This window comes from Anoplophora glabripennis, unplaced genomic scaffold (genome assembly GCF_000390285.2).
Source record: "Anoplophora glabripennis isolate ALB-LARVAE unplaced genomic scaffold, Agla_2.0 scaffold313, whole genome shotgun sequence".
Classification (NCBI taxonomy): domain Eukaryota; kingdom Metazoa; phylum Arthropoda; class Insecta; order Coleoptera; family Cerambycidae; genus Anoplophora; species Anoplophora glabripennis.
The window spans coordinates 525-72613 of record NW_019416419.1 but is presented as its reverse complement, the minus strand read 5'-3'; the positions used below and the strand labels follow the sequence as shown (position 1 = coordinate 72613).

At 32.9% G+C, this 72089-nt stretch overlaps 1 protein-coding gene across 1 annotated transcript; it reads right to left on the bottom strand.

Annotated features, from left to right (window-relative positions):
* Positions 1-32906: 32906 nt before the first annotated feature.
* Positions 32907-68098, bottom strand: LOC108908516 (S phase cyclin A-associated protein in the endoplasmic reticulum-like; the record flags this gene model as incomplete). The annotated part of the gene is made up of 5 exons (XM_018712573.1): positions 32907-33405; positions 35521-35691; positions 49363-49557; positions 63193-63384; positions 67933-68098. Coding segments are annotated over 5 exons (805 nt in total), but the record flags the coding sequence as incomplete, so codon positions are not given.
* Positions 68099-72089: the final 3991 nt, after the last annotated feature.

The window sequence follows — 72089 nt, the reverse complement described above, 5'->3', positions numbered from 1 at the left end:
TGTTTCCGCCACGCCTTTGTCACATTGCTCGATATGAACTTCGAATTTTAAATTTATTACAACGCTAATTATTTTTTAGAATTAAGCATAAAGAAGTTTAAAAGTGATAAACATTGCATTTTATGGTATTCTATGCACGTAGTTATGTCAATATTCCTTAATTAATTAAACTTTTTTACATCAAGTTGGAGATTTTGATAATTTTTTTTTTCTTAAATGGTTGAGTTTAGGACCCATGTCATATAAGGCTTTTTGTTTATTTTAATGTATTCTATCGTCTGTTAAAATTAAGGCAGTCTAGTCAAACAATACCTGCTTTTTTTGAGATTGATTAATGTTATCGATTTCAAATAAGATCTTTTTGTAAGATTTTTAAATGAACTTTAACTTTAAGTTATTCATTATTTAGAGAAATTGCAAATAAAGAAGTTATGATCAATTTTCTAGTACCTAAATAAGATTCATTCCTGTTAAGGCAATAGTAGGTACTAAATTTGAAAAATGAAACACTTAAACACTTAAATAAGAAAAGTTATGGTAAAATGAGAAGTTATATTAGTTTACGTACATAACCAATATCAAGTACAGTACAGTCCATACAATATTTGTTGAGATAGAATTCTAAGAAATTTTTGGAACTTCCTTCTTTTACCGTTTTTCCCGGGCCGGGGGTTGCTTTGAATTTTCCGGCCATTTTTTTCTTCCTTGGGGGTTGGATTGGGTTTATTATTAAAAAAGTGACGCAGGAGTCTTCTTGAAATTCTATCTTAACAAATATTGTACGGACTGTAATAAAAAAATAAGTCTCAAGGTTATAATATTGTCAATAATAAGCATTTGAACTAATATCACAAGTTACATTTATGAGTAGAATTGTAGAATAGTAGAATTTATGAGTAGAATATTTCCCTAATTGTTTTTATTATAGTTCCAAATACCCTTTATACAATTATTAATAACATTACATTGGTGAGATTAACATAACACAGTTGTTCCTACATTATGGCGGAATGATTTGGTAAATATTTTGACGTCAACAAGTTTTGATAGACAGCAACATATACATGGTGATTCAGTCATAATGTAAATTTTAACCACGTATTCGGAAGGGCTACTAAAGACTGAAAAACGAAAAAAATTACTCGACCTTATCAAAAATAAGCAAATTACTCCTTAACTTCCGTCAATTGGAAAGTTGTAGCGAAACAGCTGATTTCCCCAGTCGCGTTGAATTTTGCAATTTGTTTACAAAATCAAAGTGGTGTGGACTATCACTTTATTAACAAATTACTATAGACGAATAAGTGTTTTTTTTTAACTGTATTGCTAATACTAATAACTCATATTCAATTAGAAAACATAGTGAAAACGTTAACAATATTAAAAATACTAAATTGTAATAACCTAACATTTGAAAACAATTATTATCGTTATACATTTGTTTTTATTAACAAATAAATAATACTTAATAATATTTAAAATGTAAAAAAAATATCTTATTCATTCATGTTGTCTAGGGTAAAAAGATCTGTTATTTCTTTATCATTCACTGCGTATTAAAAATGCAATAAAAGCTAGGTTAGTGACCGAATAATACGGTAGGTCAAGATTCACTCTCGATAAACCTTTGTGGGTCAGAGGTCAGGGGTTTAAATAATGGTTTGAAAATATTTTTTTTCAGCATAAATATGCATTTAAATTTTTTTTTAATCGTGTATTCGTTTTCTACTTATTTTGCCCTATCTTCCCTTAAAATTATTGACATTATTACTAAATCACCCTGTATACAGAGTGGTGCTAAACTGTCTCTTGTTTTTTTTTTAAGATGGATAGTAGATAAAAAGTAAATTTTCATCTGTATAAAGGTGAATAGGTTCATATTTTTTTGGGAACAGTTTTTAACAATTTTTTTTAAGTTTTTAGGATTTAAAACTTAGGCATGATACATGTTATTCAAGTTCCACTTGCTGAATAAGTTATAGCTTTCGGGGGTTGTTGTCACGGCTTCATTTCCAACTTTTTTTACTTTTAACATTGAAAAAAATTTGAAAAACATTGATCTCTAGACTACTAAGGAAAAAAGTTTTTCTTGTTTAATTTCAATTAATCGAACCGTTTTCAAGAAGTTGAGATATAGATATGTGGGTGCATTTACAAACCATCCATAACATCGATCACCATATTTCGAGCAATTTCTATAAAACAAATACTCTAGTTCTGTTATGCATTTGGTATATGGAGGATGCAGGTATTATTCCTTAGCAGCAGCAAGGTGACATGCTGAAAAGTTTGTTTAGACAAGCTCATCGCAGTACTTTTGCTGCAATTTAAGGTTTTAAGGAAGAAAGTACTTTTTATCTCAAGCTACAGAATACGCTTGTCGACGGTCTGTAAAGACAGTAAATGTAGAAAACGCCGATTTGCTGTTGACATTTCAAAGTTTTAAATTCCACAGTTCCCTAACAACAGTTCACAGCACCAGAATAACAATGCTAGGTTATATTTTTGTAAATTGTTCAGGAATAAAGATAATAAATCTACCCAACAATCATGAATGGAGTGATGATAATCTAAAGGCAACAATCGTGTACTTTTCCCAACATCAATTTGCTACCTATATGGGCTGGGATTATCGATAATCATTTATTAAGGCCTGTTGAGCTGCCGCCAAGTTTAAATAGTGTTCAGTATCCAAGAGTAATATCATTACATTCACCAAAAAAAAATTCTGTACTATCGATTATAAATTGGATAATATAATATTGCATAGACCCGATTACATAAAAGACCTTGAAGTTACATTTGCCCCTACATTATTTTTACAAAACATATAGACATAATTGGGTAATCTGCTTTCAAGACTATGGGGTTCATAATAAGGAATTCCAAAGGCTTTATCAGTATTTCTACACTACGATTGCTTTACACTACCTTTATTCGTTCTAAATTAGAATATGCATCAATAGTCTGGAACCTAATTTATGCTAATCAAATTGCAACTTTGGAAAGAGTACAGCGTAGGTTTATGAAATCAGCTGTGTACTTATTGGATGGTACATATCCCCTTCAGGGTTTTCCGCATGATCTATTACTTGAGCGTTTCAATATTTATGTCCTTGCTAAAAGAAGATATGTTTTTCAAGTAATGTTTTTGTATAAAGTTCTAAGATAACATTTTGGACTGACCAGGTGTTTTAAGTAATATTAATATAAAAGTACCACCACTATCAGCTAGATAATAATGTTTTTAGTCTACCCGCAGCACGTAGGAACATCCTAGTAGCATCACCATTGTATCAAATTGTTTGCAAGTACAGCGAGATAGAAAACAATGTCGATCTTTTTTGTTGTTTGGCTAATGATATAAAAAATGACTTACTTATGTAGTCATATCTGTCTTTTATAGTTTGTTGCCTTTTTATTTTGTTCCTTATATTTGTGTTATTTGTAAGTTTGTACTATTTTTATTTTTTTTCTCTATTTTTTCATAATTATTTTTTTCTCTTTTAACTTTTTATATTTTATTGCGTGACTTAACATATCCTGTTATTGGGCATCGCCTGTTGGATGTGTATTTAGAGAATGGTTTAACCCTGATGGTGCATCGCCACATTATACTCAAACTGTGCGGCAGTTCCGTTTGCTGGAAGATGAATGCCAAGAGCAAGATGCAGCTGCAAATTGCTCTGCGAGGTACCCGATCCGAATATTATAGATTTTTATTTTTAGCAATTCATGAAAAATTAAGTTTATGCCACATCAGTACAATCTCGCTAGGAACTATGGGCACGAATTGTGCAAGTATTAAAAATTGTTTGAGATACTGAAGGTTTATTTACGGCACTCCAATCGTTCCTTTGATGTATAGTTTGGTGTATGGACGAGAATACCTACTTTATTTACTTACATTATTTATTAATTTTTGCTTTCTATATCTATTTATTCTTATGTCTCTAACCAGCTGTTCATTCTTGTAAAATATAGCAGTAAAATGAATGTTAGAATAACAAAATTTTTAATTTTTAAGAATTTGAAGAAACTAAAATTGCTAATTAATCAAACTTAATTCATTACCACGACTTGCTGAATATTTTTCTGAGCTAAGAAATGTATTTTTGTGGAAAAATGTACATTTTATCGATTTTCAACTAGTATACCGTTTTTTTTTTTTGTATTATCCTTTGAAGTTGATAAAGTAGTTAGGACGTTTAAGAAATAATATACAATACTTTTCCTTCAATTATAGCATTTTCAATAAATCTGTAAATTCACTTAATAGTATGAGTAGGTATAATTTTATTTTGAAGTATTAATTAACCTGAAAAATAAAAATTTTTTGTAGGTACCATTCTTGATATGTGTTGAAGGTGGAGGAGGATCATTAGGTGTTAAATTGTCCAAACTTGTCACAGGAGTGTGAATCACCAGTCACGTACTGATAAAACTCCTGAAAAATGCATCCACCGTCACACATTTTCCTCGGAACGAGGGTAGCGAAAAGTGGAAGGGATCCATTTTACCCTTTTACAGCGATGAGCTATTGATTGAGCGACGCAGTTAGGGACGCAGGTATGGAGGAGGTGTATGTAGATCGTGGATGTGGAGGAGAGTACGCAGCTAATGTGTCCCCGGGCGTCGTATCGGCTGCGGTGACACTCGCCCCGACCCCCTGCAGCGATCTAATTGCCCTAAAACCTGGAATGAAGGGTTACCTACTGTGCGGATACCTCGAAATTCCCCCCGGATCGAATTACCGCCCGGCGTTGCTAAAAGAAACCATTTAATAATATATGCCTGCTAGGCAGGACGCAAACGACTGCAAACGGGAGGGAAGGGTTTGAGCTCTGAACTTGGGTTTGCGTTTAAAACAAGGATCTGCAGGATATATTGCTGGTAAATGCTATTTAAATACGAATTCATAAATGTTTATGTGAGGAAAGGCATTAAATAACATGAATTGATTAATATCGCTGTCGTCGGAGCGCTTACAGAAATTGTGTGTTCTATTTTTTGACGTAGATCCCTTTAGTCCACCTGTCTACAAATTTACGCATGTCCTTTACAAAAAAAAACTTATTAAAACTAAGCAGAAAATAAGAAACAGTTATTGGGGTGGGAGCACGGGCGCCGTTAACGTGGAATTTAAGAGGGGGCAAATTTAAAAAATCAAAGTACATAATCCCCTTCAAGGTCGTGAGTAAATTGTACATGACACAAAGCGCTGTAAGCTGTTGCACTGAATAGTTCCGAATATATTAAAGACGTTGAGGTCACCTTTGGCCAAAAACTTGTTAAATTAATTATGCAAACATCATATATAGGGCGATTCACAACTTGTTAAAAAAAAATTTGGAATAGATGCGGCATGAGAAATGGAGTCAATATTGTAAAAAAATTTTTGTAAAATCGGTATAATTTCCGAGAAAAAAATTATTGAAGTTGTAGTACATTCAACCAATACATAGCTACAACTGTAGTCTCTATAGCGTCATTCGCAATACGCCTGGAGAGCCACGTGGCCTCAGCGATTCCGAATACTTCTGAACCGATGTTTATAATAGTTTTTTAGTAGTTAGTGTCAAAAATGGCTTGCGTGTATAGCAACTCGGAGTTGATGTATTATGGTGAAGTATTTGTGTTATGGTGAAACAAGACGGAATTTGTCTTAGTTCGTAGAAACTGAGTAAGACGGACCCAAATGTGTTTATACGTCGGTGGACAAATTTTTGAACAGTTATTGTAACATCAGGTATGTCAAATTATTTTATTATTTAAAACCACAAATGAATTTTATTTATTAATAATAACAATAGCGGCAAAATCAGTTGAATTTGCTGATATAAAATAGGTGCTATAAAATTCCATTTATTCTTTTCCTTGCGAAATTCTTTCAAGTTTTTGCCCGTTTTTATCACTGCCGCCTTGACGGGCGCATTGTGCCAGGTCAGGTTTTACAGTGGACCAGTTTCCAGTGCCGTGCAGAAGTGTATTTTTAAATCAATTTCGAACTGCACTTTACAATTGTACTTGTAAGGGTCCTCTGTACATCCAGTTTTTTTTTTGGATAAGTTCTGAATCACCCTGTATATTCCATTGGGATACCTGAAGACACTCTGTTCTTAAGATTTTTTGTAGAAAGCCTTCAGATGCGTATAGAAAAACATCCTCATTGTTTTTGTTTAAATTATTACACAACGATTTTGACTTATCTCTAACGTTTGAAATCACATTTTCTTCACTGAGTATTATCTCCAGACACAAACTTCTAATATAAAATAGACTACGTAAGTCATTCATAAATAGCTTTTGTTTGCTTGACAACATTATTTGGGAAGGGAAATCAAGGGAGGGGATAATAATGTCGAAGAATGCTCCACATATTTTAAATTAACCATAGCTGCATCATATAATTTATGTAGCAATAAAAAATTCTTAGTTTATACTTGCTTTAGTCAGTAATTTTCAATGTTTTTTTTTTCAGTTACTATTTGTTCGGATCTTGACACAATTATTGCAATTATTTTGGAAGACAAAATAAATTGGTAATTATGTTTTTTGTGCAAACCAGCTTTCTACAGATGCGGACGCCAATGATCTATTAACATAACCTCAAATCAAAAATTATTTTTTGATGAAAAGAAATCTATTGGCCCTTGTCTGATGGCTATTTATTTTATACACATAACAATGATTATGTTATTTAACTTAAATATAAGTAAAATATACTGAAACATACACAAATATGTAATACTATAAAAATTATATTCCACTCCCAATACCATTAAAACTTACTAACGTCACGCATAAATATGAATTGTTATGAATGAATCGAATGAATATGACCGAAGTTATGTTGCCAAATGTTCAAGTTGATAAAGCGGACAGGCCACAAATAACTATTTCATTACACTTGTAATGTCATATAATGAAGGAACAGAATCGTATGATTACACTCGCAATGTCATATATAATGAAGGAATAATGTATTTATATTTGTAGAAATTGTATAGAGGATTAGAACATTTTAATAAAATTTACTACAGAACACTAGGTGTTTTGCGGTCCATTAAATAATCCGGACAACGTTGCAAAACGGCACTTAGAATGTGATTAGCTGTCGTCAATAGAAAATTAGTCAATAAACATGTCTATACATTTAAGAGTCTGTGTCTCCAGATATTCCAAAATATTTCCTTTCGCTATTCCTAGAACTAATTTTGTAAAGTTTTCCCTATTATTTTTTGTTTTCAAGACTTATAATCGCCTGCAGGACAGGTTTGATAAATTTTGTACAAATGTAACTATTATTAAAAATTTGAATGTGAATAATATCTATTTTAAATTATATCTCTTATATTGTAACGTTGGTGCATTATATTTGGCAGACGTAGACGTGTAAGAAATGATATACCATCCATATAGCACATGACGTTCTATGGATATCCTCTTTTTCCATTTTTTATCCCTGAAGTCCATTTATAGTATATCCAGAAGCTGAAACGAATAACACGCCCTATGTTTGGATAAGTATCCATAGGATATTCTCTTGTATCAATGTATGGATAAGCCGTCTTTTCATTCAGAAACATATTGTTTTTCTTACCTACATGAATATTTCAATTGAAAACATCTTTAAGATGTACATCTTCTTGTGTCAAATGAATATCCTTAAATTCAAAATTCATAAACACTTTTTTTGTAGTGAAAAAAGTAGGGAACCAACCAACCCCAAACCCCGTATTCGAGGGTGCTGAATACGAATTTGAGTTCCGTTGAATTTCTAACCCTACGCATCCGCTGCAACTGGACAAAAATGACCCCTTTTTTGATTTCGGGTCCCAGCAATGAATTCTATATCTCTCCCCCCGTTTTCAAGGGGGTGCTGATCACAAATATGATAATCACGATCCTCATCAACCCCCGCAACCTCTTAGAACGGGTCAAAACTATCTCTAATCTGATTTTATGGAAGAATGGCCTTAACTGATCTTACAAACTGTTCGAAAGTTGAATTTTTAGCCCTGCGCGTCATGAATTCAAAATTGCATTGAAGTCGAAGGAGGGCATTTGGAAGACATGATCTTTAAAAATTGACTTATTATTTATTTTCGTTATAAGTCCCATAAAATTAGCTACATGTTAGTCCATTAAAAAGTTAATTTACTTTGATCAGAAAGTTTTTATTCGACTTTTAAACTGCATAGTCTAATATGGGGAACCCTGTAGAAGGCGCGCGTGTACTTCTCACAGGGGGTAAATGTTAAACTTTCGTCCCTGCTATTAGGGACGAAAGTACGTACTTTCGACCGAGGTATGAAGAAAAGATAATTAAATTGATGTTAAGTAATTTTGTGAAGAAATAAATGGAAAAAATCTTCATCAGTTCGAACCATTTATTGAAAATTAACAGAAAATTATTCTGGTATAATAAAAGTTACAAACAATATACAATTTTTATAAAAATAAAATCTTTACGCCTATAGTGGTTTAATTCATTATAATTTTGAATATTTAATTCTCTATAACGTCCTACATTAAAAAATAATTTCTTATACTTCTTTTTAAATAAATTTATATGTTATATTTCATTTAAGTATGATGAAATTATTGAAATTTAAACTGGAAACCGTAACACGTGCAGTTATATAAATAGATCAAAACATTGATCAAAGTAACTTACAATGCAGAGCATTAAAGAGGATGATACCTTTTCCTTTAATTTAACGTCTTTCCTGTCTTTCTTCTAATAATTATTATGAGTTCCTACTTTCTAACAAACGCAGGTGTAAAAACACAATTAACCCGACGATCATTAAAATTCCACTGAAAAAAACATTTCCCACAAAACCCCTATGCCTACTTCCTACCTTCAAGTCAGAAATTAAGACGTTTGGCCATTTTCTCACAATGGTGCACTTGTACAGCCAATAACGGCTATAAATAAGTACACCTTACTTGAAGAAAGTGTCTCACACGATCGCCAATGCACAGGTGTGTACGTGGAAAGTATACCGATGTTAACAACAACTTTGCACACCTGAACCACTTGTCTATAACTTCCTGCGTCGAGAATTACAGTACAGGTGAGCGGCGGTTATATATCTACATAATTTAAATTATTGTTAAATAGACAAGGCTCCAGGAATTCGCACGATAAGATAACTGCATTAACGACAGGTTGTTGTATCAGTGTAGGAAAACACTGAAACTATCTTGTTGACACCATCTAGCTCCTGATTCGAAGAAGATGTAGTGGTGCTGTAAAGAATGAAGAAGTCGTGGCGAATGAAAAAATATTGATAAATAGCTATTCTCTATATCGTGTGTCAGTCAATCGTATGTTCTTTTTTTTAGCTGTTTTACATTGACAATTTATTTATCAATTAATTCATGACGTCGCTTCATCAAGAAATTGGACAAGTGTAATACACCAAACCTGCTGTCAAATAACTTCATGCATTTATTCATCATGTTCTTGACGAATTAGAGCATATTCTAATTTTCGTCAATTTCTTCGTGAAGTTCGGAAGTACCAACCCAACAGATTTCCAGCCTCAGATCAGTAATGAGGTTATGTTATTGGAATATGTAAATAATTGTGTGTCGTCCGTCGTGCTAGTTTTGCATTATTTTTACTGATTTATTACTTACAAAAACTAATATTTATATAATGTATGTCAGAACGGTACCGCTGTTGTATCACTACAATTATGAGTGGAAAGGTGACATTTTTGAAATTTATTTGCTTCTTTGATTCATTGGTAGAACTGATTCATACCTCAAAAAAGTTGACAAAGTCTGTAGCAGTGAAAACCACACTGTTTACCAATAAATTCGTGAATTAATTCATGAAGAACTTCGTCAATTTATTCATCAATAAATTGTCAATGTAAAACAGTTATTAGTACTAAACGATTCGTATTATGGTTGGAAAAATATAAATAAATTATACAATTTAGAAAACTAAACAATTAGGAAAGTTTATTGTCTGAAATAATCCATTTCTGGCACAGTGTTACTTTTCTCTATTTATTGAGTATTTTGTTACGATAAAAGAATTAATCTTACGACCTTAACCTTACCATAGAAGAATTAATCACGGGTACTTATGAATTAGTCACGGGTTACTTTTATGAATGTTTATATCACTTGGAACTAGAGGTGGGTAAAATGGTTCAATTCCGTGATTTGATTTATTGATTCTATTTTATTTAACATTAATTATTCTGAAAGATATTGTCAAGGTGGTACTCTAGTTGTTCCTGCAAAACCGCTAATGTTAAACAGTGGCATTGGCTTATTGACAGTCTTTAATATCAGAAAGCTACCTACACAGTTCAGTAGAGGTCACTGTGTAGCACGGGGCACGGGGAATCTCTGCAGCTTCGGCTGACGGGCAATCTAACCAGGTTGAAGTACCTGAAAGTTCTACTACATTGACTGATGTTGAACAACAACAACTGAATAAATTGTTAAATAAATGTCATGAGTGTTTTGTTACTAAAAATTCGGAATTGAAAGCCACAAATGTTGAAATGGAAACTAAACTAACCTGTGATAAGCCTATATGCTACAGGCCCTATCCTTTATCATATTATGAACGTGAATTGGTTAGGAACATAATCGACGATTTATTAAAAAAGGATATATGTAATAGAACCGACGGTATCACGATACGCCAGCCCAATTATTTTAGTGAAAAAGAAAACTGGGGATGTCAGATTGTGTGTAGATTATCGTAAACTTAATTCAGGTACAGTAAAAGATAAATATCCTCTACCCCGCATTGAGGACCAATTAGATGGGTTGACTGGAAATGAATAACATTTCAAGCTCATGTAGCAATAAAGGAAAAACAGCCTTTGGCCATCTTAAGGTTTTATATGGTTATAAAAATTTTATCTCAACTGATATTAAATATGGCCTATGTGAAAATCTGGTGTTGTCTATTTCATTTTTCTGGAAAAGTAGTATACAATAATTCAATACATTTAAAATCTTCATGTTGTATTTAGAAGTTCAGAATGTCTGAATGCGTTTCACATCTAAATAACATTCCCTACGCCCACTTCACACATATATCTAATCTATTATATAAAGTTTTCTTGAGACCATTGAACAATATTTTTTCCACATTATCATAACACACGGTATAATCATAATTCCACAACAATGAACTGCAGCCTTTCAAAAATCTATTACTTTTAGAGATGGTGAACATGATGATAATATAAAAAAATGAATAAACGTACATTGACCATAAGGAAAAGACTTTTATAAAATCAGATGTCACTTACATAGACCAACTCCTGCTTCTCTCTATTATTTTTTTATATACATTGGATAAATAGACATATATGATATTCTCTTCGTCACTGGGTGTCTGTGCCCGTTGTAGTAGCCGATTTTCAAATTATTTTAGTCTTTCATTTTTGTTTGTCCTTTTTCTACGAATTAATTACTGTTCCGTTAAAATATGTGTCCAGTTTCGTAGTGTGAACTTAAATTTATTAAATTTAGTTTGATTTAATGTGGTCCATAGGAAGATCAGTAGTTGCAACACGACCCCTTTTTGCAAAAAAAACAAAAACTTAAAGAACTTTTCAAACCTTTGTTGGTTGAAAGATACAGTTCTGCAATGGTAGCTTATTGATCACTTAATTCAAGTTCTTCCGAATGATGATTCCGAACTACATATCTCTAGTTGGGAACCCTGTTGACTGGAAATACTTAAAAAGAAGCACCTAAGTAATGATAAAATAAATATCATATATCTAGCTGCGGAAGCAGATAATTAAACAAGATACACTGAAAGAAATGCGTTTTATTCTTCATTAGAATTCTATATGCCATTATAAGACCATTGTATACTATATGTGACAGTTAAACAGGTGAATATTGGATATAAAACCCGTATTGCTAGCACAGTTGTATAGTGACTATAAACCTTATTCTTTATTAAATTATTCTATAACTAGTATACAACGTTTTTTATACCCTTTACGAAATAATAGCAATAACTGTTATTAAAGTGTTCCATATCGTTATTAGAACATCTAGTACTGGTTATAAGTTTTATAATAATAATTGTATTAAACTGTTGTATACTCTGTATGAGTTATAAACATGTCATTAAGTTTTCAGAAATTTTATTGGATAACTGTAATTACAAGCGAAGGTTCTAATGTAAACATACATAAAACATACTTTTAAGCATTAAAAATGATGACAAATCGTTCCCAAAACTGTCCAGTTTATTTTCTTAGCAACGATGCACCTGTATTTTCTTGTATTATATGATAATTTGCACTATAACTCTTCCACCTTAAGAATGAAGCATCCCCAGAAAGGTTGAGCTTCTTTTCATATAATTTTATTTCCTCTGGTTTATTGACTTTATACCCATGCTCTTCTTTGTCACTGTTAGACTTCTGTTCCTCCATCTTATGTAAAACTTAACATCAGCGATTTCTAATAGGACCTACAAAATAATAATTTTTAAGATTTAGACAAGATTTACATTTGAAAAAACAAAACAATTACAAGCCATAAAACAGATACTTACATTATAATTTTCCATTTCACACAACGCGATATGATCATCCCACAAAACATGTGCATATACTGTCCATTTTCATCAAATTAGACGTGTGTAAGTCGATGCACAGCGGACTGTCGGAAATGTTACGATTGTTGTATTTTCTCTTCTTGAGTAAAGATAATAAAGACGTTGTGGTTTTGTGTGCTTATTTTGACAATGATTGAACATGTATGGACAATAAAAGTGGACTGTATAAGATAGTTGAGTACCGTTCTGCTTCATGCATAGCATGCTACTGAAATCTTAGAAGGGATGAGCTCGTGCGCGAACCCTAAATCAGCGGCTGGAATAGCCAGGTTTCTTATTGAGTAGGCGCACTTCGCTCTCGGGTCTGACATATGATTATTATTACAAGACTATGAATATAACTTAACAAGGATCATAACCGATTATGCACCGAGAGGTGACGATCACTTAACCATTATAAGATGCGTTTTACACGTTAAAAACGGAAACATATTCAGTATAAGAACGAATAATTGTTAATACAATTGTTATATACAAATTCGGATACTGGTCTTTATACAACAAATCTTCCCTACTATACAATTGGAATATAAAGTCTATAACACCTAATAATGTATAAGTAATTCATTATAACCTTTATTTCATAGATGCATAAGGTGTATTAAGCACCTTCCAGTTAAACTGATTGAATAATGAGTATGGAGATGATTGCTTTTTTTTAATAAAAGTTGTATATTGATTATAAAAGTTTTAATATGCGCTATACACATTATTCTAGATAAACAGTTTAATAAGCCCATTTCTTTCAGTGTATAAGATCTCATTTAATTAAACCCATACATTAATTCTTTCGGCGCCACAATTGTTTTCACTTCTTATCCATCGTTTTAATATTTTAATTGGTGTAAATACATAAAATAAGGTAGGTAATAGAAAATCAATCACAGGACGTATTGAATCATGGACACCATCAATGAAAAATGCTGTGGAAACTAAATAAGAAAATAATATGGAAAACTAAAACCCTAATGAGATATAGAGAAACCAGTACCAATAGAATAAGATGAGAATAAAATAAGGAAAAGAGAATTATAACAATTAGGATGCTGTATATCGTATGATGGATTGACTAAAAGGAAGTAAGATCACAAAAGGAAACAGAAAAGAATAACCGGGAAGAAAGGTCATAGAGGAAACGCATATTAAATGAAAAGTTAGAAAAAAGTATAATTTGTAGTGTATTATAAGCGGAAATAACAAAAAACTGACGAAGAATTTCGGCTCTCTGATAATAGTCAGTTACAACACATATTGATAACACAAAATGTTTATTAAAATTATATTATTGGCAAAAATACAATAAAGAAAGAAATTTAAATGAAGTCACAAATAAACACGCCTTTCATGTGAACAGTCTGGGAGGTGCCACTCTTCTGGACATAACATTTATCCACCCTTCTATACACACGTCTACAAAAAAACCTCTTTGTTGTTGTTCATAATTTTTTCCAATTTCTGTATCAGCAACTAATATCCGACATCATCCAATATTAACCATTTTGCCGTATCCGATATTGTTGACATCTTAACATATTTTTTAAACTACTGTTTTGGACAATATATTATAACTAAAGTGTAACAGACTATTTTATTTCAAATACCAAACAGTATCATACAATTACTGCTACATCAAGATTTTTACAAAATTTTTCATAACATTTTATTGTATCTGAACTTCCTTAGATTATATCATTAATCTATAGGAAGTTTTAGAAAGAATGGATTTATTGCTCTTCCACATATTTCAGACAATTGAGACCAAATCACAATATACAAACGTCAAAGATTATTATCATTAATCTATAGGAAGTTTTAGAAAGAATGGATTTATTGCTCTTCCACAGATTTCAGACAATTGAGACCAAATCACAATATACAAACGTCAAAGGCTACTGAGATATGGCCCACTGAATGTGGTACCAAGAAACAACACTTTTTAAGATCGCTTTAAAACTGTTTTAGTTCGAGACTGCTTATTTGGTACAAGTCTTTATTTATTTGAGTCTGAGATGTTATTTTTTGGGTCACGCTTAATTAAATTTATTAAATTTTATAAAATAATACTCTCTGATAATATCCATTTATTCGACAATTACTGATCTCATTCTCGTTGAAGTGAAATTATGTAGTATTACAGAACGAGTGATGAAAAAAAAAACAGTGCTCAATATTTTAATCTCTCCATTTCCATTTTCCCCCTTAGAGGCAGTGATACAATAGGGCAACGATTAGGAGAATCGTTAGTCGCAAATATTAATTCCTGGGTTTGTCTCGATCCTTCGACTGAAAGGAAGGATTCGACAGAGCGTAATCCCTCTGGAGTTGAGTACACGGGTCGTTATCCCTGGGTCCACATTCGAATTCATAGTCACGCAATTCGTAAACTCACAAATTAAAGTGAAGTTGGCCATTAATATGCCGTTACCTTTTGCTAGATGTATTTTATTGTTCACGAAATCAACCAAAATAGATAATATATAATAATATAAATAATTTACATTTCATGACAAAGTAGTATAGATTTAACGTGTAACCAAAAACATCAATTTTCCTGCATTCTTAAACATTCTTAAATGGTTATGTTTATAAAATCTGATTCTAAGCAACTTGCGTTAATAAAATTTTCTTAAATTATTTATAGACAAACCCCAAAGGACAAATGACAAAGGACCAATAACACTGCGATATTTCATTGGAACTTGTGGCAATAACGAGGCGGTTGCCTTTATTAAAAAATCTAATAATAAAAACAATTTCCAAGTCATGTATTTCATGAGTATTTTCGTTACTTAGTTATATTTATTTCCTTCTTGCCTAAAATGGCTTCTAGGGACTTTTTGCTTTTTCAAAAATGGACAAGAAATATAGTTTGTGATCAATTACTAAAGAAGATGAGCTCAAATTTGATACAGTGCAGTTGAGTCATAATACAATGAAAAATAGATGTAAAATTTATTTTATTCCCACAATGCAGTACTATTGGCATGTTTAAATTCTAACTTTAGTTGGCTTTACAGAATAAATCATATCGAAACTATTAATAAAAAAAACAAGATTCTTTGTGATGTTAAATAATTTTTTTGACAGTTAAAATATTTCGAATCTCTTCCAACTCCGATGCCACTAACTTATAGCCTACCTACTTTATCAATTTTGATGTCGATATCTTTAGTGGTTTTTGGGAAATTGGATCAAAACTGTTTTGAAGGATTATACAACCCTTACGAATTATCTTATTGTTAGACGAAACCGTTACTTTAAAATGAGGTTACTTGAAATATATTATTTCACTAAGATACATTACTCAATATTATTTAATATGTATTTATATGTCGAAAAAAAAAATAGAGAGTTTGAACCGCCTGATTTTGTTTATTTTCTTCTGCATTTTAATATATTTTACGGATAAAAGTAGTACCTACCTCGCGTTGACGTTACTTTACAACAATATTTTTTTATGAAAACTTCGATATATTATATGAATATTACCTTGTAATATGTATGTTAAAATAATATAATGAAAATACGTACAATACTATTTGTGTAGAAATATAATGGTATACGCAAAATAACAAAAAATAAAAGTAAAAAAAGAAAACACATTTCAGCAAAGTAGCTCAAATTTTAACAATTAATGATTTTTATTAATTGCTATATTTTGTTTCATTCTGGAAAATAATTTTAGAAACATTTACATTGAAGAACAAATTTAAATTAATTCAATTTAACACACTGTGACATCTGGTTTTTTGTATATCAGGAAAGTGATTTTCAACGGTTAATAACTCAAAAACAATTGTTTGTTCATTTATTTAATAGCGCTGGAGCTACGCTAACTATACAGAGTATTTATGAAATATGTGCGTTCCTCGAAAAGGGCGCGAAAATGTGCAATTTTTATTGATAGTCTAAATGCTTCTATTTTTGAGAAAATTAATTAATAAAATTAACCATAAATGTTAACCAACCCTGTGCATCTTGTGCACGTGTGTTGTCTGTTGCAGTTTTACTTATATGATGTATAAAATGTCTCTGATCAAGAACTAGCATATATGGTATTAATATACGAAGAATGTCAGTACAATTTAAAAGAGATTTGTCGATTGTATGCGGTCCGTTACCGTAATAAACGATAACTTAACAGCAGAACAACGCAAAAGGCAGTTCAAAGGTTACGGTGTACCGGGAATGCCCATCTGACATATGAAGACCGTAACGTGTTTTCGACAATGAAGAAGACGTCATATTTTCACAACATTCGCTATTGGTGTGATACAAATCCTCATGTTGCATAGAGATCTCGGTTCCAGTAACGATTTTCAATGAATGTATGGTGGTGCTTTTGGTGATAGAATTTTGACCGTCGTTTATTAGCACAAGGAAACAAGTCTGAACCATTTTTGTAGGGCATATCGTCTACTGGTAAATAATTCGTTTATTCATTTAATTTTTGTGTCACTTTTAAAGAGATTTTAATAAATTTCAGATTTTTCTGAACATAAAAAATTTTAACCGTCAAAACCGCCGCCAGCGCTTTCGCACTGTGGCACGTGCCGGCTTCGATATCAAAGGTACAGCTGACTGCCGCACCAGAGATTGTTTAAATCTTCATGTGTTTTTTTTCTATTTACCCTCTATCATCCTTTCCAAGGAACGCACTTATTTATTTTTGTTACTCATAATAGTATGTTTTTTATTGTTATTAATTTCTTTCTCTTCATAGTATAATTTCTTCTACATTTTATTGTTATTTTGTTTTATTTTTTTTTATCAAATTTTAAATTTATTGTTTATTTTTTTTCTAATGCTATAAAAGATATTTAATTAATCATTTAATTTCGGTCTCCGTTTTAACAATGTGTTTATATAACTCCCTCAAAATTTCGTTTCTCTATGTAAAAAATAAATTTATTGGAACAGGTACGTCGACTAATTTTTGTTCTCCAGAATCACTAAATGGAATTTGTTTATGTTCTGGACAAGATCTATGGGTAATTCGAATTCTACTTATTTTCTGAATATACCTTTTGTTTGTTTCAGATTCAGGGATTCTTTGATATTGTCTTTTGGACATTTTTGTGAATTCGATTATATATTCCTATAGCAGTTTCTTCAAAAAACTTCTGTCAATCTTCTTTTAGTTGTCGCTTTATGTATGTACTTTCAGTAGTTGCTGTTATGCTTAGTTATCTCTTATTTCATTACGCTTGATTCCACAATGCCCTTTTACCAAAACCAATGACACTTTTTCCCAACCTGAACTAACTCACTATTATCTAAATATTAAAATATTCTTGCATTCTATAAGATGATTAGATCTATTTTTTGAAAGCCACCTTTACAATCTGACAACATTACTATATTATTATTTAAACTCTTACACATATTTAGTGTCTTTTTAATTGCCATTAATTAAATAAAAAGTAAAAATCGATGTATTACAAGTGAGTTAAAATTTATAACTTGAATTTTGGAATTATGGATTCTTTGTAATATAGCAAATAGATCTGTTGACTGAATATATTTTAAATACGAATTTGTTGAATTGTAGGAAAAGTCGAGATATTGAACATTTTCCTTGCAATTTTTGAAGTACTATACAGAATATCGATTGATAATCTCAGGTACTTATTTTGCTTTCTATCAATTATATTTAGTTGAGTGAGTGAAGCTGTTCCATAAGAAATTCATCCATAGTCTAAAACCGACTGTTTTAAGAACTTATGAAGAGTTAGTGGCTTAGATGGTACTAAGGATGGATCTTCATTTTATTTACATTTGTTTACTGCTCTCATCATGCTTGAAAGTAAAAAAATCTGACTAGAAAAAGTCTTGATAACTAAAAGTTCTTTCCTGTGGCATCAAAAAAAATGTATTTTTTTGAGAACGTTATATATGAGTTTTAGTTATTGAAAATAAAATCGTTGTCAAAATAAACTTATCCAACTTATCCTTTACCGTTTTCCAGACGTATATCGTTCACCCTGTACGAATTTTTAATAGTAATTTTGTTTGTCAATTATAAATTTTAATAAACCGCTTGTACATTGCACAAAAGGTTGTTTTATATATTTAAAAATATGTCATTTCAACGAGCAACAATCTTTCAGCATTTCAGCGAGCGCACAGTATCTCTACTGAAACGCGTCAGCCCATGATGATTTACAGCCCCGACAAAAAAAAATTCCTTTCACTGAAATTCCAAGTTAATCCATTCATGGTGGAAAGTGGCACACGTCAAGCAATAATTTAACCGGAAATTAAAATTCAAATTCCATTTTGATTTATTTCTGCCCGCTTAGATTACAATAGTAGTTTTGAACAGTTCATTTGAGATTTAAAAGCGCCAACCGTGGCAAGGTCTGATCGGCGGGGAAGAAAAGGCATGATAAATGTGGGTATTTTAGGTTCGTCGCTTTAATTTTCTCACCGAGTGCTTTAATTCATAGGCGTACAGAAAAAAGGAGAGAAATACATTAAATAAGAATGAACTTTACTATATGGCTAATGTGGTTATATTTTTTAGATTATTAAAAATTATTATATTAATCTGTTAATATAATCCTATTATTCTGTTATATTAATAGGATTATATAGGATTATTATATAATCCTATATAATCCTATTAANTTACTATATGGCTAATGTGGTTATATTTTTTAGATTATTAAAAATTATTATATTAATCTGTTAATATAATCCTATTAATCTGTTAATACAGGGTCTATTTCATTAGTATAAGTTATTAAAAATATTATATAACACACAAAATAAAGTCCATAATTACTTTTTCGGAAATCTTTCGTATTATGTTGACAATTTAATTGTTTCCTAAATGTCAAAGAGATATTTTCATTATGTTACTTATAAATGTGATTTTTGAAAATAATTTTTTTCAGTTGAAAAATTTGACTTTGAAAATTGCCAGTTGAGGTTGCTAATACTGCAGTGATCAAATTTATTCCAAAAACATGTCTGCAGCCAAAGGCAAGGTGATCCCTTTAAACCACCTCCTGTACTCAAGCTCCAATCATGGTGCAACATTATTTTCGTTGGATTATCAACTATCGATATTGAGGGAGTAACTGAATTAGAAACAACAACTTTCAAATATATTCTACTTGGAATTTGAATTTTATTTTAATAGAGACTTCAGTGTTGTTTCCGCCACTGAAATAGACTTCCAACCTCCATGTTTTTTCATGGAGATCATTTTCGCTTCAGAATCAGCTAAAACCGTTACAGAAGAATATTTGTCAGAGAGATTCGTATAATCTTTGAGGCATATTCAAATATTCAGCAATTTCTGCGGGAGTGGTTCTTGTTTCATTAATACCAATCATTTGATTAGCACCTTTCCATTAGTGGATCTAATGAAAAATCTACAATTTTTAATAAACATGTCGCAAAATTTCCTCTTGTACTGTCATATCCAGTAGTTCTTCTTTTCTACAAGCTCCCTCAGTGCACATTAAAGTAACCCAAAAACCCATAACTATAGGTCTTCATATCTATAGAGTAACGTGAATTACCTTCATCAGGGTCTTTTTCTATAAATGCTTTGATTTCTTTCATCAATACATTACAGTTCTTTAGCAGATATCAACCATCCAAGTAGGACAACAGTTTTAAGATTTTTTCATAAAATGTACTTTTTAACATAAAGTAAATTGATGATAATGTTTGGAAATTTTACTTTCACAGTAACATATTTTCGGATGTTTCCTTATTTCTTTATCAGTACATCGCCTTTTGAAATAATTATAAGCGGTGTCATATTATCTTATTTTTTTTTTATACTGAGGGACAAATATCTTTCAACACTTGAAAGACTTTCTTCATTTATACTTAACTAACACTTGAGTTGTAATATATTAAGACCATTTTTTCTTAATTTTCACAAAATTTCTGAACACGGCACGTACAATAAAACCAAAAAAATTGGTACTCTGTTTGGCATTCATACATATTTCTACTATAAAATTCTAATTAATTTATAGGAAAGATCAAAATTTGTACTCCTTTGCCAGTTATAACAATATTTCGAAGCAGTTTTGAAATAAATAATGTTTGATACATGATTGTGCAGTTGCTTCTGCATTCTCGAATTATTTTTTTCAGAATTAATTACATTTACATTGGCAATTCAAACGTGCTTTATTATGTACGATAGTAGTAGCTAGGCGCTTAATTGGAAATTTACAATACACTGAATTTAATCATAAAGAAACATCAAACCAAACATCAATATTCATGGAATTAATCGTATATTTTTCTTTATAGCTGAAAAAAATCGTCAACAAATTGTCCACCTTATACATCTGAATTTGTGATTATTTCGCCAAATTTATTTTTATTGCTCTCATTTAAACACAATAAGTAGTATAAAAGCTTTATTGCAGACAGCAGACAGCAATTTAATATGCCTTTCTTCTGTTTGTAACTGGAAAATACATATAAGATTTGTATTTTTGTATGTATGTATGTTTGTTACGAATAAACTCAAAAACTACTAGACGGATTTCGATCATTCTTTCACTATTAGAGTACTACATTATCCCTGAGTAACATAGACTATATTTTTTATATCCCAAAATGTTTAAAATAAATGTCCACCCGTGCGAAGCCGGGACGGGCCGCTAGTTTATTATAAAATCAAATAGATTAGATGCCATTCTAGTTCTTTTGTCAAAAAATAATTTATTGGTCTGCTTAAATACAAAAAGGAAATTCTTTCATCTGCAAATATTAAAGTAATAATTATTCAATAAGTATCGATGTAAATAATTATATTTAACTCGTTCCGCCACTGGATGGAAGGAGCAATCGGTCTATTTATGGTTAGCGCCACTTGATTTTATGTCGCACATGCGTCTCAAATGTAAACAATCTTCCTCAGATTTTATACGTAGGATATGGGCTCTTAAGTTAATTGAAGTTTTTTTTATAAGCGTCGTTAGAAGTACTTCACAAGGCACCTACTAAAAGGTTCACATCCGGAATGGGGAATATTTAGAGCCTGTGCCATTGCAAGCGCTAGGCGTGCAATATTTTTTACTGTCAGACAAGTATTTTGGAAGACACGTTTGTTGTACCAAAGTGCCATTGACATAGAAGTGGCTAAAAGAGGCAGTATTCGAATAACTTTCTTCTAAAACTGTAGTGTTTCAAAAATTTATCCAAAATATTCATACATTTGCTGAATAATAATGACTATCCCAAGATAAACCGCTAGAAATTACGAAAGAATAAACGAATATTAGCTATTGGTCAGGTGGAGAAATTTTAGATGTATAGCGACAAAACTGTTAGATTTATATAGTTAAAAATATAGTTCTTTTCTTATTATTTTAAATAAATATTTTTGTAGTATGTAAATAAATAGAGAATACTGAAGTCGTTAGACCAATACGTGGAAGTTTTTGAGATAATTCACATTAAAGAATAAATAGCATACCACTATTGGCATAACTACAATTTTCGAAGAATTATGAAACTTACATTATTTTTTTTGCCATTAAGTACATGCTTTTTCTATAACACTACCTAAAGATAAAGTTAAAAAAATGAAAAAAAAGTCAATTAAGCTACAAGCAATATATTATACATTTTGATACATGTTTTAGTATAACAAGACATTAAAAAAAACAACGAATACTAAAAGGTTAAGATAAGATATTGCATATATATGTATAAAGACAAATGTTTAAAACTTACACTATTGAAAATACAACATACCACGGAAAGAGTAGTAATTTATTGTTATATAAGAATAAATTATTTTTGAATTTTAAAGTCTAAATTTTTTGAAAAATAAATATAAGAGAATAATTGAGAAATATTACAAGGCTGACTGGGACTTTCGAGTTATATTTAGAAGCAATTTTACAAGTTTTTTAAAATGATTCATATCCGTTCAATCATGTTATTTTAATAATAGCGGCAACTGTCCATAGAGTCTAGAAGCAAGGCACTCAAAATATATTTGCCCTAAGGTTTTATTAGATTTTAATGTTCCTGTTTCACGTTTATGTTGTTGTTATTAGTTTTATCTTTCTTTTATTTTTCAAGCGTTTTAATACAGAATGTTTTTGAAATCAGTGCGTTCTTTGAAAAGGGCACGAAAATGAGCAACTTTTATTAAGCATCTGATGATTTAAATGCTTCTGTTTTCTTGAAAATTAATTAAGAAAATTAACCATAAATGTAAGCCGACCCTGTGCATTTTGTGCATGTGCGTTGTGTTGCAATATTACTTAGCCGGCGTATAAAATGTTTTGTTTTCTGATCAAGAACTAGCAGATACGGTGTTAATGTACGGAGAATGTTTTGCGTATTTGCACGTATGCGGACCAATTCTGATCATCGTTTGGAAGCATGTTTATTATCACATGGAACATGGAACCAGCATTGAACAATTTTTGTAGAGCATATCGTCTATTGGTATCTAAGTAATTCGTTTATTCGCTTAATTTTTGTATTACTTTTAAATGAAATTTGAATAAATTTCTGCATATTTCTGCAATTGCGAACACGAAATTTAAGTCGTCAAAATCGCCATCAGCGCTTTCGCAACGCGGCGCGCGACGAGGACAGGTGGCTTCCGCACCAGGGACGTCTTTAAATTTGTTTAAATCTGCATGTCATTTTTTTTCAATTTAAAACGTAATTTTTAAACCATCAGCTGTTTAATAAAAGTTGCTTATTTTCGTGCTCTTTATCACCTTTTTTTAAGAATCGCACTTATTTCAGAAATATACTGTATATTTGCCTTAAATCCATTATATTCCATTAAGTATTTGGTGTTTTATATCATATTTTTTAGAAATAATTTCTGGATAATTATTTGTTGTTTTATATAGACATCTTATGCACCTCCCCACTCGGTTATATCATCACACCAACAATTATTTTTTTCTAAATCTCTTTCAGTTGTTTGTTTAACTTCAATACTGGAACAATCGTATTGTCGGCAAATAGGGATGTACTTGCAAATTTGAGAAGACCATTTAAATAGAATTGGTCCAAATACTCTACCCTGTGTAACCCCAAATTCGACTTCATTACTAAGTGCACCTTTAAGGATTTGATTCATCTTTTAGGTAAGATTTAATAAGTTTAATGCAATCCCTCGCAATCCCATATCTTCCCCTATTTCTATTAATTTATTGTGATCTACGCAGAGGCCTTGGCCAAGTCTAGAAATACACAAAGATCAATTTCTCCACGTTCCATCAGTTCATCAGTAGTGAACCAAATTCGTATATGTAGGTGCCCCACCGCTTTTTGCCCAACTTTGAATAGTAGTGACTACGTCTAAATATTGAAGCAATAATATTCCGAGAGATCATAAATTTTGTCCTTCGTTACCTTGCAAATTTATTTTTTATTAGCATTAAAATGTTATCGTACAGGATGTAAAGTATTTTAGTAGTTACCTACATATCACGTAGAAAATTAATAAAAAGTAAAAAATTCAAAGTGATAAAAAAAACTATTGAACATTTTTACGATTTTTTTTTTGTAGAGATATTAATAACACCTCTCGTACTTTTTGTCGTTTTAATAATAAACAATAAAACTAACATAACACTGAATAAACTGTCACTATATACAAACTAACAAATTATTTAAAATAATGAAACTTTAAAACAAATATATGTACGTCGAGGTCTGGTTTAAACAATCTTATTATTTTCAAATACAAATATTTACCATATTTTAAAAATTAAAAACTTAAAAATAAGGATTCTTTTATATTATATTTTAACCCATACTAGGTACTTATTTTATTATTCCTACAGTTGGCGCAAAGAACGAAATATGATGTTGCAAAACACAATATGATTCGTAAAAGCGAATTGATTTATTGACATATAAGTTATGCGCAACCAAGTAAGTATATTCTTTTCACAAGGGTAAAAATAGATAAGAAAAAACGTTTATTTTTGCTCATAATAGCACCTATATGTATTATACATATTCATAGTTTAGGAAAGGTCATAGGTATGTAAATGTGTTTACAAAGCTGGTAATATACAGAAATACATTGATTTTGCTGGGGTGTATCTATTTCTGAATAAAATTATCGCCCAACTTTAATGAAAACCAAAAAAAAAAACATGTGAAACGTTAAACAAAATATAATAAAAAAAGAAATAAATAAATGAATGAATGAATTGAAATGAAATCTAATTGTGACCTTGATCATGACCTTCAAGGTCATTTCAAGGTCAAGTTGATTTTTTCTAAGGGAAACATATTTTTGACACCAGAAATGAGCAAAAGAGCATGAAATTTTACATCCGACTATGACCTTGACCATGACCTTCAAGGGCATTTGAAGGTCATTTTAGTTTTTTGTTGCAAAATTCTTTTCTGTCTTGCCGAATAATGTACTCGGGGGTTTTAGAGGGCGCTGATCGCGAATATGAAGTCAGAACTTGAAAATATTCACATCCAATTTGGCCGACCAATTTTTGGTAAACATTTTTAATACTCATATGGATTAACACTTTGAAAATGCGTCAACCTACGTTAAAACTCAAGGTCGAGCCGAGAATTCGACATATTGGATCCGCCGTAACGGATTTAACTATTACTAAATTCTGAGCTAGTCTGAGTTCAAAAACATTTGAATAAAAAATGCATCCCGCAAAGGGTTAATGGGTATTCTGGAAAATTATGGCGAGCCCCACATATCAAAAAGAAAAATATGAACAAGATTAAAGTTTTTCCTGCAAAATACTAGAATGACCTTCAAATTACTTTTGAAACTTAAGGTCATGATCAAGGTTATATCCGGAAGCAAAATTCTCCACACTTTCTATTTTGGTCTGAAAGATACCGGTTTCTATTTGAAAAATTAAATTGACCTTGAAAAGATCGTGAAGGTCAAGGTCAATGTCATAGTTGGCCCGCTCTTCTCATTTCTGGTCTCAAAAGTAGAATTTTGCAACAAGAACTAAAATGACCTTCAAATGTCCTTGAAGGTTATGGTCAAGGTCATAGTCGGATGTAAAGTTTCCTGCTCTTTTCATTTCTGGTGTCTATTTGAAAAATTGTTTCATTAAGCCCTTAATTTTGGTAATAAGAAAAAAATCGCAAGGAGCCAGTTCTGGCGAGTAAGGAGGGTGAGGGAGGACAGTAATCTGATTTTTAGCACAAAGCTGACGTATTTACAAAGCTGAGTGTGCGGGCGCATTGTCATGAAGCAAGAACCATGAGTTGCCGCGCTACACTTCGAGGCAAGAATTAAAAATGTTTAATTCCATTAAAGACAGACAAAAAAATTGTGAGCATCACTTTGACACTGAATCGGGACTGGCATACTTTCTTGGGGCGTGAAGATCCTTTGTCAATCCATTGTGATGACTGAACTTTTGTTTCAATGTCGCAGCCGTAAATTAATATTTCATGGCATGACCTAATTGAGATGCTAATCTCTTTTGCAATTTCTCCGACAGTCAATCTGCAACTTGTATGCACCAGATCTTTGACTTTCTGAAAGTGGGAGTCATCAGTTGAAGTCGAGGGTCTTCCTAGTCGAGGATCATCTTCAATTGACTTACGACCACTTTTAAATCGTGAAAACCATTCGTAAAATTGCGTATACGACCCAGAGCATCATCTCCGTAAGCTTCTTTTAAAAGTTGAAACGTTTCCGTGAAAGTTTTTCTAAGTTTCACGCAAAATTTTACGTTGCATCGAGGTTCCAGAAAATGGCACATTTCAAAAATTGTCACTAACATTTAAACACGTTGGACTCAAATAACAATATCATGGAAATTAAGTGAGATTTCAACAAATAAATTTTACGCTGTAATTTTTTTTACCAAAAACAGATGATGCAATAAGGAGAAGCATAATAATTATAGCATTAAAGACTTATTAAAGACTCATTAGCATTGTGTTTCATAATAATCACTATAAAACTATATACACAAACAAAGAATCATGAAGTATACTCCATATCAGCACAATGTTTTATGATGCGGATTTAAAATTATGTATGCCATCGGAATATTTCGCCTTTGTTCGTGATGCAAATGGACAGGGAATAGAGCCAGATCACTTATCACAGCAACATATTTACTTTCTGCACCATAATACATTTAGTTATGACAATATAATTTTCAATACTCTTATTTACCAACCACAATTAGCCGCACAATAGTAACGGGTAATCTAATAACTTACTGGAAGTGAATGTTAAAATCGACTTTACCAATCGTAATTACATATTTTGGTAGCTCATATCATATTGACTTTCACTTTAGTCTAGCCAGATTATTTTTACTTTTATCTTTTTTAAAAATATTGAAGGAAAAAGGTTAAGATCATGGAAAGCTCCCACTGCTCAACACTATTTGTTGTGTCTCTATCGTAAATGATGTCTTTCTTTAAGTAATAAGTATGGGGTGGCAGCAGATCGGCTCACCCCAGGCTCTTAGCGCTAAGTGCTTGTGTTAATCTAGGGCCCCACTGTGCTACCCTCTGAGCTGCCCCGCGTGTATTCTTAGGTCTCTTATATTTTTTCACTCTCTGTAATGTTATTTCATCAAAGGTATTTTGCCGTCATGCCGTCCTCCGCATTCGTCGCAGACCGCTTTTCCTGCATATTTACTTTGACAGGAATTGAATTAAAGACTTTAGCGGCAGTTCACGTGCTTATCTTTAGAATCCATTTTACGTAGTGACAGTAGTTACCGAGAAGATAATCGGGGAAATAATAGGATCACAAACTTTTCGAAATACAAATGAAATGCCTCGAAGAATATCACTTTGGTCATCTAAAATGTAGTATCAAAATAACATACAGTGCAAGATTAGGGAGAAAAAGAGACAATATGAAGTAATTGGTAATGAGTAAACATTTGAAACGTTAGAGGGCGCTCTAAAGAATCGGTGTGGGTTCGACAGAAGAATAGATAGACCGATAAAATCTGAAATCAGCGACCGAACTATACTTCTCCGAAGGTTTTCGTTTTTCTAAATCTGAGTACGACCTCAGAATTCATGACATCAGGTTTTCGAATGTACCTAAGAATGCAAAAAATACGGTTTTCCGTTAGATTTGAGGTTATGTTACATTACAAGGTAATTTTCAGCACAAAACTTGTTACAGCATCTGAAAGTATTACTTCTTCCCTTCAAAATCCATTTTGAATAGTTAGTTTGACATATCGTTAATATTCGGAGATTGAGTAGATGATCAGAGATGACATAAAAAGAGAGGCAAAACAAAAATAAAAAAATTACAGAAACTTAAATTCCCATTACGATTTCAGGTTTCGGGTGTCGCTGATTACGAACTGAAGTTAAAATTCGAATTAAAAAATGCCATTTTGAATTTTGCAAATTATTTGACTTTAAATTCGTAATCAGTCACCTCGAAAACCTGAAGTGGGATTTAAGATGTTTGTAATTTTTTTCTCTCGCATGCAGACTTCATCTGATTCCCATATCTATAAACGATTGCTCAGAGAGGAAAGAGATATTCTAACAATTTAAAATTAATTTTGATGAAGATGAGTAGTACTCACAATTGCTATAAGAAGTTTTGTAAAGAAAAAAATTATTTCATGGCGTAACATTAGATTTACTTTTAGGTTAGGATATTTCTAAAAGCTAATGTTTTGGAGCAATTCTGAAGTCAGATTCATAGTCAGCATGTCGAAAACTTTCGGGAAAGTATACAGGTTCTAGTTTATTCAGTCAAATTTGGTCGGCCGTGTTGTGAACATCTGAGGCACCAACAGCACGAAATTTGTCAAATGACAGTCATTTCCTGCGCGAATATATCTATAAGTACTTCTAATCTTTCCTCCAAATATACTTGTGATATTTATTAGTGCGGGGAGTTCATCGCTTAAGGTAAGTAAACAGTAGCCTTGACTTATGTTGTATATCTAGTTTTTAATTTATAAATTCTTTTTTATCCACTCTAATCGTCACGTAAATAATTAACAGAAAGTACCCGAATGTGGAATATTCCACAACTGAATAAATTAGGAAGAAAACTTGTTTTAACTGAAGCCCTTAAGAAGGAATTAGTGAAACGCTTTATGTTGTGGTAAAACATTTTTTTTTTGTTTGGAATAACCAATGCGTGTAGCTCATTGTATCAACTTGCAAAGTTGAATAACTATTCTACTTTATTTTACATGAAGTAACTGGTAAATATTGATTGAAACAATTTTTAAAACACCAAGAACACATCAAAAGTATTAGAAAGCCGACAGGCACTTCAGTTGCTGGGGCCACTGACCAATGTAGACGTTTTTTTTACACATTAAAAGTATTAGAAAGCCGCAGGCACTTTAGTTGCTGGGGCCACTGACCAATGTAGACGATTTTTTTTAATTTACTCAAAACATTAATGTCAAAACTGACCACAATCTCAATGTGGATGAGACTGGATTTTGTATCGTTCCATCAAAATATCCCGAAGTTCAAACACTAAAAGGAAAACGTCAGATAGATATCATCTGCCGAAAGGTTACTTCTGATTGTAGTTCTAAGCATAGGTGTAAGCGGAATTTTCGTTCCAACGATTATGATTTATGCTAGGAAAAATACCAATAATGTCTATCTTCAGAAAGGTGCCCCACCGGGATCAATATTCTGCTGTTACTCCTCAGGTTAGGTTAAGGTATTCACAGTTTAGTTTCATGGCTTCATTAAAAATGTTCAACAGCAAAAAATCTCTTCTATTTCTCTATTTATTTTAGATGACCACCATATCCATACAAAGAATTTGGACGTCATTCTGGCTGCTAACTTTGTTACAATGTAATGTCTTCCACCCCATACGACACTTAAATTATAGACTTAGATAAGTCTATTATGGGAGCATTACAGCACTTTTATAATGAAGAAATCAGAATTTTTTTTAGAAGGCAGCAGCTGTAACAAACTTTCACATATTAGTGCGCTATTCTAGAAGTTGAATAAAAAGAGCAGCAAGATGAAACGAATATCTTAATGTGTCTGTCATTTCAGCCCGTTCCGAAGAACTCTTCTCCTTTAAGATCTGATAATTCTATATTTTCCGTTAAGGATTCTGTCGTCGAAGACACATTCCTAGGAGGCAACCTTATAAAACAATAAAGTTGCGCTCGGCTTATAGGGGTCGCAAAAAAAAAATCAAACAGGATGATTTTTTCAGGGTCTCTTGGGGCATGCCTCCTAAGTATTCAACCAAATGATCACACTCAAACTCTTGGTACGACTTGCGCTATGGGGGTGGTTTCCTAGAATTTTTTTTAGATCAAAATGACCTTAACAAAAGTTGTATAGGATAAAATTCTGGACTTAATAATTTTTTTTTGTATCTCTAATACTTAAGGAGGTACAGCGCATTATATGAAAAAAATTGCGCACGCTGCACGTTGTAAACATGTTTTTGCAGAACCAAAAAAGAACCAGCTCCAGCAGAGCTCCTAAACCTTATTTCATGCCAATAGGGTACACCCTGTAGAGCAGCGAGTGGTTGCCGAAAAGCAGGTTTGCTGTGCGCCGTAATGTGCAAACACTGCTCTGGCGGGACTTCCGATAAGGCACAACCATTGCCATTATCTGAATTTGGAATTGAAAGCGATTATGACGATATTGACGACGACCCTGAAAACAGTACATCATGCAGGATGATAGTTCAAACGTCGATCCGGATGACGTTGAGAAATGTGTTCACCTGAGCCTTCCAGGAAAAGAGAACTGAGTTGATGATTTTCATGCAGATCGTGAATTAGGCCTAAATAAATGCGCTGTAACTTGTTAAGTAGTCGAGATAATAAAAAATTTTATAGGGCAATATTGTAGAGCATTTACTTCTCTGCAAATATTATTAAAAAAAAAGAAGGCAGTCCCCAAGTGACCCTGAAAAAATCATCCTGCTTGGATTTTTTTTTTAATAAAATGATATCTTTATCTTACTATCAGGATGGCATTTGTATGTTTTGTATCAATGTTGAACTCATGGAAAATATGCAGAAGCTGAAAGTGATGTTTGTGTGCTACTTTTGCAAATAATTTTATAAATACGGTGCGGTGTGAGCAAGAAATCCATAACCGGGGATCAAAAATTAAAAAATCGAGTTCATAAAAGTAACAACAATTTTTTACGCTTCAAATTGCTTCAAAAAAGAAAGTGATTCCGCGTTACTAAAATTTTGTTTTATTCCGTTTTTTAAAAGGGTATTTTTAATAAAAGAAAAGTATTCCACATTCGGCATCTCTACATTAGTATTTCTAAAAACAAAATTTAAAGACAAGACACGAGTTTCGGCAAGTATTCGCCTATAAATCAAACTGTCATTGTTTTGCTTTCACTTGACCACAACTAGCGCGAGCTTCAAGCTCCGATTTGCCACCTCGCAAATTGAGTTATGGCTAAATTTTCGTCGAAATTCCCATCGTGGGAATGTGCTTTAATATGAACGGTTACATAAAAATTATGTGAGCACTGTTGATGATTCTCGATAGTCATATGTCGTAAAAAGTTCGTTGGCATCGCTTTAGAAGTGACTACTTTTAGTTTCCATTCATAATGGACTTGGGTCAACTTAATCCCTTCACTTGTTCGAAAGTTTTGAGCAGAAAGGTCATTTTATGTATCCATAGATAATATCCATCTGCACGTATGATTTAGATATATTTATGTTAAAGCAATGTATGGAAGAGGTCTAGACCAATCGACCATAATACGAGAATTTGTTCTAAACATGAGACAACAAACAAGAATAAGTGCGAGGTTTGATAAAAAAGTAACAAACATTTTCAAATTGTGCGTTGTATCTTGTTTACCGAGTTAATTCCTTTTTTGTGTACTGTAGCACTGTCAGTGAAGTAGCCGTCAATTTTTAGATAACTGCTATGCTCAGTTTGTGTTTAGCGAGCAAATGAGTAAGATCTTAACTCAGTGTTTTTGGCGATTTTTTGTGTGGCGAAATGTCGGATCAGAGAGTTTGTCTGATATTTTGCGTTAAAGATGGAAGCGTTGAAAATGTTGAAGAAGGCCTTTGGCGATGATAGTATACCACAGCCACTAGTTTATCAATGATATAAATGTTTTCAGGAAGCCTTAGAAGACATCGAAGATGGGGGTGAGATCTGGTCAAATGTGAAGGTTTTCTAACCGTTTTCTTCGACTACAATGTTCATCACGAATATTTCCCGATCGTACGTAGTTAACAAGGAACATGGCTCCTGTGATTTTTTCATATTTCCCAATTTCAAAAGAAAACTCAAAGGCCAATGCTCTTCAAAATAGACGAGATAAGGGCAAAATTGCAAACCGTGCTCAAGATGATACCTAAAGAGGCGTTCCATCAGTGTTTCTCAAACTGGAAAAATATAGTACGACTACTTTGAAGAGGATGGAATAAAAATTGAAGATTAAATAAATATTTTCTCGATTTAAGATAAAAAAGTGACATGTGAAGAGCGATTAGGGGCTTTTTAGTCAAAAAGATACCAGCATACAAAAGATTGACAATTCAAATTACGAAAATTCCCATTTTGGTGCATCCATCTGACTTACCTTATTTAGATCTCTAAGGCTATTTTGATAATTTCACTGAAAAGATGAAGATGAAAATGATGTAACTTGTGAACAATGTCTGCGACATTATTCTCAACAACTAAAGATTCGTATGAGGAAAATATCTATGTATAGGGTGTCCCAAAAAGAAGGTTAATTCGGTAACAACAGACTTTTGAGATAAAAGTAAAATGAATTCGGTGAACTTACCTGTCTATAGAAATGAATCTCTTAAAGGATACGGGGTGATAAAACATAAACTTCAAAATCGTTTTTTCATAATAACCTCCACGACTTTCGAGATATTGGTTTCAAATTTAATTGATTGTAATTATTATTATTCCATTGTAATTATTACGAGTTTATGGAGAATCGTGTGTTTCGAAAAATGGATTTATCGTAACTCATTATCATCCCTAACATTTTTTTTAAGTACATTTCTTATTATTATTTTTTAAATAGTGTCAGCAATATCGGTTAAAATGTTTTCTATAATTTGTAAAATTTGTATGCTCTTGTTTTTCTTGTTATTGGTTTTCAAAACTCTTATGAGAAATTCATAAAGCAGCTCGTAGTCCTTATTTTAATCATCTATTTTAACACCCTGTATATTTTAAAGTAAACATTTTGGTATGTTAGTAAGTTTTAAGTGGGTAATTATGGAAAAAAGGAACATAAACATTATTTTTTAATTCTTCAATTGTTTATTGCATAAAAAAGCTAATAGAATACAAGTATACATAAAAATATATTAGGATTTGACCTTTCGAATATTTGTCATTAATTATAAACTAGATCACAAGAGAACTAAAGGAATTTTCAAATAAATAAAAGAGTGCTGCATTTTAAAATTATAACGAAGATACAATTTATTATTAAATAATGTTAAATATAGTCACAAACCTTACACATCACATTTGAAACAAATGCTCATCCTCGCCGTAAAGCAGAACTGACCCGTACATACTATGAATTACGATCAGTCTTTCCGTGAGCAGTAACAGTGTAAAATTTGATCCAGAAAGTTAATAAATTTACTAGGGATTAAACAGAACTTAAATTTCTAATAACTAGTGGAATAATACATCATAAAAGTACAAAGTAATTACAAAGTAGTTACTACATTTATTAATTTTCATTACAGTGCCTTGGATTAAACTACTGTCTTTTTGGATAATAACTTAACTAAGCGGTGTTGCTTGCCGGTATCTGAATTGCGAAATTCTTCTAGAAGCTAGAAAAAATCAAGATTTTTGTTAAAAGTAAGCTTTCATGAGTTGAGTCGGGGAGGTATTTTTTTTATTATAATGAAAAAAACTATAGCTAATCATTTGCGTTACAAACTAAAAGTAATATTATTGTCAAGTGGTAACAAATAGTTTACTACTAAGATTTTGGCTAGAATAAATAGAACTGAAATAATTTAACATTTCTCCTCAATTTCGTGATACAGTAGCATTAATAAAACATCTCATAAGTTATGTTGGATGTTTACAAAGATACATATGATTTTTTAATGGTAAGTAGAATGTATTTTCAATAATCGAAACTGTAGAAACAGCAAAAAGATGTTGAAAATGAATAATGGAAATTGTTAAAACTTACTGCTAACCTCTGGTAATTTTCCGTACTTATATAAAAAGAGGTGAATAGTTGTGTTCGTAGACAGCGCACCGTCCACTATTTATCCCTTTCTTTGTTATCATCAGTTTTATTTCAGTTTGAGGCAAAATGGTTAGTGAAAAATGTTTGTCATTTACTTTTATGGATTCTGGACGTGTTAACTGTAATTTATTTTTGTGAAAAGACAGTTTGTCTGGCGTGTGTGTTAATAAATACGAATAAATCATCTGGAATGGCTTATCAATATAGAAAGAATGATGGTGGTAGCATATGAAGCTGCTGATGAAAACTCATCAAACATCTTTATATACAACGACTTGTGTAAACACTTGTAAACAGAGCCAGCCGAGCTATCAATAGAGTCAGCGATTCCAGAAATGTTTTTTTCATTTCATTGTGATAAGTCGGTAGATATAAAAAAATATTCTATTTATATAAAAATATTTTGGCCAATTAGTCCAATCGAAAAATTAAAAAAATTATTAGTAGACCTTTCATTGCACTTTATGAGAGAGAAGGTTATGTAGAATAATAATTAAAAAACTAAATGTTAACTGTAAAATAAAGATGCGCCGCCAAAAAGTCAGTTTTCGAAAATTGCGCATTACCTTTTGCAAAAAGTGATACATATTGATGAAATTTATGGAAAAGACGGTCAATCTAATGGCCAACATGTCTACCTAAGGCCGTTTGACTCTTTGTTAATTAATTTCGTTAATTTTTTGCAACTAATTGTTTAATAACTAAACGTTAATTTTGGAAATTAGTATCGTAGATATAGTTGATCCAATGAAACGTATCGAAAAAGAAAAATTTCAATAATTTCTTTACAAAGTAGGATGTGCAAAATAGCGTTATAAATACAATTGAACAATTGTTCCAGGCTCAGGCAAAGACCGCTCGAGAATTCGCTCTTTTTACAAGTTTTTATTTAACTTGCCTTGTTAGTATGGGATAAATCTTGCAACTGGATTTTAAAACAGTTATCCCCAACCGATTGAGCTGAAATTTTGCATACACGTTTAGTTTGGATGACAATGCATGGTTAGCTAAGTGACGTCATTCTAAATCCAATATGGCGGACTGCCAAAGATGGCAGACCAGTAATTTTTTATGCATGTCACTAAAAGCTAGTTTTCTAATTTTTTTTTCACATAAACTTACTGCATTAAATAGAGCTTACTTTTACGGTAATTAAAACGCGTCTTTGTTCCCAAAACAGATGTTACCACGTTAATTGTTAATTAACTATTGGATGTGTCAGACTGGAATTTTAGAGACAATTAAAAAAATGGTTTTATTTAATTTCTAAGCTCCATTTAGTGTAAAAAGAGCGGATTCCCGAGCGGCTTTTGTTTATAATGCTGTTTTGCAACTCCTACTTTCTTAGGTGTAAAGAGCAACTTTCTGAATTTTTTTTTTCAATACGTTTCTTTGGAATAATTAGAACCTATATTATGTACGACATTAAATCGGCCTTCGGCACACATGTTGACTATTGGATTGATCGTCTTTTACATACATTTCATCAATATCCATTGTTAATTCCTATCCCAGTAATTTTATTTGAAAAGTTTTATTTGGTAAAAACTGGAAACAACGAAAAGCCATCATTTCAATTCTTACAATTTTGACATAGAAATACTGAGACCAAAGAAGTGCAATTTTAGTTATCTCGCCCTTTTAAATGAGTAGTAATTTCTCTGTGAGATGAAGGAATACTTACGTCATACGAAAGCTCCTGTTTAAGCACTGATGTGGTTTGCGGATTTCCGGAACAGCAGGCCAAAAGCGTTGGAAACAGAATATTGGTTAAGGAATATACGGAAAAGTAAGGGAAAGGTAAGGAGCACAGCTGTTGTAGAACCGACGGTGGTTGTCCGCTGACCAAGAGCATCTGTAACAAGGAAAATTATTGATGTATTGATATATTATGAAGTATACAGTAAAGTCTTCGATAAGGCGATTACAATTTAAATTCATCTGAATAGTTACTCAAGTCTCAAATGGCATTCAACAGAGTTTGGAAGGGATAGAGAGAACAACGACTGCAATATATTTCCGTGGCTTAATTGAGGGAATTATAATTTTAAATCAGACTACTTGTATGTTTTATCTATATCTTCTTACATCTATGGTATTTAGATATTAGTCCTAGATGTTCTAAAGTAATGATTATGGTGATATACCGAATGCCCGTTTTCAAACTACAACATCGAGATTTTGGTTACTTTGAGACAAAGTCGTTCAAATTAGGGTAAAATTGCTGATTTTGGTAAAGAATAACGTGCTGAATAGAAATGTAATATTTCTTTTTTTGTCTGGAAATTGTCTACAAAAAATTGAAAATGTTGGATTTGTTAGGAGTGTTTCTTAGGGATAATAAAAGTGCTGTATTAGCCAGTGCGTTTATCGGGTTGAAGAAATAACAGTCAACTTTTGTTTTTCTCATGGATGTCATACTGGATTTTCACAATTTTATAGGTTTGCGCATTTTCTGATTTTAGCGATTTGTTATATGATAAGATTTATATTTTATACTCTTATAAATGCCATATTATCTACTTTTATAAAGAGTGTTGTAGAAAAAAAGACATTCAGATTGTTTGAAGAGCGGTCCGTAGCAGCCTTAAAATCAACAATAAGAACCGAAATGAACATCATGGCTGGCCTAGGAATTCTTATAGCCGTTCTGCCACCACAGAACCTAGCCCGAGAACAACAAGGACTGGTCAAAGATTCCTAGCCAAAACTATGGAAATGCAAAAGTGTAATGTAAGTCTGTAAGTGGCGGCGACCTACATACGGCATGGCATGCATGTGATGCCGCAATCACTGTGTTCTCCGGACATGACACCTTTGACTTTCTCCTATTTCCCAAACTCAAAAGGATACTCAAAGGACAACGTTTTCCAACAATCGATGAGATAAAGGCAAAATCACAAACCGTGCTCAAGATGATACCTAAAGAGGCGTTTCACCAGTGTTTCTCAAACTGGAAACTACGTTGGCATAAGTGTACAATATCAAAGGGGGACTACTTTGAATGGGATGGGACAAAAATTGAAGAATAAATACTTTCTGAAAAAATTAACAAATGCCGTTACTTTTTGATCAAACCTCGTATAAAATAAGAATCGAGTGATTACCTTGGTTTTAATACTTACAATTTGCAAATAACATAATATTCAACTAAAACCATTTAATCTTGAATAAAATTACGACGGGAAACAAAGATTTACCATAAACAAAAGAAAGGTAATATGAGTATATTCGACAATATTTTTTGTTTGCTTCAATTTGTTTTCATTAGGCCAGCAAACATTTAATGAAGAATGGGAATATAAAAATATAAAAAGCTATGTGTTTATTAAACACACAGCCATTTCAATAAAGTCAAAAACGGCTATTACGGTAATGCACCTAAACGTACAAAAATATACGATCATATGGGCGTATAAATGAGCTTAATGGCATATCGATACGCCTCTATTATGAATTATTAAATAGGTCGAGGTGATCAGATAGCTATCTAGCGAGTAATTTCCGTGACAAAAGACTAGTTTGCATGTTAATATTTAATTTAATCATTAGGGCAGAGCGTGAATTAGACGTTTGTAAATTAGATCGTATTGAAACGTACCTATCTACGCGAATCAATATCCAATGTTTCAACGGGAAAATTTACTACCGAGTTTATAACGGTATTGTTTTTCCACTATGAATAGAAAGTAAGTATATTATCTATTTTCATTTGTATTATAACTGAATACAGTATACATATGATGTAATAATACTAAACTTTGGCTTTTAAATATACATTACCATAGCCTACTTTTCCGTTTTCTCGTCGTCACAAAAACGGGCTATGAAGTATTTTTCTTTAATTTCATTTATAAGTATAACATAAAAAGATAAGCTTTTCACCAATATAATTACGGATGCGTTAGAATAGGAATCCATTGATAGAAGGCGAACAACTGTTATGATTAAAATGAAATCGATGACACTTTCATCAACTTTACGCCATTCTAAAAGTAGAGGATTTAAATTTTATGATTCAAATGAAATCAATGATCTATAAAATAGTATAAATAGTAATAAAGAAACAATTCCTTTTTTTTCTTATCCTACCAGTGGTTTGGTTCTGTTCAAGCCCTATAGCACCCCGGCCTTATCAGGCCCATTGTGCGTGCCACTATTCAGTCCTATTCAGCAAGTAATTTTCTTCATTTTACAAAGACCAAAAGCTTCCTTTCAGACACTTCTCTCAGCCCCTTGGATTCCAGAAAGAGTTTTTCCATTTGTTCCTTTTGTAAAGTCTAGAAGCTTCTTTGCCGATACTTCTCTCAGCTCCTTGGCTTCCAGAAAGGGTTTTCCCAGAAGTGTCATAGATGCTTCTTAAAGTAACAGTGTATCGTTATAAATGCAGTCACTTTACTTAGCCATATTTTATTCAAGCTCATTTACCAAGTTCATCCGCTTTCTCATTTCCGTCAATGCCTTTATCACCCAACATAGTCTAACTTATTAGTTGTAGCCAGTTCAGTCGGCATTTGTAAACATTGCCATACAAATTTTGAACTAACCTTGTGAGTGTCTAAAGCATTGACTGTCAGAGAATATGTATACGAGTTTCTGTCTATAACCTCTATACGTTCATTGTCTGCTAAACACGCCATTATCGCGAAAATTTCTGGTTGAAATATAATGGGAAACCTCTCCAGACTGTAGCTTGCACGCTATCTGGGCCATGTATTCCTGCACCCGTCTCCCTGGCATCTTTGGAGCCGTCCGTAAACCAACCATACCTCGCTTCTCTTTCCAGCACTATATGAAGCAGTGGTAGATTTAGTATGACTTCGAGCGCAGCATTCGAGGTCGATGTTATCGCCCCCGTTCTACCCAAACAGACCCATACTATGGATTTTATTCAGAATTTCCAGAGCCATAAAATATGACATCATTGGCTTCAGTCCTCAGGTTGTGCGGATGAGATGATTACATACACACAATGTCTGCTTTGTCTTACTTTCCACTTTTTTTCAACTGTGCATTCCAGGTAAGCTTATCATTCAGTATCAATCCTAGAAAAATTAATTACGCAAGTAACAAAAATAAGTAGTAGTCATGGAGAGTAAATAACAAATTTAAATTAATAAACTAAATGAAAATTTTTCTTAGCCAACCCGCCACCAAATCAGAAAATAAATTTAATTGTTTTTCATTGGTTTGTATTCTTTTTTTAATAATTTTCATGTATTCACCATTGCTTCCATTGGCAAATTTTGTCTATGATCATGGTGGTTGTGTTGCATGGTAATCTAGATTACCAAATTGACATGAAAGCGATTATTGCAAACAAGAATTGTCACTTCACCTGTGAAGATATAAGCACAAGCTTCCACCAGAGGGGACATTAAAAATATCATTAATTAAATGTGAAATAAGATACATTTTTATGTGGTTTACGAATTTAAAATGTACATTTAGCCTTCAAAACTTTGTAGATTTGTAACCTTGGAATGAATAAAGGTCGCCCTATCAATATTTTGTTTTTGAATTTTGTTATTAAATCTAATTTATGCTCCTAAAATTTGAACATATCGATAGGGAACACTTACTATAATAATTACGAAAATGTGACTTTTGACATTATAATTGGTTTTGTATAATCTTCCACAAAATATTTTACCCTCATCTTTTTACTTATCTAAGACAAAATAGTAGAGAACAAAGCTGTAGTAAATTTTCTTGCGATTTAAAAAAAAACAAAATGTTACTAAAATATAAAAGTATAGTGGAACGCTATGCTATTAAAAATACGCTAAGGCAAAATTTTATCACAATATGTAAGACAGTACAAAATGTAAATATTTGGGTATCTCTATGATGCCCAATTTATCCACAGGAGGACAATTACGAAACAAATTATAGGAAGTCCTAGTGTCATTTTGACCTCCTCTATACGCTGACGAGAAATTAGTAGATACTTATCGGATACCCTGTATTGTCAATTAATAAATATTATTTCAACTAGTTTTCAATTAGCTACTATTTCCATCTTTTAGAGATAGACAAAAGAAACTTTCCGCTTTTTGAATTTCCATTTTTAGGAATTTCCCGGAAAATTTAAAAGTTTTAAGAAACTTTCTCTAAATATTCATAGTAAGCTTCTCGGGAAACTTTCCGGGAAAGTTTCCGGTATGTAATTTCTGTAAAACCAGTACTGGAGGATGACAAACCAGGTTTGATTTCTAGTGAAGAATGTAGATATTGACAATAAAATAATACTTATACATTGACATAAAATAATAAACTTTATTACCAATAACGCAATGAAGAAGTATGGATAAAACTGATATTAAGTTGTACTGGCACAGTATCGACGTAAGACAAATGCTTTTTCAAATAATCCTTATTGGAAAGCATCACAAAAAAATTCAAGAAATAATTTGCTGAAAGGGTTTTTGCCCAAATAAACTGCAACAACAGTAATACGCGAAAGGAAGTTTAAGTTACATTATCATATAATAACTCTAAAAAGAAATAAATTAGCTGTTGAAAGAACAGAAAAATAAATTGTTAAACAGAATTAGAAATATCTCACAGAACATGATTTTCATCAATTGTATAAGTATAATGAAAATTATGTAAATGTTAGGTAATATGTTAGAATCACATCTTGGGAATGAAAATATTACCAGTGAAATGTGGAAATAGAGACAGATTATGATACAGACGATTTGATCCATATTAAGAATGATTTCGTTAAAGTTAAGAGAGGAGCCGCAGCAAAAGAAGTGAGTCAAATAGAAGTTGAATTAGTGTCAGGTATCCAACAAAAACAAAACGGAAGTGAAAAAATTGGGAGACAGACTATTTCAGTCATACCTGGATATACAGGGTGATTCAGAACTTATTAAAAAAAAAATCAAAAAGGGCAGTTCGAAAATGATTTAAAAATACACTTCTGCATGGTACTGGAAACTGGTCTAGTGTAAAACTTGACCTCGTACAATGCGGCAAAGTGTGATAAAAACGGACAAAAACTTTCGCAAGGAAGAAATAAGTAGAATTTTATAGCACCTTTTATCAGCAAATTCAACTGCTTTTGCCGTTATTGTTATTATTAATTAATTTGACATACGAACAATAACTATTCAAAATTTTATTCACCGACATGTAAACACATTTGGGTCCGTTTTATTCAATTTCTACGAACTAACACAAATGTTGTCTTGCTTCACTATAACACAAATGCTTCACCATAATACAAAATCTTGTCTTGCTTCATCATAAATTAAAACGATATCCATCAACTCCGAGTTGCTATACACGCAAGTCATTTTTGACACTAACTACTAAAAAACTATTGTAAACACCACAGATAACAGGTAAACACTAACGCAACGACGATTGTAAAATCGGATTTCAGTATTCGGAGTCGCTGAGGCCACGTGGCTCTTCGCGCGTATTGCGAATGACGCTAGAGACTACAGTTGTCCAGCTATGTAATGGTTGAATGTACTACAACTTCAATATTTTTTTTCTCGGAAACTATAAGGAATTAAAAAACAATTTTTTTACGATATTGGCTCCATTCCTCATGGCGCATTTATTCCCAAATTTTTTGGATAAGTTGTGAATCACCCTTTATAATTTATTTAAATGATTAGTTCCCGTTTTGTAACATCGAAGGCTAGTAGATTGGACTTTATCACCTGTGGCACTCACTATCCGGGGTTGAAAACGGGTGGCGCCCTCTTTTGAATTTCTTTCAATTTACCCGCGGCCATCTCCACTGTCTAAAAGCTGGCGGCCAACCCCTAAAGTAAAGTTCAGTCTACAGCACGCTTGCCACCCCGACCGTTCGTGGTATTTTAAATAAAGCCAAAGTTATAGTACAGTTTGTTAGTTTTTTATTTTTTTTTGTATAACGTAGCAATTTGAGCTTAATATTCAGTACCTCGTATACAGGGTGTTTCTAAAATAGGGTTCCAAACTTCTGCTGCGTTTATAACTCATTAAAATAAGCCAAAAAGTTTGTATTAACATGTGTCCTAAAACTTAGGAAGTTATATGCCCTTAAAAGGGCTCAAACAAAACTGTTTTTTTTTCACAAATAAATTGCAGTTATGAAGGATCCGATCATTTAATAAATAATTTAGGACATAAACTAAGACTATTTAAATTTAGAGTTACACTTACTAATTAAAGAACTAATTACTACTGCAGACAATAGCTAAATGTGCCTAGCTTTGCCTTAAGTTGACCCCACAAAAAATAGTCCAGGGGGTTAAGGTCAGGGGAACGCGGAGGCCAGGGAACAGGACCTCCTCGGCCTATCCATTTTTCTCCATACAACTCATTTAAGAGTTGTCTTACATTATGTAGGTAGTGAGGTGGCGCCCCATCCTGCATAAACCATATGCTTTGGCGTTCAATTAAAGGGACATCTTCCAAAAGTCCTGGCAAGTCGTTAACTAAAAAATTGTAATAATCCTCACCATTCAATCGATTAGGCAACACAAACGGTCCGATTAGCCGATCGCCTAAAATGCCTGCCCAAACGTTGGTTGACGGAAAACCGAATCTGATGTCTCGATTAGGTAACAAATTTTACAGGAACTTCACATTTTTTAAACATTTAGGTACTATATATTTGGTATTTGGTATTTTTGGAAAGCTCTCGATATGGTATATTTTTGAAAGGTTTCCGAAACCTTAGTAATTTTAATTTGAAAATCTCCCATTTCTAACAAAGTTTTGAAGAAGACTATTAACTGAATCTTTGCTTCTACCTTGTCGAGGTGCTTTCTTGTAGACCAGCTAAGATAAACAAAAACTATTGTTCTCCAGTGGACCGGGTAAGCCGTACGGCCTAGATTAGTCATTCGGGCGATTAGGCGGCAGGCAGCGTTCGTGGTTTATTATGAAAATGTCTGCATTCCTGCAGCCAGCGGGCTGCGTCGGCTGTTTACCATCATTAAGATAGCGCGGGCGCCATTAAATCCGCCTCTCCGAACCGGCTCGGCTCTCCGGCCGCGTCTCTTATCTCGGCACACACCGCCATACCTAAAGACACCCTTGTCCATTACCATGCCTCGGCTTCTTGCTGGCTCGAGACCACGGCAACGGTTGTAAGTGCCCATTGTTTAACCAAACCTTCAATAACATAAGTAGCAACTAGCTGTCTAATATGAAAAATTACGTACTATGATAAATAACAGTTACAGGTACGAAAATTTTAACTAAAAATTCTGAATTAAATTATTCAAGTTACTTTACAAACCATTGAAAATAAAATAATTGTAACACGTGCACAAGCTTGATTTTCAAGATAAATTCCAAACTGATAAAGAAAATATCTGAAGTTTTCGTTTGTGTCGATAGGTTAGAAATAATGAACTACAGTATTTTTGGTGGATTTGTTTTCTAGGATATTTCATGGTTATGGAGTTGTGAACCAAATATATTCTTTAAATGCGAAGCGTAGTTAAACACGAATTAGATTTTTAAAAGAAGGCCGGTTTGTGAAATGTTAATCCTGACTTTATTTAAGGAGGATCGGATGCAATTTCCTATTATTGAGACATAAGTACCCATTATTTCTGCAATGCGAAATCAAATTCTGTGAATTATTCTCGAATTATTTATCGATTTGTTTTTGTTTTTGATAATGCCAAAAATATGACTATTTAACATGGGAAATGCTATGATGCGTACATATTCTTACAATCCAATTACGGGTGAAAAAAATGGAAATGGTGGACGAAAAAAATACCTATATACATACAAGGTGTGGCCGGTGGTGTATATAATCTATAAAAATTAAACTACAACTTCCTAACGATATTTGTAATAGAAAAGTCTTATACGAATAAGTTCTATTTTTGCGTTTTTTTTTCAAGTTCAATTATGGATCAAAATATTTTCTCTGGAACGGTCCTGTCCGTGTGCTGTACGATGAGTTACGTGCTGTAGACCAGCCGCCTAAACGCTGAAAGATTATTCTCAATTTTTCAATGCAAAAGTACAAACTAAGAAAAATAGATATTCAAAAAAAAAACTGATATTTTCTTATTATAATAATTTACAGTAATAATTATCTTAAATGCATTATTGTTACTGCAAGAGTTCGCAAACAAAACCACATCCGTAAGCGTCTGTAGTTGCCAACTGCGTGCACTAAACAAACTCCATTAAAATATGGAACAAAATGAAATAAAACTTACCATTTTTAGAATATACAGGCATGGCACCAACGCACCCAATTTTGGCGAATATTTTCCCAAATTCCAGGTATTCCCTAATTGTGTCGGCAGCTTCAAGTATACGGTTTTGCAATTCTTCCACCGTAGTAATTGGAGTATTGTAAACCAATGACTTCAAGTGACTCCAAAGATAAAAGTCCATTGGAGTTAGATCGGGTGACCGAGGTGGCCACGGCACAGGACCAAAGCGTCCAATCCATCGCTGAGGAAACATTTCATTCAAAAGTGTCGTTACTTCTCGAGTACTATGTGGAGGAGCCCCATCTTGAAGATAAAACATGCGTGCCCGAACTTCTAATGCCACATCGTCCAATAATTCAGGTAACCGGTTCTCCAAAAAGTCAGCATATGTTGGCCCATTTAGTCGTCCTTCAAAGAAATAGAGACCAACAAGTACATCGCCTATTATGCCAACCCAAACATTTACCGAGAACCGATGTTGAAAATGAGTTTCCCTAATCGCGTGAGGATTTTCATCGGCCCATATGTGGATATTATGGAAATTCACTTCATCATGGGTAAATGTCGCCTCATCTGTTACACAAACATACATAGGAAAGTCTACTTTATTGGCACATTGCCGTAAAAACCATCTGCAACAGCTGACGCCTAAAGATGCGATCTACGGTACGCGATGAGGTTCCTACTTGCTGTGCGAGTCGTTGAGTACTAATTGTGGGGTTTTCGTCAAGATTTTCCAACACTGCACTTCAACATTAAGGTTCACTTGCTGACCACGGCCTTCTCCTCGATGAATAACACTTCCCGTATCTCGCAGCCGCTGAACGCACCGTAGAATTGTAGTTGTACATGGGGGGGTGACGTTGTGGCCATCGTTCCCGGTACAAGCTAGTCGCCACGAGCTCATTTTCTCCGGCTGCACCATACACTAACACCATATCGACACGTTCGGAAATATTAAATGCATTGTTTTCTCGGTTGATTGTAAAACTAGTTTGTACACAAACTAAAAAATTAAGCAAAGTAAGAAATAAGAATCTCGTTTTTAATGTAATCGGCACGCTATTCTTATTTTTTACTTCTTTATAAAAATTACACTGTCACTATCTTGGAATTACAAAATAAAAACTTTTGTTTGGAGTCTTTCACTTTTTAACACTGATGGGTCGCTTAATATTTAATAATTAAGTGAATAATGAATTCCATACAAATACAAAATCAGTTGACTGCACAAATATTTTGACAATATAACCTAACCTTCTTTTAGTATTACTCGTAGGTATTAGATTATACCGACTTAAATTATAAGGTTGCATCTCGAGTCGCATAAAAACATTTCAAAAGTTTTTAATAAATAACACAGGGTCGGCCTTCATTTTCGTTGAATAAATAAACTTTAATTTACAAAAAAAAAACGCGAAGACAGAACTTTTTCATATAAGACTTTTCTATTACAGATATCATCAGGAAGCTGTAATAATTATTGGACTAATACGAATAAAGCAAGTGTGGAACAGGAGCAGTAGGAATGCGGCGTTAAAACAAAAAAGTTGATTAAAATCCCATCAAAGCAAAACTTCAACATTCGCTTTTTTTTAATGAAATGTAGGTACTATTATCAAAATTTGCCATTAAGTAATAGAAAACCATTACTGTGCGTTTTTGATCAGGACGTTCGTGTGTTACTTATCAAAGAGCGCCTCACTTCGACACACCATATCGACGCTCATTACCTGTTACCGTTCCGCGGGCCATTTGATTGCGCTTCCGGTCGCACGGCGTGACAGGACACGACGGACACGTGTCTGTCCGCTCCGCTGACGTCGAACCCCGCGCGTTAGATAATAGCCCGCTTGATTCCATCGTCACCGACGCCGTCAAACGGCAATTGTTTTTTCGCTCGCGGGGCGTCGATCGGGGAGAGAACGGCGACCGGCGACTAATCATCGTGATTGGTTTCCGGTGTATTATCTTCACCTTATAATTCGCAATGTACAGGTAAATGAGTCCAGTGACGTAAATATTTACGGATATTAATTTTTTTTAATATTCATTTTGCAAACACCGAAAGTAATCAAAATCCTATGCGCTGCTACTTACCGAAATGATCGAGAGTTCTGGAGGTGCGGCTCTCAACAGGGACGTACTCGGCTCATCCTCCCCATTTTCATTTCAGTCTTTTACTAGATTTTGTTCCGGCTTTTGTTCCATGATTTTATTTTATGCATCAGAAAAAAACCCTTTTAAGTTGTAGTCTGCGTGTATATTTAAATATTCATACAATTATTTATAGATGTAAAAATCATTAAAGTAAGTAAAAAAATAGTTTGAATATTTTTCAATAAATCCTAAATTTTGATGATTCTAATAATACCACGTTATTCTACACTTTCCAAAATATTACGCCATACCCATTTTGATCAAAATCCCATTGATTTTTAAATGCATATACAAGGTGTTAATGAACTTATGTCAAAAATTTAAAGGCCTGAAAAAGGAGCAAAAACTGAGTTAACTGATGTATGGTACAAACTTGTATGGGAAATTTAAGGTCTTAGAGAAAAAAGCTAATTAAAAATGTGTTTAAAACTGTTTTGGAACTGCTGAAATACATGTATTTTATCGCGGCGAGTACTTACAAAAAATTCTGCAACACTTTTTACGAATTTGTAGGTTTCTTATGAATCTGGACTGGATTCGAAAGTCAGTTTGTAATACATTGTTGTAGTGATTGCTGTGCTATTTTTCGAGAGTACATTTAATAGCCGTATTTCCAAGTTTTCTTTTGAAAATGTCACATTTATTTAGCAATCGCGAATATTATATGCTCACAATTTATGGAGAAGGAAACGAAAATGCCCACAGAGCTTGTCAAGTGTAGGTACCGTGCAAGATATCCTGAACGACGTGCTCCCACACCGCGAAAATTTTTTGCTGTAGTGTAATGAATTTTGGACACCGATGTTGTACCCATTTCATATTCAACGTGTTCAAGCGCTTACTCCTGAGGATTTTTCACTAAGTCAAGGTTTTTGCGAATGGTTGCTTCAGGAACATGCAAGAAATCCTCGATTTACAGCGCAAATACTTGTTACAGGTGAAGCATGTTTCAGTCGAAATGTATGTACACCATACGTAACGTCCACAATACTCACCACTGGACTATTAAAAATCCACACGAAATACGTCACGGTGCTTTTCAGCAACAGTTTTCAGTTAACAAGTGGGCCAGTATCGTTAGTGACACTTTAATAGGACCTTTTGAATTGCCTAGACGCTTAAATGCTTCATATCTAGATTTTTTGCAAAGGGAGCCCCCGCTCACTTTTTTTGGTGAGTGTGCGACTTTCTAAACAGTATTTTTCCCGATCGCTAGATAGGCCGCGGGAGCCTAGTTAGATGACCCCCCCCCTCCCCCGATACCCGGATCTCACTTCTTTTTCTGAGGATATTTGAAAAGTGCTGTGTATTCCACGGAAGTTCGTGACATCGACCAACTGCGACAACTTATTGCCAAAGCTTGTAATACGATTCGAGAGGACGTGGCAATGTAGTAACGTGTGCGAGCGAATTGGATACATCGCGCTGAAGCTTGTGTGCAACTAAATACATCGAACATCTATGAAAATCAGCAGTTTTCAAAAGGTGGCTTCTTGCAAGGTTGAGGTAAGTCAGATTTTAAAATTACATCTTACTCAACACAAATCCACAAATATTTGATATAAGTTCATTAACACTCTGCATGGATATATATAAGAAAAATGTAAATCAATCGATAACTATTATTTGCATCCTAAAAAATTATAGAAAACACATTTGCAATTTTGGGGAAGTTTAAGTTTCCGAATATGCGCATTTTAGGGTATATTTAAAAACAGGGTCAAGTGATTATTTCCAGTTATTAAACAGAAAACTTAAGAATTCATTTTTACATATTTTCTTACATATTTGGTGTGAACATATTTTGTGTGAACCTAAATTAGCAAACCGAGTCCGGTTCTGTTAAGAGCCGTGTATCCCTGAACTTAACATTTATTGTTTCTCCGATGGGACTGGCAACACGTGTCTGTGTCGATTTGTTATTTTTATGGTCGGTGTTTTTAGTCTAGGAGCCAGATAGGGTTCCGTGGCCAATTAGAGTGCCAAGGCTGCAAACAACTTATTCTGAAGTACTTTAACCTCCTGAATCAAAAAAACTTGGTCGCAAAGCGTGAAAGTGGCTAGTTTAATTGTTATTAACAAATTAAATGTTTAAATGGCTGTAAAAAGTTTATTTTCATAGCTAGTACAATTTTTATGCATTAATAGTTACGTTTTCTCATAACAAATATATATTTTTTTGGAAATTAAAAAAAAACGATTAACTTTAACCAAAGTTATTGCAAATTTGGTGCAAGTATCTTACATTTGTTGTCTCCGCGCGCTCCAATTTTACCATATCTATGGTTTTATTGGGCGGTTTGAGAGGCACATCTCATTTTAAAGCTTGAACTTTATTTTGCAAGATTATTATATTATTAATTTATTCATTTAACAATTAATAGCAGCTTAGACAGTTGTGAAATTTCAATGAAAATGCTGGTTTTAGTTGTTTATAAGGCTTTTCTTATTATTCAACTTCGATGAAAAGCCAAAAAAAGTTACTGATATTGTTCCTCGCATCCTAACAATCATCTCATGTATTGTAGTTGTTAGTTTTTCTTTATCAAAACCTGTGAAGAGACGTGTGTACGTCGAGAGCGATGTACATGCGGCAAAAATTTTATTTGAGAATTAGTACTAGAATAAAGAAAATATTCCAAAGGTAAGTTGATAAGGACCGCAAATACACCACCACATTATTTGGTGTATATTTTCTTTACAAATATGAAGAAAATATTCTTAAGCATTTCTTGACTGAAAATCGGTTTACTCCAATGACAAATCAGACAAAGAACAATAAAAATTGACCGTAAACAAATGGTTGTGCGAAGAATGCTCTCGGAATACAAAGGGTCATTCAATGTTGCGAAAAATATTTAGACTTTGGTGGTGACTACAAAGGAAAATAAACAATGATTTATGATACAACAAAATTAATATACATTTTTAATTGATAATGCCTAGATAATGTTTCATTTAAAGCAAATACGCAATATATTCTGGGTGACTCTCGTATATCTGTTAGATATTCCAATATTAATTTCAGGAGATACAAAGACTACGTATGTATTTATTTAATACATGACTGGTTCCTGTTTTTTGTGTTTTCATTAATGACTTTTAACATAGATTATATATGAGTGACAAATCACATCATTATCATCCCACTGAATACTCCGTAAACATACCTGGTTTTCGTTGTTTTCGATGGCGAAATAACCGGTGACTATGATAACCTGATGGAGTAGCTCCTGATAGGCATCGGCGCTGATGGAATCTTCTTTTCCATTGGTTTTCGGAATAGTGGGAGAGGCACAGCACCAGAGAAGGTGACTGCAAATATGCCGGAACTGCAAAGATATTCCTTCCGCACCTAGAACCTCCTGTAACAAAGAAATGATTTTAGAACAAGAAGTTGGTGTTCGTAAATATGTTTTTCATTTTAACGAAAAAATCAATTACATATAAATTTTTTAATTGTTTATCCAATGAATCACTTGAAAATGAAAGAGAGGGGATTTTTATTGTCTTAGGTGGTATAACAAGTATAACGTACTTTCACTTTAAATTTTGAAATTACAATACCTGTAATTCATGTACTTTGCTTTATAATTTGGTCTTAGGAAACTAGTTTTCGAGGCGCAGGAGGCAAAATTTTGAAAAATATAACATACACACAAATATCTCTGAAAGTGTTTGAAGTGGACTGATGAAACATAGTCCAGTGATTTAATTAAATGAAATCAAATTGAAATGCATTGAATTTGTAGACAATTATTAGTGGCCAATATACTACGAGGCACTATATACAAAAGACCCAGAATTTCGACGCCACTGAGTATTTTGAAAATATTGATGTGCATTTGGTTCCTAATTGAATTTCAAATATAAAAGGTGTCTTGTATTCTATTCGCAAAATCAGTTATTATTTTTTAAATCTAAAATAAGTTTACCTATAATTGAATATACCGTAAGTAATTCTAAAAGTAGGTGCTTGTTTCATAGAAGAAAAAATAGTAATTCTTTTCTTATACAGGGTCTTTCACTTTTTCGTCGATTTGTAACAACTACAGTTTCATGAAAACGCTGCAATGTTTTTGAAACAGTTGACTTAGAAATACGTTCCCGATCGGGATGCATGAAAAATATTCCACTTCGTCACAACTTCATCTTCTATCACCATATCCTGTGATCATTAAAACTTCAATACGCTCGGTTTCACTTAAACGTTCCATTTTTGCGAGAAAATTAGTCACACTAAATATATTTTTGACATGTATTGCCAAGATAATCACTATTAGACAAAAGAACGACGTGGCGTTATTATGGGGCTAGAAACATTCATTAGAAAGGCAACTTGATGGACTAAAATATTTTTGTATAAATAACCCTAAAACAATTGATGTTTCGATAGCTATCTCGCTTTAGGAGAAAATCGACCGTTTTCATACATATCAACGATCCTGAATCTTGTAACAATGAGAAGTTAAAAACAAAAAACAAGAATTAGTTGTAATTTCAGAACTTAAATCACCTTTTATGGTAGAGACATTCCTACTTATCAGAACAGATAAATTTTTCTTTTGTTATTTTATTCAGAAAAATACTTTGAACTATGGAATAATAATAATAATATCCGAATTTGAAGTGTTTCCATTTTTCGATTAAAAGAAAATAAAAGCGAAATAAAAATTTTCAGTTTTTATCCTTAAAATGAAAAGAGGCAAACTGAACTTGTATTTGAAGGATTTTACATATTTGCAACAATTTGCAACACGCAAAAAATTTAAATGAATTTAGTCCACATTCAGCAATTACAAGTTTTTACGATAATACTTTTTACATTATAAAATGTTTTACTCCTAATCTTTTTTGTATTTTTACTGTATTCCGCGTAAAGTATGTGTATATCAGTGTGAATTTACACATAGTCAGAAACAGTAAGATTTCATTCAAATAAACGTATTAAAAACTTTGTAATATTATTCTTTTATTTTGTGTTTGTTCTAAGCTTGAAAATTATGCAACTATTTGGTCTCCTCACTATAATTCATTTATACAGAATATTTGAAGAAAGCTTGTTAAACTTAATTTTAAAATAGATAGTGTCTTCCACAATCTGTCTTTGCAGTACAAAGAATGATAAGCTTAATTTGAAAATAGATGGTGTTTTCCACAATCTGTCGTTGCCACTATATACTACTCGTCTGTCAATTCAAGAAAAGGAAACACTTTTTATATCTTATCGAAAAAATAATATTAAAATATTCGCCTACATACACAATGTGTAACTGTTGTAATTTATTAGGAAATTAATTAGATATTTTCAATTCCAATGCTACCAAAATAAAATCATTGAATTTCAGCTGATGCTATGCAATTTTTAACTATTGATGTTCCCTTTTTATATTAATGACAAAATTGTTTTAAGCACGTACTTTTTTGTTTTATTGTATGTACTTTTATCCATTCTTGTTTTTTTTTAATGATTCTTCTAAATACATATTTTTTTCTATTTACCGTACTGTTCTGTAGTTGAGTTTTTAGACCTATAGAACAGTGTATCAATAAATAAAAACGCGAGTTATTACATGTTTTGATGTAAATTACATTTAGAGTGAATTACAGAAAAAAAGTTAAATTACACTCCTATTGTAAAAAAATAGTCAATGATCTGGTGTGTAATATTACATAAAACCTTTATGACTACGAATATTAGTTACGAATTATTATTATTATTGAACATTTTATTCTAGCTAATTCTGTGAAATTTCGAAAGCGGGGGTGTTTTGGGATTAGAAATTCGAATTTATCAAGCGACCATTAGGACGCATTTAAACTGCCAAAACTATTTTGTGCCACGGTGTATTTCACTTTGGGTTGGAAAAATCTTTTCCCCAACTTTTCTGCTTAAGAAAGGTATACCTTGCTAATATACCTAAAGCAAACCATTAAAAAAAGTCATTTAAATATGTAAATGTATAAAAATTAGTTATTTTCAACTATTAGGAGCAATCGTTTATTAGCAAGAAATATGCCTTTAAAGGAAACAGTACAATTTTAAGTTTAAATTTCGTTTATTTAACAATCTAACACTATCTAAACAATATAACCAAACTAAACGATCTAAAAATCTAAAAAATAACTAATTATTATTGACCTGTATTAAAAGATACATATGTTGTTCAATGGAGTTGAAAATAACTTTTAAACAATTTTTTTATGCATTTATAAATTGAAATGCCTTTTTTTGTAAAAAACGGTTGGCTTTAGAGGTATTAGCAAGGTTTTTACCTTTTTTAAGCAGAAAAGTTTTGGCAAGATAAATGCGTCCCAATAGTTGCTTGTGACGCCCTCTAGAAGATACAACGAAATCAATAAATTCGAATTTCTCGTCCCAAAAAACCCCCGGATACGAATTTTCACGAAATTAGTTCGAAGTAATCGAAAGATATTAAAGAAAATGTTATTTATTTTTCAACTTTAATACCCTGCATCTAGCTCCGTTATTATCAATTCTTTGACTAAGGCAGTTAAATCGATTTATGTTGAGACGTACCATATCTGGTGGAGCCTTGTATAGATCCTTTGGAGACACCCTGTAGAATACTTGTTTTTCTGTTTTTCACGTGGCATTAGGTAGACAACTTATTTTCTTCCATAATAATACAACTATAGTCTGTTTGGAAATGAAAGGGAGTAATAAAACCCCGAGATAAGAACCGGCCATGGGCGTGGTATTATTTCGTTTCAGGTAATTATCGGGTAACACTAATGCTAACAGGTAATGGGTGTACATTAGTATATTTTACTGGATACATCATAGGGCAGGAGCCAGTGTATTGTGACAGATCAATCCAGTCTTAGAGCTGAATATACGAAGACGTGCTAGTGCAGTAGAGTAAAATTCGACTTGTGTTTAGTGACTATTGTGCCAGTGGATATAATATTGTTTGGGTAAAATGTCGAGCTTATCAGATTACGTACCTGCTAAACGCGTGAAAAGATGTGCGCTGTCTCAGAATGAGAAGATTATTATATTAAATGTATTTAATGCATTGAAACACCAAAATCCTACCAACAGTGTTGACGACATCGTGGAAAAGTGTTCCAAAATGACAGGGATTGGAAAATCGACTATCTACAGACTTTTAAAGGAAACAAAAAATGAACAAGATACTGTAAATCCCCCAAAATCATCTACAGGGAGGTCAAAAGTCGTTATAGATGATTTCTTCAAAAATGTCATTCGCAGAAAAGTACACTCATTTTATTTTAAAAAAGAAATACCAACGCTAAACAAAATTTTAAGTGAACTTTCAGAGGACAACGATTTGCCAAAAATCAGTAGAAGCAAATTATGGGCCGTCTTACGAGAGTTGAATTTTTGCTGGGAAAAGCAGAACAGGAAGTCAGTTCTTATCGATAAAGATGAAATTATTTGTTGGCGAAGATCCTACTTAAGATCAATTAGAAAATTCCGTGACGAAGGGAGGAATATTTATTATCTAGACGAAACTTGGGTCAACGAGGGATATACTGTAACAAAAGTATGGCAAGATAAAAATGTAAAAAGTTTTCGACAAGCATTTTTGGATGGACTTTCAACAGGGTTCAAGGCACCTTCAGGTAAAGGGCGAAGATTAATAGTGACACATATAGGTAGTGCCAGTGGTTTTGTAGATGGCGGTTTACTTTTATTTGAATCTAAAAATACAGGTGACTATCACGAAGACATGAACGCAGATGTTTTCGAAGAGTATTTTACACAGATGTTGGATCTTATTCCTCCGGGGTCTGTAATTGTCATGGATAATGCCAGTTACCATTCACGGCAGACCGAGCGGACGCCTACGACTGCTTGGAGGAAAGCCGATATAATTCAATGGTTATCCGGAAAAAACATTTCTTTTGAAACAAATATGGTGAAAAAGGAACTTTTGACACTTGTCAATCTTAATAAAGATCAGAAAAAATATGTTATCGATGAAATGGCAACAAATCGCCAAATAACGGTACTACGGTTACCACCTTATCACTGTGAACTTAACCCAATCGAATTAGTCTGGGCGCAGGTAAAAGGAGATGTAGCGCGAAATAATACGACGTTTAAATTAAGTGACGTGAAAATTTTGTTAAAAAATTCCTTGGAACGAGTAACTGCAGATAACTGGCAAAGATGTATACATCATGTACAAAAAGAAGAGGAGAAAATGTGGGAACTCGATAATTTAATTGACGTTACTGTGGAACCTATCGTTATCAATCTAGGAGACGAAGATAATTCATCAGAATATTCAGAGGATGAATTTTAATATACCTACTTTTTTATTTTCTTTATTGTACATTTATACAACACTACATTTACTCACCATAATTTGAATTTTCAAAATACATATATTTTTGTGTGGAATAAAAGTCTATTCATTAAATTTAAATAAATATTTTGATAATAATATTGAATAATTTTATTTGAATTACTAAAAACCCTCTTAACCCGGTTATGATGCTTAAAGTAGCCTCATGTTTTGAAATGCTGTTTTTACATTGTTTACTTACAAGAGAAATGGACCGAGAAATTGAAGCGGCATAGACAAAGACGGATTGTCGGGGATTAAATTTTAGCTACCTGCTACAATTTAGTATAACCCGGTCACACAAAGTTTTTTTTAAAAGTACACCTCATCTATACCGATAATACATAATATAAAAATATTGAATATAAGCACCAGTACTACATTTATCTACGATTTGCATACATAATAAGCTTTTATTACTTTCTTTCATTTCTAAACAGACTATAGATCCAAAACCATCTCCATATGGCACTGTCAATTGCCTACGACTGTCGATGTGATAATCGCCATTTTAAAATGTTGCACGGGCCACAAATCTCTGGGAATATGGTCCATTAGGTTACGGGGCAGTAAGTGAATCATCTGTTATGCATTCTGCAGGAACGTGGGTCGTTGTAAAATCGAATTGTGGTGTGCGTTAGTGAGTAGGTTTGTTAGTCCTAGGACGTCCGCTGGGAATACTACGGTACTTGGATGGGCACGCGCCTACTCCCAGAAGGATACACTGACTCCCGAAGCACGCCGGGGAAGATGTGTGCTACTTCGAGCACGAGCTAACTAATATCTTTTTAGGGCTTATTCATAAAGAGTTTTAATATAAATTTTTTGAAAATGTCCAAACCACTTTTAAATTTAAAGACTGATTACTATTATTATTAAAGATTATTTCTTAACTAATAAGAGAATTATAACAGAAAAGGTAATTTTTTACAGGTCACCTTTAAATTGAAAATATTTACAATATATTTCATGAAAATATTTGAATACTGTATGGAAAAAATATGAAAAGTCAATGTTTATCCAAAAACCGGATAAGCACGCCTCCTTGTGAAAATTAAAATTCAACCAATCAGCGATCGCAACGGTTCGACATTGATCATTGTAAAGTAATCATTAATGTTGGTGACGCTAAGATTTGAGGATTTTCGGTTGGCGGTACCAAACGTGCAATATTGGTTGCCTAAGCTCGGCGGTCACATGATTTGTAAACATTTATGAAGGCTCATGAATTAAGGGATATTAAAAAAATCACAAAATTTTGGGTGATTTTCAAAGAGCTGTAACTTGGAGAGAAATGGTCGTGGAGAGAATAAAAAAAAAGGAAATTGAAGCTTCAAGTGTCTAGTTTTCAGATCTGCAGTTTAATTTTTTTTAGCGTCAGCAGTTTTTGAGTAATCATAAGAAAATCAACGGAAGAAAAAATTGTTAATTTTTGCTTTTTTTAAAAAGGCCTATGGACTTATAATTTAATTCTCTTCAATTTGAGCGGTTCCGGAGCCGGAGAAAAACAGCAGAATAGATGAACCCTACTTTCAGTAGTTTTATACTGCAAAATGATAGCCAGCTGCGGAAACAGGAATTTTGAGGTTTCTAAATAACGGTTTCTCAAAATAACTGACACTTTGTACCCACCTATTCTATCTATAACTAATTATAACATGAATACTTACAGTAACCAAGAAAAACTAAATATCATTTTTTTATGAGGAGTGCCGAAAGAACGCTAAAGCTGCCAGGAATTTATACCAACATCGTTTTCCGCAGAGATAACTTCCATCAGATAAAATTTTCAGAAAGTTAGCCAGGATTTGGCAGCAGATGGAAGTTTTCAAAAGAAAAGAATTTTAAACCCAGAAGGGCAAGAGATGAAGAACATTTGATAAATATGTTAAATGGCCTGCTAGATCTCCGGATCTCACTCCTATAGATTTCTTTCTTCTAAAAGAAAAAGTAAATGAAAAAACTCTAGACTGTGTTTGTAGAGAGGGAGTGATAAACAGAGCTATTCTGTGTTTGGAAGCAAATGGAGGTCATTTTAAACATTTGAAATAAGTATTGTTTTAAATTGTTATATTATTATCGTATTAAAAATAAAGTTTGCTACTTTAAAAAACATAATAACTTGTTTTCGCAACGGGCTAACATTTTTCAGAATAAAGCTTAGCTAAGTAGGGTTCATCTTTTCTGCTGTTTTTTTAGCAATATTTCTAATGAAACTATATACTTCCTTATATAGCTGAACGCAGAAGAAAAATATCTTCCAGAATTGATAAAATAATATAGTGTGCCATTTGAACAAAAACAGTTTACTATAGTAATTTTGACATTATGTTGCCATGAATACGATCTAATAATGTCATTTGATAGACTTTGAGCGGCGATTTAAAAATATATAGGGTTTGTTATAGCTATTTGTTAAAATAAAAGAGATACAGAGCCGCGAATACTAAACTGAATCACCCGGTATATTGGTTTGTACCTATCTGTTGATGCAACCCTTCTTCGAGAATTTTTTATCCATATAAGCTAAAATGTTTCCAGATATATCTTCAGAAAATTATAGAAAATTTGATTTTTTTTTACAGCAAAATGTTTTTTAATTTTAGTTCAAGTTCATCAGTGATGCAAAACATTTTTTAGATTAATTTTACCTGGACTAAACATCATAAAAATTTTAATGAAGTTGTAATTTCTGATAATGATTCTACCCAATCAATCTTATTCCGACGAGTGCAATCTGTAATACCACAAAATAATTCAGGATGTGTTTAGCAATATACGCGGACATAACGGAAAGTGATGGCGAACGCACAGCTGCTTCGTCTGATGAGAATGAATTCAATGTTGAAAATGATTTTGAGAAAGAATATGATAGAGTTTCATTTTTCATTTTTAATAGTATTTTATTTATTTTATTTCTTTATTTGTATGATACATGCCTTTTTCTTTTTATATTAAAAGTTTTCTTATTATTAATGTTTTTTTTTGACTTGTCTGTATTTATTATTATTTTTATTAAATTTCTATTTAAATTTAAATATTAATTAAAAATGAATATCACATGTACATTTTGTTGATGTATACTTTATGTATAATAAACCATTTCGTTAACTGTTAATTCAAGAAACAAACAATACGGACTCCATTGGTGCCCTCTATCGTTCAAAGAATATTACTATAATATGCTTTTAATATCTCATAGTTTTAGAATTAGTAGACGATGTTCTTACAGTCATATTTACTGTACATTTAATTCTGTGTAGTACTTAAACTCTTTCTGCAAGTGAAACCAAAACAAAGCTAATATCCTACACACTACGAAAGTTACGACTACTGTTTGTAAGCCATAAGACGAGCCGATGCCAGTTAATTCAGAAACGAGGAAGGATCCTACACGCGACCGACAGACACAGCGATACAGAAGGCAAACATGATGATCGCGTGTGCAAACCAGAGCAAACAATCGGTGCGGGCGAAGTTTGGAGAGGAGCCCGGTCGGGTCCCAGGAGGCCGGGATGGAATCAAGTCGGCTTTGAACAAAGCTAATTTTCAGTCGGAGGCAAAATGATTCAATTAAAAGGCAACGCTAGTGACGTATCGGCTACGGTAAACACAGTTAGCGCAAACTCTTCTGCAAACACATGCAGCGGGGAGCCAGCAGGATTCCTTTCCGTATCCTGCGGTAGTTGGTCGGTTCGTTCGTTGTAAAATTGTAAACGTATAATTATAAAATTGTTCCACTATAAACAGTACTTAGTCAAGACAAAAAAAATACGTTCTTATTCATACGGTGGTTAACTTTGACATTTAAAAACACCATTCATAAGTTTAGTTTCTCAAATTCCGTCGAGGAAATTGATTTGTTTAACTTTGTTTTTGTAATTTTCATACCTAGCCGCTTGACAGGTTAATGCAACCTCAAGCAACCGCGCACACACCCAATTGAGAGCTACGGCATGCATTGTTTTTAAATTTCATCTTTTCTGATTCGTATACAAGTGTGTTTTCGTATTATCACAAATAAATTTAACTATGAAGACACACAAACACCGTAACATCTCTAAACGCTGAAAGAAATAACTATTTACATTACACCAGACACTTCAACAAATCTTACTATAAAAATACACTTCGAAAAAATAATAATAACAATTGGCATTCATCTGTCATTAGCCCAGATGTGCCTAATGTCCTATATTACAAGGATAACTTGTTATAACACGTCTGAACTTGTTTTACCTTAGTGTTGTAAACATATTTGCTAGTTAGCCGACTTTTAACCACGAAGGTGTTATTTGGTATGCGAAAGCGTAGTTTATGTTTCTGTGAGTTTATAAAGTGACTTCTTTTAGAAAATGTCGGAATATATGCCTCAATGTGATAAGTGTTTTGGAATGGAATATATTTTTTTAAATTTGTAGTAAAAATGTAGAGTGAATGTTAATTTCCATCACACTAAATTTAAAAATTCGTTAATATGACAGTAAAGATTACTGATCTACATATAGGTCATTAGCAATGCCTACAGCTACAATAATAGTAAAGTTAATCTTTTATGAAAATTTACTTTTATATTTTTGTGGTTTGTCTCTGTACATACACAGAATATTGAAATTTGACATTGCTTCTTCTAGATTAGTATTGGGTTACTTGTTTCCTTTCCTTCAAATACGTTTGTAACTTTTTATGTATATGTTTTTATGTACAATGCTTTGCTTTTTTCAATAAATTATTTTATTACTGATAGTTTTGCGTGTAATTTTTATTTAATAGGCTTCTCTCTTCATGATGGTGCATGATCGAAAATGACGAAATTGAAGCAGAGGAAACTGTTCTTTTACTTCCGAAAAACGCCTGCGATGATCTGACTGATGAATATTCTAGAGATTGAAATTGTCGACGTCAACAACCTACCTCATTCGTATATGCCTTCCAAAGTGCAAGTGACTTGTAAACCTAGACTTGATGAAGTCTGGGACTCTGAAGATGAGATTCCTCTTATCGAAATAAAAAACAAATCCTCACTTTTCGCCAAGAAGGAAAAAACACATGTATTTTTCAAGAAGAATAGGATACTTATCTTGAAGAGAATCCAGCTACATTGTTTTTCAAGATTTTTGACTATGATCTGAATTTCACTGTAAATGAAACCAACAGATATGCNACATTTAGTTCTGTATAGTACTTAAACTGTTTTCGAAAGTGGAACCAAAACAAAACTAATGTCGTTATACTAAGAAAGTTACGATTACCGTTTGCGAGCCATAAGACGAGCCGATGCCAGTTAATTCAGAAACGAGGAAGGATCCTACACGCGACCGACAGACACAGCGATACAGAAGGCAAACATGATGATCGCGTGTGCAAACCAGAGCAAACAATCGGTGCGGGCGAAGTTTGGAGAGGAGCCCGGTCGGGTCCCAGGAGGCCGGGATGGAATCAAGTCGGCTTTGAACAAAGCTAATTTTCAGTCGGAGGCAAAATGATTCAATTAAAAGGCAACGCTAGTGACGTATCGGCTACGGTAAACACAGTTAGCGCAAACTCTTCTGCAAACACATGCAGCGGGGAGCCAGCAGGATTCCTTTCCGTATCCTGCGGTAGTTGGTCGGTTCGTTCGTTGTAAAATTGTAAACGTATAATTATAAAATTGTTCCACTATAAACAGTACTTAGTCAAGACAAAAAAAATACGTTCTTATTCATACGGTGGTTAACTTTGACATTTAAAAACACCATTCATAAGTTTAGTTTCTCAAATTCCGTCGAGGAAATTGATTTGTTTAACTTTGTTTTTGTAATTTTCATACCTAGCCGCTTGACAGGTTAATGCAACCTCAAGCAACCGCGCACACACCCAATTGAGAGCTACGGCATGCATTGTTTTTAAATTTCATCTTTTCTGATTCGTATACAAGTGTGTTTTCGTATTATCACAAATAAATTTAACTATGAAGACACACAAACACCGTAACATCTCTAAACGCTGAAAGAAATAACTATTTACATTACACCAGACACTTCAACAAATCTTACTATAAAAATACACTTCGAAAAAATAATAATAACAATTGGCATTCATCTGTCATTAGCCCAGATGTGCCTAATGTCCTATATTACAAGGATAACTTGTTATAACACGTCTGAACTTGTTTTACCTTAGTGTTGTAAACATATTTGCTAGTTAGCCGACTTTTAACCACGAAGGTGTTATTTGGTATGCGAAAGCGTAGTTTATGTTTCTGTGAGTTTATAAAGTGACTTCTTTTAGAAAATGTCGGAATATATGCCTCAATGTGATAAGTGTTTTGGAATGGAATATATTTTTTTAAATTTGTAGTAAAAATGTAGAGTGAATGTTAATTTCCATCACACTAAATTTAAAAATTCGTTAATATGACAGTAAAGATTACTGATCTACATATAGGTCATTAGCAATGCCTACAGCTACAATAATAGTAAAGTTAATCTTTTATGAAAATTTACTTTTATATTTTTGTGGTTTGTCTCTGTACATACACAGAATATTGAAATTTGACATTGCTTCTTCTAGATTAGTATTGGGTTACTTGTTTCCTTTCCTTCAAATACGTTTGTAACTTTTTATGTATATGTTTTTATGTACAATGCTTTGCTTTTTTCAATAAATTATTTTATTACTGATAGTTTTGCGTGTAATTTTTATTTAATAGGCTTCTCTCTTCATGATGGTGCATGATCGAAAATGACGAAATTGAAGCAGAGGAAACTGTTCTTTTACTTCCGAAAAACGCCTGCGATGATCTGACTGATGAATATTCTAGAGATTGAAATTGTCGACGTCAACAACCTACCTCATTCGTATATGCCTTCCAAAGTGCAAGTGACTTGTAAACCTAGACTTGATGAAGTCTGGGACTCTGAAGATGAGATTCCTCTTATCGAAATAAAAAACAAATCCTCACTTTTCGCCAAGAAGGAAAAAACACATGTATTTTTCAAGAAGAATAGGATACTTATCTTGAAGAGAATCCAGCTACATTGTTTTTCAAGATTTTTGACTATGATCTGAATTTCACTGTAAATGAAACCAACAGATATGCGTCCCATAAAAATAAACTACAAACTGTTACTTTATCTGAAATAATAGTATATTACACCACAAGGGCCGAAAGTTGAATTTTCAGGGCATCATGACGAGCAGGACCGAGATTTCAAGTTTTGGCCCGTGTAGTGTATACGATTTTTCTTCATACCTCGGTCGAAAGTACGCACTTTCGTCCCTAATAGCAGGGACAAATATGTATATAATGTCAAATATTCACTTTGTGGATAATAATAACCTGAACATATCAGATAAGTTTGCTAAGGTTTGACCGTTTTTTGATTACCTCAACATAAAATTCATAGAATATGTCGGATCAGAACACAGTGTAGATGAGGCAATGGTTCCATAAAATGGTAGACATAGATGTAAACATACAGTACATTCATGATAAGCCAATGAAGATATGGTTATAAACTCTGGATGGGTACCACGTGATTGGGAGACACAAACTGGTTTAAACCATACCAGGGTGCATCCACAAAAATAAGTGTACAGTACAAAGAGCTCGGTGTGGAATCCTCTGTTATTCTGGCACATGCTGACAGACTAAGGGAAAAATGATAGCCATTGTATTCATTCATTTTCAGCTGCAATTTCATCTTTTTTTCTGCTCCTGTTTTGTTAGTGTTTGATATAAAAAAAATATGTCCGGTACTGGAACAATCTGCGAGAAGCGCATTCCAATAAGTCCGCTTCAGAATTCAAAAATGCTGAAGAAACAAATCAGGAGTGCGTATGATTACGCAAAAATTAGAGATTCTAATACTATTTTCTTCAAGTGGAATGATAATAACATTGTAACTTTCCGTTTCAATATCTGCGGATCAATTCGCAATGGGAGACTTTATTCACAAAAAGAGAAGAAGTACGTTCAAGTTGAACAACCACACATAATAAATTTGTACAATAAGAATATGGGTGACGTGGATCGTTGTGATCAAAGTATTAGTTTGTATAGGGTCGCTATCCGCGGTAAGAAACGGTACTTCTCCCTGATAAGTCAGTTTTGACATGGCTCTTCAAAATTATTAGCACATTCATAGATCAGGAGGGACTATGGATCAACTGAGTTTTAGAAGAAGTGTGCTAAAACAATTTTGGTCCAAAATAGAAAAATATACACCTATCAAACAGGAACGCATGTTTCAAATATTATGCATTTTGACAGACTAGATCATTACGTAATATCACAAGACAACCAAACCAGGTGTGCAGGGTGCCAACAAAACGTTGGACTACATGTTAAATGTTTTGCAAAATATTATGATATGTAACTTTTTGTCAGTACTTATGTCTGATGTCCTATAGTCCGTATAATAAATAAAAAAACAATAAAAACAAAAATAAAATATTTACTATTTATAGTTTTTTAACCCCTTCCTTGGACGTTTTTAATGAAAAAAAAATTAAAGTACACACAAACTTTTTAGGAATATCTGAGTTAGGTAGGTTTTGAAAATAAAACATCAACGAACCTCTCTGTTTAAAACTTGGTCTCCCCCGTTTAGCGATCGAGACCGGGCTTTTTTATGTCTGTTCTCAGATTTTAAACAAGACAAATTCAAATATACTCGCCTGGAACTTGTTGAGATCCAGCTCCGCAACCCTTCTTAGGAGTTTAAAAGTAGCCGTGGCCAAACTTAAACAGGGAACCGGAATTACCGGCGGCGACTGTCCCTCGACTCTGGGGGTGGAGGCGGGTGGCAGCAGGGACCCGTACAGCATGGAGACGCAGCCCAGCAGCTCGGTGCCGTGTAGGGTGCTAACCTGAAATTGAGAAAATTTGGATTAGGGAAAAATATTTTTTGTATAACCTTTTAATAACAGATTGTGAACATTTGAAAATATAAAAAATAGTTTTTGAAGGTTATCTAGTGATGTGCCAAATACTTTGGCACATTGAACTTGGCACTTTTTTCATTAATACTATTTCCGGATAATTTATTTAATTTTAGGTCATTATTAATGTCGCGTCAATGGAGCTCTTCCTAAAATATTTTTTTGTATGAAAGTACACGAGTGTCCCGATTTGTAGGTGTTCATAGCATTAGCATAGTAATAACACAAGCGAAGCTCCAGTATACATTTTTAAATACACTAATTTTAGGTAAATTGTAATGGGATGTCGAACAAGTTCTCGATGCAAAAAACCTTTCCTTTTCTGCCGTTGAAACAGCTGTTCACATGTGCAAAGACGTCAATCGACGTCTATCGGCTTCAATTCGTACGTCACTCAATGTCCTTGCTTTTGAATAATTTTTAATGCTTTCAAACGTTTCGAAAATGTTCCTTATGATTTTGCAGGTTCAATTAGCGTTTGACATGAGTTCTCATGAAGGAATACCGCCAATTCTTCAACATCAACATCATTAGTTTTGAAGCGTCTAAAGCAATCTCTGCATGTTGTTTGTGACAAAATATGGTCGCCGTAAGTTTCAGCAAGAATTCTTCAGCTGCAGATTTCTTTTGACTAAACTAGTAGGTACAGTAAAATTCTCCGCAAATCTTTTTCCAGCACGAAATTCAATATGTTTAACACTATGAAAAAAAGTAGTTTACATTTCGGCGAAATAACATACACTGAATTTCAAGTCTGCTTATAGTAATTGTTTATAGGTTCGTTAACCATCTTAAATTACACGCTTGCAGTTCTGGTAACGCCATCTGTTGGAAAACAGCGATAACCTATTCAACGTTCCTATATTTTTTATCTTAAATCTAATAACACATATGATAGTAACACACAATAACGTGTTTCTACAACTCTCAGAATGGTCCCGTACCCATACCATAGTACAATCATTTTTTTTATATAAAAAAATTACAAATATGTGGCAATAATATTTTCATTTAATCCAAGAATTTAATTATTTTCATAATTCTCTTTTAATATTTGCCAAAATAATTCCGAAAAAGCAAAAACTGCACTTGTGTACGATGAATTTACTTTATCTTTCAAAAAAATTATAGTTGAAAAAAAGTCATTCATTCTAAGGGGTGTAGATTAACGTGTGTAAGATTTATAATTTTGAGGAAGTTATAGTTTTCGGGTATTCCTATAATTCGGAACGCAGTAATTTGATGAGAATTAGGAAAATTTGTAACAATTTATTCGAATTAATACCTTTAAAATAACAAGATATATTCGTTACATTTTTATTTAAAAAATCAAAAAATACTACTATATTTTCCTATTTTTGTCTCTGTTTTATATTATGTCTACATGATCAAAGTATGTGCAAGTGTTATAAATATCTAAATTTCTCTCTGTGCATGCTATGCGTTCCATACTTTTCCATATAAACCCATTTATGAAAGCCTGAGGAGTATTTCCGAATATTCAATTTCAGTTTTAAAATATAATGCAAACTATGTCAATTATTTATGTATAAAATATGCTCTGTATTTCAGAAAGGAGCAGGAAGAAAAATAAAACGGGTTGTGTACATACCTACATACATACATACTATATATTGTTTTATATTGCTTCTAAATAAATGTAATTTTTATGTTGCTGTTTTAAATTAAATGACACATGTTTTAAAAATTAGACCTGCAAAAACAAAATACTAGTATATCGTTAAATTTAATGACAGAGAAAACAATTCTTAAATTGCAAAAATAATCGGTAGTTTTTGTCCAAAGTAATAGTATAGATATTGATAATACAAACAAGAAAAGTATTTCAGATATGTCAATTGCATATGCCATATAAATTTCAGAAAGAATCATAAAAATATTTAAAATTGGTTATGTTGCTGTTAAATATAAGTTTATTCACACTTTTAATTCATTCATCATTTTTACATGTGATAACTGTGAGGCATCAGTAATAAATTAGTAACTGAAATATATTACTAAAAAACATTTTATGCTTTCTGAAATATAAATTATGTTATAAGTCTCGATATACTACGGTTTATTTTGGTTACGTTTTGTATATTTTTATCGGTATTTTTTGCTTGTAATTATTATCTTTAATAAACAGTGTAATGGCATATACATATTGAATTTGATATAACAGTTTATTTTTTATCAACATCCGCAGAAACACAAAATACTAAACAAGGCAAGTACGACGTTTCTGAGGATGAAGACAAGAAAGAAACGTTTACTGACATTTTATGCTTCCTAAAATATGACTGTTTTCTGAAATTATTTAACATTTTCTGAAATGAAATTAATTGACATACGAAATCTGACTAACATGAAATTAAAATGAAATGAAATGATTTTGTAGTACATCTATCTATACAGTATAATCGATGCAAAGTAATAAATCATTGCCTGTCAAGGGATCCAGTGTAGTACGGTTTTAAGGGGTTTAGAAATTGAATAATTTCTTTATGCATTATGAAGGGATCACTTCCTTTATTTTCATAAACTATTTATTTTAAATGTAATTTATTATAAATCCAATTTGTTTTTCAAATTCCACATAGTGTTTCACTTAAATTCGGAACACCACCGTATTTAGGATGCCGTTGGCCGATTTCCAAAATTTTTTTATGTGATAGTACTACCTTTTGATATTATATTTTTTTTCTAAGGCCTACTATCATTAATAAAAGACCCTCAAAAATTATAAAAACACATTAGGCTTTTTTTTTAAGAAATAAATGGATAGCATTTTCGATTTGATCACACCTCAAAACACTAGATACAAAGTTTTATTATTACAGCTTTTACAGGGTGTTCACAAAATAGGTGCAAATTTAGAAAAATTTCTGAATACGATCCTACTATAGAAAAGGTTACCTAGCTCTAGTTATACGAGGTCTGTTCAGAAAATAAGCGACATGTTTGAATTACGTGCTAATGGAGATATTTAGTGACACGTGGTTGGCAGCATTGCGTTGCGCATAACCTCTTCTGTAACCACACGTTCTTGGATTGTTGATATCTCATTTAGTTTCCGTGATATGGTTGTTTGAGTGCAATGTGTTTAAGTGTTCGAAGTGGCGATTTTTGAAATGCACGATTTTCTGGAATTGCACTGGAATGCACCCTAAAATTTTACGTGGAACTTGGGAAAATTTCCACGGAAACATTTCAACTTTTGAAATAAGCTACCGGCGATGATGCTCTGGGTCGTACGCAATGTTACTAATGGTTTTCACGATTTGCAAGTTGTCGGTCAGTTGAAGATGATCCTCGAACAGGAAGACCTTCGGCTTTAAGTGATGACACCCAGGTTCAAAATGTCAAAGATCTGGTGCGTGCAAATCACCGATTGACTATCAGAGAAATTGCAGAAGAGGTTAGCACCTTAATTGGATCATACCATGAAATGTTGATGGAAAAATTGATCATGCATTGAGTTGCAGCAAAATGTGTTCCTCGATTGATGACCGAACTACAGAAAGAAAATTGAACGATACAATGACGATGAAACATTCATTCAAAGGATTATAACGACAGACTCAAGCTGGGTTTACGGCTACGACATTGAGACAAAAAAATAATAATCATCACAATGGATTGGCAAAGGATCTCCACGCCCCAAGAAAGCGCATCAGTCTCGATTCAATGTCAGAGTGATGCTCATTGTATTTTCGACTTTAATGGAATTGTGCATTTTGAATTCTTGTCTCAAGCTGAAACAGTGAAGTACTATCAAGGCATTTTACAACGGTTACGTGAAAAAATACGTAAAAAGAGACCAAAGTTGTGGTGAGGCAACTAATAGTTCTTGCAGCATGACAATGCGCCCGCACACTCAGCTTTGTCAATTCGTACCAAAAATCAGATTACTGTCCTCCCTCGCCCTCCTGACTCATCATACTTGGCTCCTAGCGATTTTTTCTTAGTTTCAAAATTAAATTCAGTGCTGAAAGGACACCCTTTTCAGACTTGATGACTGCAAAGTAAGTTCATCGCAGACTTTAAGGGCCATTTCAAATTGAAACTATCCAGGACTGCTTCGCGAAATGGAAAAACCGCTGGGAAAAGTGTGTGAATATTGGAGGAATAATATATGAAATGAATGATAAAGTTTAAAAAAATTAAATTAGGTTATTTTCTGAACAGACCTCGTAGGTTATGGAAAAATTTAATTGTTCATATTTTATTCAATTTTTGTTGTTTTGCTAGATTTCTTGTATAAGAAAATTTATTAGGCCTTATTTCTATTTTAAGTTATCATTTTATGTAAAAATACCTGTAATAAACAATAAACCTTCGTATGTGATTGAATTTCTTTTTTGCCTGTATACTGTTAAATTTTCCTGTTATGTATACTGTTATTTTCCATTTAGTTAGTATAATGAGAAAAATTTGTAACGGAATTATTAATATTAATCTATTTGTACTTACTAGGTGTGTAGGATCCAAATCCTCTGGACAATGGTCCGCTAAGGCAGCTAAAAATTCTAAGGCAGCGAGGAGGAACGAACATGCAGGCGGAATATCGTGAACAGGTTCTCGAACGGCTAGGCAACACCGGGCTAGTTGTTCCACGACACCAACACATACGGAAAAACTGTAACAAGAAAAATATTCTCTAGAGTCTTCACAATCTGGATCCTAGAAACTGTAAACAAGTATGATAGGTAAAATGTTTAAATACTGTTTTACTAGGTTTAATAAATTGGATAAAAAAAAATAAACAATAGAATTGGTTCAGATTTATTGACCAGTTTAGGTGATTTTTAGTACATGACATAAGAGTTACATTAGTTCTCGTTTACTGTCTCAGATAAATATGAGTATAATATGAGTATTGTATTTTTAATGATACATAAAAATATCGTATGTGATGCCAGTTATTCAGAGTTTTGTTTTACAACTTGGACAGAAAAACAGCGAAGAGGGACAATTTTGGTAGCAGGGCGCATGCTGCCAAGTAAATTAAACCGCGTTTTAGAAACCACTCACCACTACATGATTAGCACATTTCGTGATTTCTTTGCCAGGAAATTGATATAACTGAATCAGCAAAAAAATGCGTTTTTCAGAAATGCATCAATACCAAACGATGTTTTGCTAGCATCTTACATCATGGAGTCGTGAAATGTAAAAAGCATCACACCATCGCAGAAGAGCATATACATATACCGGCTACTTTAGATATGATGAACATCGTGGTTAATGAGTCTGATAGGAAACTGCTTTAAAATATGCTTTTGTCCAAAAAAAATAATTAGTGGTAGAATATAGCACCCCCATGACCAATGAATTGAAAAAATCAAAGGAAATGAATTAGTGTTGTAGCTGGATGACTCTACGGATAATAAGAATGCTCATTTGTACGCTGTGTTCATAACATTGCAGAATACCTTTTTTAAAAATATAATTGGAAGTGCGAAGGCTTATTAGCTTGTTGCTAGATACTTTTATATCTAAAAAACCTTTTGATCGGATTAAGTGAGATGATGTCAGTATTGATGGTGCTTGTTCCATGACTGTAGCTGTTATGGAGGATTAAAGCACTTATTTGAATCATACTCCAGTCGAATTAGAGTTTGAATGTGAAAAAATTATTAGTAGACATTTTATTGGACTTTATGACGGGGAAGGGTACGTATATAGAATGATAATATCAAAAAAGTAACTCGAAAGAAGTGACGCTTAGTTAGCAAATTGCAAATAAGTGGAAAATTTACGTGTTTTTTCACTTTTTACTACCCACAAAAATCTAGACGACCTATCGGAAAATTAGTCATTTTATATTGAGGGAATTAAATTACCTACAATTTAAGGTATCTAAAGTTATATTTCACCAATTTGTTAACTGCAAAATAAAGGTTGAACGAGGAAAAATCAGTTTTCGAAAATTGCGCATTATTATTGCAAAAAGCGATGGATATTGATGAAATTTATGGAAAAAACGGGCAATCCAATGACCAACATGTGTGCCAAAGGCCGAATCATCGGTATCAGTCAAGCGCGAGATTTCTGACATTCGTCAACGTTTCAAAATCGGTTAAAAAATCTCACGCGCGACGAACGCGTTCACGCGCGTGTGCGGGCCCGGCGCTCCTTCTCCCGAGTGCAGGCTATTCATTACTGTTAACTTTTAATTCTGCTAGCGCGTTTACTACATGAACTATCAATGTAAAACTTTCTGAAAATAAAAGTTTGACCCTTTCTTTGATTGTCTCTAAAATCCCGGCTCGATACGTCTAATAGTTAATTAAAAATTAACGTTATAAAAATAAGTTATATGTAATGCAAAAAAGCGAATTCTCGAGTGACTTTTGCCTGACCCTGGGAAAATTTGTTTATAACGCTGTTTTGCATGGGCAACTTAATTTCAACTTTTTGAAATTTTTCTTTTTCGATACCTTTCTTTGGAACAATTAGAACCTATATTTACGATAATCACTTCTAAAATTAACGTTTAATAATTAAACAATTAGTTGCAAAAAAACAAATGATATTAATTAATTAACAAATAGCTGGAGCAACAATTTCACGGTCAATTAAATCGGCGTTTGGCACACATATTAGACATTGGATTGACCGTCTTTTCCATAAATTCCATCAACATCAATTGCTTTTTGCAATAATAATGCACAACATAAAATAACTAATATTCCGACAGAACGTCTAGATTTTCGTGGGCAGTAGAAAAAGTTAAAAAGCACGTAAATTTGTCACTTATTTACAATTTACTAGTCCAGTGAGCCCAATTGTCTCCAGGACTAAGGGACACGCTAATGAAAATAATGAACTCGTTGTTTTCAATTCAAATTTTTGATACATCACATTAATTTCATACGGATGGCGTTTGACATCTCTCATTGGGTAACCAATGGTGTCAGCATTTAGAAAGATGCCTTTATTCGGGTTCTTTTCACCAGCAGTGACGGCCTCACACATCATCTACCGTTGATTTGTCTTTCAAGACCCGGCGATTACTCTTCCGCTGGAGCAAGTAACTAAGTAAACGAAATTTGGCGAAATGCAGCAAAGTACCATAAACTGATTAGTGTGATTTATGGCGGCTGCACTGTCCGCCACTTCTCGCTGTCTTCTGGCGGTGCGGCCATCTAGCTGAGTGTGTGTCACATCTGTGCGGTTAACTAGCCGATCTCTCGGTGCCAGCCCGTGTGCTAATCTGATAAGGTGTAAGTTATGTTGGCGTGCGTGGGAGCCCGGCCACATGCCACCTCTGGAATACTGGCCCCGGAAGCGGAACTCCGTTTCTTGGATACGAAGAAGACATACTACCAAAGTTTACAGAATATTTATTCTGTAAACTTTGATACTACGTTAGATTTTTGAAAAATATTTCTATTGCTAACTAATCACAAATAAAACGATGAGTTTCATTGCATCCAGTGTAGAATTGGTGCCACAGTAGGTAACAAGTATTTACCAAAATAATGAAAAATAACCCACCCAAATCATGATCTGTCGAAGAGTACCAAATGATTTAGTTTTATGCATAATCATACAGGGTGTTCTACAAGATCTATGTCAAACATTGACAGATGGTAGCTGGGTTAATTACAAACATTTTTTTTATATGAACGTAAGATTCGTTTTTGATTAAAAATTACACACATTTTAAAAAATATAATTTGATATTTCAATCAAGGTAACCTGATAAATAAAAATGATGGTTGTTATAACAATAATTATTTGTGTCATTTTGTTTATTCATTTGACACTTAGCGTTAAAGTGTTAAATAAAAAATGCTTTTATTTACAACTGAAGAGTATGCAGATATTGTCTTTGTATATGGATATTCCAATGGAAACACCAGACAAAGAGCCCGAGAATACCGACGAAGATACCCAAAATAGATATCAATCTGCCCACATAGTCTTTAGTGCATTATTTTGTAGACTTCCAGAGGAAGATAACCCCGCTCCAAAAAAGGCCATTCGTCCTACTGAAATGAATGTACAAAATAAAGAACATAATATAACAGATGTTGTCACTGACAACTCTTCAATTGGTGTTGGGCGTATAGCAAGTAATTTTCATTTATCACTGAATTTTGTATGGCGCGTATTGAACAGAAAAATATTACATCCGTTTCATTGTCAAAATGTACAAACGTTACATGCTGGAGATGCTCCTTGAAGATTAGAATTTTGTCGCTGGTTACTTCAATGACATGCACCAAATGATAGATTCATTTCGCTTGTCATGTGGTCTGATGAAGTGGCATAAAAAATAATCATAATGAAAATATCTTGGCGTTACAAAATCCGCATGCAATTAGATTTCAGCAATGTTTCAGTGTGAACGTTTGGGGTAGCATTTTCAACAATAATTTACTGCCTGTACATGTTTTAAATGATCGTTTACGTGCAGATCTGTATAGAACTTTCTTGGAAAACCTTGTTGATTTCATTGATGACGTAGGGCTTAATATTCTTCAAAATATGCGGTATCAGCAGGATGGTGCTGCACCACTACATAGAGTGAGACAAGTAACTGCTTGGTTAAATGATAGTTTCCCGATTGAATAGGTAGGTCAACAAGTCCAAATAGCATGGCCACCGTGTTCCCCAGA